The sequence below is a fragment of the Triticum aestivum genome, chromosome 7A (genome assembly GCF_018294505.1).
Source record: "Triticum aestivum cultivar Chinese Spring chromosome 7A, IWGSC CS RefSeq v2.1, whole genome shotgun sequence".
NCBI classification, from domain to species: Eukaryota; Viridiplantae; Streptophyta; class Magnoliopsida; order Poales; family Poaceae; genus Triticum; species Triticum aestivum.
Window position 1 is genome coordinate 151,644,121 of NC_057812.1, and position 63,788 is coordinate 151,707,908.

The 63,788-nt window shown below is 44.6% G+C and overlaps 2 protein-coding genes across 4 annotated transcripts; one reads left to right on the forward strand and one right to left on the reverse strand.

Moving 5' to 3' along the window:
- The first annotated feature begins 30,833 nt into the window (after window positions 1-30,833).
- On the forward strand, window positions 30,834-33,073 carry LOC123152186 (protein FATTY ACID EXPORT 5). The gene is made up of 3 exons (XM_044571798.1): window positions 30,834-31,192; window positions 32,483-32,570; window positions 32,734-33,073. The coding sequence occupies exons 1-3, from the start codon at window positions 30,994-30,996 to the stop codon at window positions 32,804-32,806; spliced, it is 360 nt and encodes a 119-aa protein (XP_044427733.1). The 5' UTR covers window positions 30,834-30,993; the 3' UTR covers window positions 32,807-33,073.
- Window positions 33,074-42,298: 9,225 nt separating this feature from the next.
- LOC123148712 (probable serine/threonine-protein kinase SIS8) lies at window positions 42,299-57,610 on the reverse strand. Of its 3 annotated transcripts, XM_044568202.1 has the most exons (16): window positions 56,882-57,605; window positions 55,696-56,133; window positions 55,247-55,350; window positions 53,779-55,124; window positions 53,424-53,464; window positions 52,138-52,206; window positions 51,525-51,625; window positions 50,530-50,608; window positions 50,332-50,430; window positions 50,183-50,251; window positions 49,087-49,136; window positions 48,822-49,002; window positions 46,273-46,302; window positions 43,857-43,868; window positions 43,668-43,673; window positions 42,299-42,638 (listed from the first exon to the last, which is right to left on the reverse strand). In XM_044568202.1, the coding sequence occupies exons 1-16, from the start codon at window positions 57,386-57,388 to the stop codon at window positions 42,519-42,521; spliced, it is 3,252 nt and encodes a 1,083-aa protein (XP_044424137.1). In that variant the 5' UTR covers window positions 57,389-57,605; the 3' UTR covers window positions 42,299-42,518. The 3 variants fall into 3 exon arrangements, with proteins under 3 accessions (XP_044424137.1, XP_044424135.1, XP_044424136.1); XM_044568200.1 differs by lacking the exons at window positions 42,299-42,638; window positions 43,668-43,673; window positions 43,857-43,868; window positions 46,273-46,302 and adding an exon at window positions 46,392-47,229 and having other exon boundaries at window positions 48,826-49,002; XM_044568201.1 differs by lacking the exons at window positions 42,299-42,638; window positions 43,668-43,673; window positions 43,857-43,868; window positions 46,273-46,302; window positions 50,183-50,251 and adding an exon at window positions 46,392-47,229 and having other exon boundaries at window positions 48,826-49,002; window positions 56,882-57,610.
- Between the last annotated feature and the right edge of the window lie 6,178 nt (window positions 57,611-63,788).

Sequence of the window (63,788 nt, forward strand, 5' to 3'; positions counted from 1 at the left end):
CGGCGACAACGGCAGAGCAGATTTCCGTTGACGGTGATGGAAACCAGCGGCAGGAGGTCGCTGGCGGCAAGGAGACGATTCGAAGACCCGAGGAGGCAGAGCAGGACACACACGCGGGCTGACGAGTTTGAAGAAATTTCCAAAATCTCACCCGTGGGTATATATATCCCGACCCTGTCGGTGTGACCGAGTGGACAACTCGGTGGCACCGAGATGCAGAATCGCAAGCGGTTACTGCAACTCGGTGTGACTGAAAAGTTCAAATCGGTTGCACCGAGATTGAAAACCTAGATCAACTTAGTGATCTCGGTGTGACCGAAATGGATGACTCGGTCATACCGAAATGCACAAAGAGGTTTTGGAAGTTTAAGTCTATGACGAATCCGGGATTCCGAGTGCTCCTCACACAGAGTGGTTCGAATCTGACTTGATCAAACTTTGTGATGTAGCATGAATAGAGTTTGAGACGAGAAAAGCATAGATAGCTAGGGGAAGTCCTTAGGCATTCTTGTCCATCCATTTGGCAAAAGAGAAAAAGCCAAACAATCAAGGCAACAAATGGATGTCCTTGAATGAGTAAAATATGCAACCAACATGCTCACACAATAAGATGGCAAATGAAATATGTGGCAAAGCATGCACAATCACTCTAGCGTCTATCAAGCAATTTGGTAATGACTAGGTCATCTATATATGAGTATATTGACTGAGGAGTCAAATGAGAACATTTGATCGTAGGTCATACTCATCGTTTAAGCACAAGTGGGGTTACCACTTTTACATAATGCATTGTTGTGTTCACATCTTTAGAGTTGCTTTAGCTCAATTGATTAGAGTAAAGCTCCCCCTAGATGTGATATCCCCCCTAGGAGGGATGAACTAACCTTGGGTTTTGTCGATGATGACTTCATGTAGGTGTTGAAGATGTCGGTGCTCAAAGTTGATGTAGATCAATCGGAGCAATCCTTTGCAGTGAGTTGCACTTTCAATACCTACACGGGTTAGTCCCACAAGGAACAGACAAGGATATCCATAGACATAGAGTGATATTCACATGACATGATGTCCATGAATGCATTAGGTTACCTTGTCCCTTGTCTTACCAACAAGAGGGTTTGTGACTCCTTGAACTGGTGCAAGATATGGAAGTTGTTTGCACTTGTCCTTGCCAAAATGATATGAGTGAAGTATGTTGGCGGAGTCACCCTCAAGAACTCTCTAGTTCTTCTTCTTCAGGATCCACACCATCTTGATGGGAATCCTTGGAGATGTAGTCGTACTTGATGAAGTATAACTTGATGTAGTCTTGGTAACCCACTTGACCAATGCCTTAGGGGCTTCTTCAAATGCATCAATCTCCTCTTGAAGCTTTTCCTTACCCTTTAGCTTGTGGTCTTGTGGTGGAAGATCATCTTGAGCTTGTGTTCCTTGGAAAGAAGTAGGATCATACTTCTCTTGTTGGGGAACAAACTTTGTCTTGGGGTATTGATCTTATTCCCACTCAACTCCATTGGCATTGAACTTCCGTTCAAAACCAACACCTTGATTATTCCGGTGTCTTCCTTGCTTGCGTACAATTTCCTCAAATTGCTTACTTCCGGCGAGACTCTTGTAAACACCTTTCTCTATAATTCCCTTCAATAAGCTATTTTCTTGCTCAAGTGTAACTTGGCTAAGAGAATCATTAGTGGAATCAAGAGAACTACTAGAAGCAACAACATTGGTTTTAGCATGATTATTGTTACTACTAGAAGAAGAATGTTTCTTGTTCTTGTTGCTAGATTTGACTTGTGGCATGTAAGTAGACAAGAGTAAACGCTTGGCAATGTAAGAAGAACTTTTCTTGCGAAGATCATCATTGATTGCCTTTAAGAACTCATGCTCTTGCTCAAGGTTGAGCTTTTCAAAGCGTAGCTTCTCATGAGTCTTTAAAAGTTATCGGTGATCTTCCAAGGTAGTTTCATGAGCTAACTTAAGAGCGTTTAGTTCTTTAGTTAGACGATCAATCTCCTTCTTATCATTGTCATTCGTTTTATCTTGATTAGCATGATTAATAGCAAGTTCATCATACTTTTCATAACTAGAGTTGTCAACAAGTAAATCATCACCTAGCAAATCATCTTCATCACTATTGAAATCAACATACTTGGGGTGTGATGCCTTTGGGCCTTTAGCCATGAAGCATCTTCCAATTCGTTCATTTGGTGAGTCAAATATGTCGTAGGAGTTGGTTGACACAAGTGCTGGACCTGCAACACCTTCATCTTGAGTGTATTCGGAGTCGGAGTGGTAACTTCTTTCGGAGTGATTGTCGCAGTTGGAGCCGGATACCCATTCACCAACATGAGCTTGATGTCTTCATTTTGTGTAGCTCTTTGATGACTTGTCCTTCCTTTCCAAATCCTTGCTTCTTCGAGAGGGTCTTCGCTCATAACGATCATCTCTACTCCTTCTCTCTCTAGGTGGCGATTCTTCTCTTCTACTTCTTCTTTTAGGAGAATCTTCTCTTCTTTTGTAGGGAGCTGTACACTCATTGGAGTAGTGTCCAGGTCTTCCACAATTGTAGCAATTACGTTCACGACTTGAAGATCTTTTGTCATTGTAGGACCTTGACTTGGAACTTCTTTCCTTGCTTCTACTCTTGTAGAAATTGTTGAAGTTCTTCACCAGTAGGCTCAATTCTTCATTGAAGGTTTATTTCTCACTTGATGATGTGGGAGCATCACATGAGGCTCTGTAAGCACCACTTGACTTGTTGTGGATCTCTTCCTTATCCTTAAGTGACATCTCATGAGCAACAATTCTTCCAATGACTTCCATTGGCTTGAGATCTTTGTAATTGGCATCATTTGGATCAATTTGCACACGGTATCATATTTTCCATCCAAGGCTCTTAGGATCTTCTTGATGATGAATCTGTCGGTCATCTCTTCACTTCCTAAGCCGGCAATCTCATTTGTGATGAGAGCAAGCCTAGAGTACATTTCAGCGACACCTTCACCATCCTTCATTTTGAACTTGTCAAGTTGACTTTGAAGCACATCCATTTTGGATTCCTTGACGGAGTCGGTACCTTCGTGCATATCAATCAAAGTATCCCAAATTTCCTTTGCATTCTCAAGACGGCTGATTTTGTTGAATTCTTCGGGGCACAACCCGTTAAAGAGAATATCACAAGCTTGAGCATTGTATTACAACATCTTCAACTCTTCCACGGTAGCTTCACGGTTCAGTTCTCTCCCATCAAAGAATTCTCCTTGCAAGCCAATACACACAATATCCCAAACGGGGGGGTTATGTCCAAGAATATGCATTTTCATCTTATGCTTCCAAAGTGCAAAATTAGTACCATCAAAGTAAGGACCTCTATGGTGGTAATTTCCCTCGCTAAACGTCATACTCTCCTAGGTTGTGAAACCAAGGCTATGATCACCAAAAGCTATGGAAATCAAGATAGGCCGGCGCATCCCGATGCGATCTGCATGGCACTCGGACGCTGCTGGTGCCCCTTGAAGGGAGTAGAGTGCAAGGAGCTTGGGGAGAATGTCTTCCTCTTCACGTTCAAGCAGGAGAGCGGGAAGCGCAAGGCGTTGGAGGATGGGCCTTGGATGTTCGACAACGATCTGGTGGTAATGGTGGATTTTGTGCCCAGTAAACGGATTGATCAGTATGTGTTTGAGGATATCCCGATGTGGATTAGGGTTTTTGGACTACCGTTGGGGAAGATGGAGGAAGATACGGCGGAAGATATTGGTAATCTGGTTGGAAGATTTGTGGAGATGGACACGGGGGTGGATGGATCGACGATGGGGCGGTTCTTGAGGATTAAGGCCCGTATGCCCATAAACAAACCTATTATGAGAGGCATCTTCCTGGATGAGGAGGTAGAGAGTGATGATGAGATTGTGGAGGAGAAGGATACTAGCAAGGAGAAGGAGCGTCCGTTCTGCCGATTTGAGTTTGAATATTTACCAGACTTCTGATATATCTGTGGCATGCTTGGTCATGTTGATAAGAGCTGCCAGATTAAACTGAAGAAAGGGGAAAAAGCTCAGTATGGGAGGTGGTTGAAGGCAGATATGAGCAGGAGGAGAGGTGGAGAGGATGTGTGGCTGGGAAGGAAGATGGCGAGCGGCAGTGGTAGTGGCTCGGGAGGGACTAGGACGTATGGCTTTGGCAAGACAGGTGGTAAATCTCGCAGCGACAACATCTCTTGGAGGAAAACGGAGTCCAGGTCGAGTGGAGGGAGATTGGAGGATGGAGCGGAGGTTGTGAGCCCTAGCAAGACACAAAAAGTAGGTGGCACTTTAGTGAATCAGAAGAGATTGACATTTGTCGAACGGATTGATAGCGCTGGGGGGCAGCGAATGATTTGAAGGTTGGAGAGGGGGTGACAAGGGGTTACCGACTGAAGAGATGAAAAAGGCAGCTATGGAGGTAGATATTGGGAAGAGTGGGGGTCGAGGAGTGTGCTAAGCCACTAGATGAGAAGAAGAAGAAAGGGAAGCTAGCAGATGAGATTGGCCCCATTGCTAGAAGAGAGAATAAGAAGAATGGGTACAAACCAAAGAAATACAAGAAGGTGAACCGGGAGGGAAGAGCGGAAGGGGAGGGTGGCGGTGTGGGAGGCCCTGTGCTTGGACAGAAGAGGGGTTTGCAGGAGGGAGAAGAGGAGGCCAGCATGAAGAGGGTCGTGTGAATAGCACAGGGGAGGTTCAGGAGGAGGTGCATGCTTCAAACCTTGTAATATCGGCCGGGCTGCAGGAGCAGCCCCGCCGGATGCAATGAGGATAGTGAGATGGAACTGCCGGGGACTCGGGAACGGCCCGGCAGTTCGTGGCCTCTTGGATCTCAAGAGGGCGGAGGATCCCGATGTTTTATTTTTGTGCGAAACAAAGCTGTTAGAGAAGGAGTTGGAGCAATTTAGGTGGAAGCTTGGTTTGGTGAACATGTGTGCGAAGGGCTCAGAGGGAAGGAGTCGGGGTGTGGCTATTTTCTGGAGAAGAGGAGTGAATCTCTCCTTGCATTCCCTGGGAAGGAGGCATATTGATGCTGACATAACGGAGCAAGACGGATCTGTTTGGAGAATAACGGGGGTGTATGGATAGTCACAATGGGGAAGGAAGAAGGAAACCTAGAGGACGTTGCATCTGCTGAACCAACAACATCAGGAGAATAGGCCATGGTTATGTCTGGGGAACATCAATGAGATTATATCAAATGAGGAGAAGAGGAGAGGTGCGGATCGATCAGAGAGCTGCATGAACTTGTTCAAGGAGGCGTTAGATGGGTGCAAATTGAGTGACATGGGATATGAAGGTGATGTAATCACATGGTGGAATAACTGTACGAATGCTAATGGATACATATGTGGCCGGCTCGATCGCGCTACTGCTAATATGGAGTGGTGCTCCAAATTCCCGGAGTTCCGTGTTCGAAATGAGCTGCCACGGCACTCTGATCACCGGCCAGTGGTGGTTGATACGGTGGATATGGGGGATAGGAGTGAAGGAAATATGCTCTAGAGGCAATAATAAAGTTATTATTTATTTCATTATATCATGATAAATGTTTATTATTCATGCTAGAATTGTATTAACCGGAAACATAATACATGTGTGAATACATAGACAAATAGAGTGTCACTAGTATGCCTCTACTTGTCTAGCTCGTTGATCAAAGATGGTTATGTTTCCTAACCATAGACATGAGTTGTCATTTGATTAACAGGATCACATCATTAGGAGAATCATGTGATTGACTTGACCCATTCCGTTAGCTTAGCACTTGATCATTTAGTTTGTTGCTATTGCTTTCTTCATGACTTATAGATGTTCCTATGACTATGAGATTATGCAACTCCCGTTTACCGGAGGAACACTTTGTGTGCCACCAAACGTCACAACGTAATTGGGTGATTATAAAGGTGCTCTACAGGTGTCTCCAAAGGTACTTGTTGGGTTGGCGTATTTCGAGATTAGGATTTGTCACTCCGATTGTCGGAGAGGTATCTCTGGGCCCACTCGGTAATGCACATCATTATAAGCCTTGCAAGCATTGCAACTAATGAGTTAGTTGCGGGATGATGTATTACGGAACGAGTAAAGAGACTTGCCGGTAACGAGATTGAACTAGGTATTGAGATACCGACGATCGAATCTCGGGCAAGTAACATACCGATGACAAAGGGAACAACGTATGTTGTTATGCGGTCTGACCAATAAAGATCTTCGTAGAATATGTAGGATCCAATATGGGCATCCAGGTCCCGCTATTGGTTATTGACAAGAGAGGTGTCTCGGTCATGTCTACATAGTTCTCGAACCCGTAGGGTCCGCACGCTTAACGTTCGTTGACGATATAGTACTATATGAGTTATGTATGTTGATGACCGAATGTTGTTCGGAGTCCGGGATGAGATCACGGACATGACGAGGAACTCCGGAATGGTCCGGAGATAAAGTTTGATATATGGGATAGTAGTGTTTGATCTCCGGAAGGGTTCCAGAATTCACCGGAAGGGGTTCCGGATGTTTCCCGAAATGTTTGGGCACGAGAACACTTTATCTGGGCCAAAGGGGAAAGCCCACGAGGCTTTTGGAAAGTGCAAAAGGAAGTTTTGCGGAGACCAGAGGCTAGACGCCAGGAACCCTGGCGTCTAGGGGGTAGACGCCGGGAACCCTGGCGTCTAGCCCTGGAGTCCGAGAAGGACTCTTGCCTTTCTGGTGAAACCAACTTTGAGGAGGCTTTTACTCCAAGTTTCGACCCTAGGGCTCAACATATAAATAGAGGGGTAGGGCTAGCACTAAAGACACATCAAGAAACACCAATCCATATGCCGGCAACCCCGTCCCCTCTAGTTTATCCTCCGTCATAGTTTTCGTAGTGCTTAGGCGAAGCCCTTCGGAGATTGTTCTTCACCAATAACGTCACCACGCCGTCGTGCTGCCGGAACTCATCTACTACTTCGCCCCTCTTGCTGGATCGAGAAGGCGAGGATGTCACCGAGCTGAACGTGTGCAGAACTCGGAGGTGCCGTGATTTCGGTACTTGGATCGGTCGGACATGAAGACGTACGACTACATCAACCGCGTTGATATAACGCTTCCATGAACGGTCTATTGAGGGTACGTAGACAACACTCTCCCCTCTCGTCGCTATGCATCACCATGATCTTGCGTGTGTGTAGGAATTTTTTTGAAATTACTATGTTCCCCAACAGTGGCATCCGAGCCTAAGTTTTATGCGTTGATGTTGTGCACGAGTAGAACACAAGTGAGTTGTGGGCGATATAAGTCATACTACTTACCAGCATGTCATACTTTGGTTCGGCGGTATTGTTGGATGAAGCGGCCCGGACCGACATCACGCGTACGCTTACGCAAGACTGGTTCTACCGACGTGCTTTGCACACAGGTGGCTGGCGGGTGTCAGTTTCTCCAACTTTAGTTGTGTTGGGGAATGTAGTAATTTCAAAAAAATTCCTACGCACACGCAAGATCATGGTGATGCATAGCCACGAGAGGGGAGAGTGTTGTCCACATACCCTTGTAGACCGAAAGCGGAAGCGTTATAACAACGCGGTTGATGTAGTCGTACGTCTTCACGGCCCGACCGATCAAGCACCGAAACTACGGCACCTCCGAGTTCTAGCACACGTTCAGCTCGATGACAATCTCTGGACTCCGATCCAGCAAAGTGTCGGGGAAGAGTTCCGTCAGCACAACAGCGTGGTGACGATCTTGATGTTCTATCGTCGCAGGGCTTCGCCTAAGCACCGCTATAATATTATCGAGGATTATGGTGGAGGGGGGCACCGCACACGGCTAAGAGATCTCAAGGATCAATTGTTGTGTCTAGAGGTGCCCCCCTGCCCCCTTATATAAAGGAGCAAGGGGGAGGGGTGGCCGGCCATGATGAGGCGCGCCAGGGAGGAGTCCTACTCCTACCGGGAGTAGGACTACCTCATTTTCCTTGTCCAAGTAGGAGAGGGGGAAGGAAGGGAGAGAGGAGAGGAAGGAAAGGGGGGCGCCGCCCCTTCCTCCTTGTCCAATTCAGACTAGGAGGAGAGGGGGCACGCGGCCTGCCCTGGCCACCCCTCCTCTTCTCCACTTTAGGCCCATGAGGCCCATTAACCCCCCGAGGGTTCTGGTAACCCCCCGGTACTCCGGTTTTATCCGAAACTTCCTCGGAACACTTCCGGTGTCCGAATATAGCCGTCCAATATATCAATCTTTATGTCTCGACCATTTCGAGACTCCTCGTTATGTCCGTGATCACATCCGGGACTTCGAACTAACTTCGGTACATCAAAACTAATAAACTCATAATATAACTGTCATCGAAACCTTAAGCGTGCGGAGCCTACGGGTTCGAGAACAATGTAGACATGACCGAGACACATCTCCGGTCAATAACCAATAGCGGAACTTGGATGCTCATATTGGCTCCCACATATTCTACGAAGATCTTTTATCGGTCAGACCGCATAACAACATACGTTGTTCCCTTTGTCATCGGTATGTTACTTGCCCGAGATTCGATCGTCGGTATCTCAATACCTAGTTCAATCTCGTTGCCGGCAAGTCTCTTTACTCGTTCTGTAATACATCATCTTGCAACTAACTCATTAGTTGCATTGCTTGCGAGGCTTAGGTGATGTGCATTACCGAGAGGGCCCAGAGATACCTCTCCGACAATCGGAGTGACAAATCCTAATCTCGAAATACGCCAACCCAACATGTACCTTTGGAGACACCTGTAGAGCACCTTTATAATCACCCAATTATGTTGTGACGTTTGGTAGCACTCAAAGTGTTTCTCCGGCAAACGGGAGTTGCATAATCTCATAGTCATAGGAACATGTATAAGTTATGAAGAAAGCAATAGCAACATACTAAATGATCGGGTGCTAAGCTAATGGAATGGGTCATGTCAATCACATCATTCTCCTAATAATGTGATCCCGTTAATCAAATCACAACACATGTCTATGGTTAGGAAACATAACCATCTTTGATTAATGAGCTAGTGAAGTAGAGGCATACTAGTGACGTTTAGTTTGTCTATGTATTCACACAAGTATTATGTTTCCGGATAATACAATTCTAGCATGAATAATAAACATTTATCATGATATAAGGAAATAAAATAATAATATTATTATTGCCTCTAGGGCATATTTCCTTCAGTCTCCCACTTGCACTAGAGTCAATAATCTAGATTACACGGTAATGATTCTAACACCCATGGAGCTTTGGTGTTGATCATGTTTTGCTCGTGAAAGAGGCTTAGTCAACGGGTCTGCAACATTCAGATCCGTATGTATCTTGCAAATCTCTATGTCTCCCACCTGGACTAGATCCCGGATGGAATTGAAGCGTCTCTTGATGTGCTTGGTTCTCTTATGAAATCTGGATTCCTTTGCCAAGGCAATTGCACCAGTATTGTCACAAAAGATTTTCATTGGACCCGATGCACTAGGTATGACACCTAGATCGGATATGAACTCCTTCACCCAGACTCCTTTGTTTGCTGCTTCCGAAGCAGCTATGTACTCCGCTTCACATGTAGATCCCGCCACAACGCTTTGTTTAGAACTGCACCAACTGACAGCTCCACCATTTAATGTAAACACGTATTCGGTTTGCGATTTAGAATCGTCCGGATCAGTGTCAAAGCTTGCATCAACGTAACCATTTACGATGAGCTCTTTGTCACCTCCATATACGAGAAACATATCCTTAGTCCTTTTCAGGTATTTCAGGATGTTCTTGACCGCTGTCCAGTGATCCACTCCTGGATTACTTTGGTACCTCCCTGCTAGACTTATAGCAAGACACACATCAGGTCTGGTACACAGCATTGCATACATGATAGAGCCTATGGCTGAAGCATAGGGAACATCTTTCATTTTCTCTCTATCTTCTGCATTGGTCGGGCATTGAGTCTTACTCAATTTCACACCTTGTAACACAGGCAAGAATCCTTTCTTTGCTTGATCCATTTTGAACTTCTTCAAAACTTTGTCAAGGTATGTGCTTTGTGAAAGTCCAATTAAGCGTCTTGATCTATCTCGATAGATCTTAATGCCCAATATGTAAGCAGCTTCACCGAGGTCTTTCATTGAAAAACTCTTATTCAAGTATCCCTTTATGCTATCCAGAAATTCTATATCATTTCCGATTAGTAATATGTCATCTACATATAATATCAGAAATGCTATAAAGCTCCCACTCACTTTCTTGCAAATACAGGCTTCTCCAAAAGTCTGTACAAAACCAAATGCTTTGATCACACTATCAAAGCGTTTATTCCAACTCTGAGAGGCTTGCACCAGTCCATAAATGGATCGCTGGAGCTTGCACACTTTGTTAGCTCCCTTTGGATCGACAAAACCTTCCGGCTGCATCATATACAACTCTTCTTCCAGAAATCCATTCAGGAATGCAGTTTTGACATCCATCTGCCAAATTTCATAATCATAGAATGCGGCAATTGCTCACATGATTCGGACAAACTTAAGCATCGCTACGGGTGAGAAGGTCTCATCGTAGTCAATCCCTTGAAGTTGTCGAAAACCTTTTGCGATAAGTCGAGCTTTGTAGACAGTAATATTACTGTCAGCGTCAGTCTTCTTCTTGAAGATCCATTTATTCTCAATTGCTTGCCGATCATTGGGCAAGTCAACCAAAGTCCACACTTTGTTCTCATACATGGATCCCATCTCAGATTTCATGGCTTCAAGCCATTTTGTGGAATCTGGGCTCACCATCGCTTCTTCATAGTTCGTAGGTTCATCATGATCTAGTAGCATGACTTCCAGAACAGGATTACCGTACCACTCTAGTGCGGATCTTACTCTGGTTGATCTACGAGGTTCGGTAGTAACTTGTTCTGAAGTTTCATGATCATTATCATTAGCTTCCTAACTAATTGGTGTAGGTGTCACAGAAACCGGTTTCTGCGATGTACTATTTTCCAATAAGGGAGCAGGTACAGTTACCTCATCAAGTTCTACTTTCCTCCCACTCACTTCTTTCGAGAGAAACTCCTTCTCTAGAAAGGATCCATTCTTAGCGACAAATGTCTTGCCTTCGGATCTGTGATAGAAGGTGTACCCAACAGTTTCCTTTGGGTATCCTATGAAGACACATTTCTCTGATTTGGGTTCGAGCTTATCAGGTTGAAGTTTTTTCACATAAGCATCACAGCCCCAAACTTTCAGAAATGACAACTTTGGTTTCTTGCCAAACCACAGTTCATAAGGCGTCGTCTCAACGGATTTTGATGGTGCCCTATTTAACGTGAATGCGGCCGTCTCTAAAGCATAACCCCAAAACAATAGCGGTAAATCTGTAAGAGACATCATAGATCGCACCATATCAAGTAAAGTACGATTACGACGTTTGGACACACCATTACGCTGTGGTGTTCCGGGTGGCGTGAGTTGCGAAACTATTCCGCATTGTTTCAAATGTAGACCAAACTCGTAACTCAAATATTCTCCTCCACGATCAGATCGTAGAAACTTTATTTTCTTGTTACGATGATTTTCAACTTCACTCTAAAATTCTTTGAACTTTTCAAATGTTTCAGACTTATGTTTCATTAAGTAGATATACCCATATCTGCTTAAATCATCTGTGAAGGTGAGAAAATAACGATATCCGCCACAAGCTTCAACATTCATTGGACCACATACATCTGTATGTATGATTTCCAACAAATCTGTTGCTCTCTCCATAGTACCGGAGAATGGTGTTTTAGTCATCTTGCCCATGAGGCATGGTTCGCAAGTACCAAGTGATTCATAATCAAGTGATTCCAAAAGTCCATCAGTATGGAGTTTCTTCATGCGTTTTATACCGATATGACCTAAACGGCAGTGCCACAAATAAGTTGCACTATCATTATCAACTCTACATCTTTTGGTTTCAACATTATGAATATGTGTATCACTACTATCGAGATTCATCAAAAATAGACCATTCTTCAAGGGTGCATGACCATAAAAGATATTACTCATATAAATAGAACAACCATTATTCTCTGATTTAAATGAATAACCGTCTCGCATTAAACAAGATCCAGATATAATGTTCATGCTCAACGCTAGCACCAAATAACAATTATTTAGGTCTAATACAAATCCTGATGGTAGATGTAGAGGTAGCGTGCCGACCGCGATCACATTGAATTTGGAACCATTTCCCACGTGCATCGTCACCTCGTCCTTCGCCAGTGTTCGCTTAATCCGTAGTCCCTTTGTTCACCTTGCCATCCTTCTTATCCGCCAAATACTTCGGGCAGTTCCGCTTCCAGTGACCAGTCTGCTTGCAGTAGAAGCACTCAGTTTCAGGCTTAGGTCCAGATTTGGGTTTCTTCTCTTGAGCAGCAACTTGCTTGTTGTTCTTCTTGAAGTTCCCCTTCTTTTCCCTTTGCCCTTTTTCTTGAAACCAGTGGTCTTGTTGACCATCAACACTTGATGCTCCTTCTTGATTTCTACCTCCACAGCTTTCAGCATTGCGAAGAGCTCGGGAATAGTCTTATTCATCCCTTGCATATTATAGTTCATCACGAAGCTCTTGTAGCTAGGTGGCAGTGATTGGAGAATTCTGTCAATGACGCAATCATCTGGAAGATTAACTCCCAATTGAATCAAGTGATTATTATACCCAGACATTTTGAGTATATGCTCACTGACAGAACTGTTCTCCTCCATCTTGCAGCTATAGAACTTATTGGAGACTTCATATCTCTCAATCCGGGCATTTGCTTGAAATATTAACTTCAACTCCTGGAACATCTCATATGCTCCATGACGTTCAAAACGTCGTTGAAGTCCCGATTCTAAGCCGTAAAGCATGGCACACTGAACTATCGAGTAGTCATCAGCTTTGCTCTGCCAGACGTTCATAACATCTGGTGTTGCTCCAGCAGCAGGCCTGGCACCCAGCGGTGCTTCCAGGACGTAATTCTTCTATGCAGCAATGAGGATAATCCTCAAGTTACGGACCCAGTCCGTGTAATTGCTACCATCATCTTTCAACTTTGCTTTCTCAAGGAACGCATTAAAATTCAACGGAACAACAGCACGGGCCATCTATCTACAATCAAACATAAACAAGCAAGATACTATCAGGTACTAAGTTCATGATAAATTTAAGTTCAATTAATCATATTACTTAAGAACTCCCACTTAGAAAGACATCCCTCTAATCTTCTAAGTGATTACGTGATCCAAATCAACTAAACCATAACCGATCATCACGTGAAATGGAGTAGTTTTCAATGGTGAACATTGCTATGTTGATCATATCTACTATATGATTCACGCTCGACCTTTCGGTCTCAGTGTTCCGAGGCCATATCTGCATATGCTAGGCTCGTCAAGTTTAACCTGAGTATTCTGCGTGTGCAAAAACTGGCTTGCACCCGTTGTAGATGGACGTAGAGCTTATCACACCCGATCATCATGTGGTGTTTGGGCACGACGAACTTTGGCAACAGTGCATACTCAGGGAGAACACTTCTTGATAATTAGTGAGAGATCATCTTATAATGCTACCATCAATCAAAGCAAGATAAGATGCATAAAAGATAAACATCACATGCAATCAATATAAGTGATATGATATGGCCATCATCTTCTTGTACTTTTGATCTCCATCTCCGAAGTACCATCATGATCACCATCGTCACCGGCGTGACACCTTGATCACCATCGTAACATCGTTGTCGTCTCGCCAATCTTATGCTTCCACGACTATCGCTACCGCTTAGTGATAAAGTAGAGCATTACAACGCGATTGCATTGCATACAATAAAGCGACAACCATATGGTTCCTTCCAGTTGCCGCTAACTCGGTTACAAAACATGATCATCTCATACAATAAAATTTAGCATCATGTCTTGACCATATCACATCACAACATGCCCTGCAAAAACAAGTTAGACGTCTTCTACTTTGTTTGTTGCAAGTTTTACGTGGCTGCTACGGGCTTAAGCAAGAACCAATCTTACCTACGTATCAAAACCACAACAATAGTTTGTCAAGTTGGTGCTATTTTAACCTTCGCAAGGACCGGGCGTAGCCACACTCGGTTCAACTAAAGTTGGAGAAACTGACACCCGCCAGCCACCTGTGTGCAAAACACATTGGTAGAAACAGTCTCACGTAAGCGTACGCGTAATGTCGGTCCGGGCCGCTTCATCCAACAATACCGCTGAACCAAAGTATGACATGCGGGTAAGCAGTATGACTTATATCTCCCACAACTCACTTGTATTCTACTTGTGCATATAACATCAACACATAAAACCTAGGCTCGGATGCCACTGTTGGGGAACGTAGTAATTTCAAAAAAAATTCCTATGCACACGCAAGATCATGGTGATGCATAGCAACGAGAGGGGAGAGTGTTGTCCACGTACCCTCATAGACCGAAAGCGGAAGCGTTATAACAACGCGGTTGATGTAGTCGTACGTCTTCACGGCCCGACCGATCAAGCACCGAAACTACGACACCTCCGAGTTCTAGCACACGTTCAGCTCGATGACGATCCCCAGACTCCGATCCAGCAAAGTGTCAGGGAAGAGTTCCGTCAGCACAACGGCGTGGTGATGATCTTGATGTTCTACCGTCGCAGGGCTTCGCCTAAGCACCGCTACAATATTATCGAGGATTATGGTGGAGGGGGGCACCGCACATGGCTAAGAGATCTCAAGGATCAATTGTTGTGTCTAGAGGTGCCCCCCTGCCCCCGTATATAAAGGAGCAAGGGGGAGGGGCGGCCGACCATGATGAGGCGCGCCAGGGAGGAGTCCTACTCCTACCGGGAGTAGGACTCCCTCCTTTTCCTTGTCCAAGTAGGAGAGGGGGAAGGAAGGGAGAGAGGAGAGGAAGGAAAGGGGGGGCGCCGCCCCTCCCTCCTTGTCCAATTTGGACTAGGGGGAGAGGGGCGCGCGGCCTGCCCTGGCCGCCCCTCCTCTTCTCCACTTTAGGCCCATGAGGCCCATTAACCCCCCGGGGGGTTCCGGTAACCCCCCGATACTCCGGTTTTATCCGAAACTTCCTCGAAACACTTCCGGTGTCCGAATATAGCCGTCCAATATATCAATCTTTATGTCTCGACCATTTTGAGACTCCTCGTTATGTCCGTGCTCACATCCGGGACTTCGAACTAACTTCGGTACATCAAAACTAATAAACTCATAATATAACTGTCATCAAAACAAAACCTTAAGCGTGCGGACCCTACGGGTTCGAGAACAATGTAGACATGACTGAGACATGTCTCCAGTCAATAACCAATAGCAGAACCTGGATGCTCATATTGGCTCCCACATATTCTACGAAGATCTTTTACCGGTCAGACCACATAACAACATACGTTGTTCCCTTTGTCATCGGTATGTTACTTGCCCGAGATTCGATCGTCGGTATCTCAATACCTACTTTAATCTCGTTGCCGGCAAGTCTCTTTACTCGTTCCATAATACATCATCTTGCAACTAACTCATTAGTTGCATTGCTTGCAAGGCTTAGGTGATGTGCATTACCGAGAGGGCCCAGAGATACCTCTCCGACAATCGGAGTGACAAATCCTAATCTCGAAATACGCCAACCCAACATGTACCTTTGGAGACACCTGTAGAGCACCTTTAATCACCCAGTTACGTTGTGACGTTTGGTAGCACTCAAAGTGTTCCTCCGGAAAACGGGAATTGCATAATCTCATAGTCATAGGAACATGTATAAGTTATGAAGAAAGCAATAGCAACATACTAAACGATCGGGTGCTAAGCTAATGGAATGGGTCATGTCAATCACATCATTCTCCTAATAATGTGATCCCGTTAATCAAATGACAACACATGTCTATGGTTAGGAAACATAACCATCTTTGATTAATGAGCTAGTCAAGTAGAGGCATACTAGTGACGTTTAGTTTGTCTATGTATTCACACAAGTATTATGTTTCCGGATAATACAATTCTAGCATGAATAATAAACATTTATCATGATATAAGGAAATAAAATAATAACATTATTATTGCCTCTAGGGCATATTTCCTTCAAGTTGAACCAAGTGTGGCTACGCCCGGTCCTTGCGAAGGTTAAAACAGCACCAACTTGACAAACTATCGTTGTGGTTTTGATGCGTAGGTAAGAACGGTTCTTGCTTAAGCCCGTAGCAGCCACGTAAAACTTGCAACAACAAAGTAGAGGACATCTAACTTGTTTTTGCAGGGCATGTTGTGATGTGATATGGTCAAGACATGATGCTAAATTTTATTGTATGAGATGATCATGTTTTGTAACCTAGTTATCGGCAACTGGCAGGAGCCATATGGTTGTCGCTTTATTGTATGCAATGCAATTGCGCTGTAATGCTTTACTTTATCACTAAGCGGTAGCGATAGCCGTGGAAGCATAAGATTGGCGAGACAACAACGATGCTACGATGGAGATCAATGTGTCACGCCGGTGACGATGGTGATCATGACGGTGCTTCGGAGATGGAGATCACAAGCACAAGATGATGATGGCCATATCATATCACTTATATTGATTGCATGTGATGTTTATCTTTTATGCATCTTATCTTGCTTTGATTGAGGGTAGCATTATAAGATGATCTCTCACTAAATTTCAAGATAAAAGTGTTCTCCCTGAGTATGCACCGTTGCCAAAGTTCGTCGTGCCCAGACACCACGTGATGATCGGGTGTGATAAGCTCTACGTCCATCTACAACGGGTGCAAGCCAGTTTTTGCACACGCAGAATACTCAGGTTAAACTTGACGAGCCTAGCATATGCAGATATGGCCTCGGAACATTGAGACCGAAAGGTCGAGCTTGAATCATATAGTAGATATGATCAACATATTGATGTTCACCATTGAAAGCTACTCCATTTCACGTGATGATCGGTTATGGTTTAGTTGATTTGGATCACGTGATCACTTAGAAGATTAGAGGGATGTCTTTCTAAGTGGGAGTTCTTAAGTAATATGATTAATTGAACTTTAATTTATCATGAACTTAGTCCTAGTAGTATTAGCATATCTATGTTGTAGATCAATAGCTCGTGTTTAGCTCCCCTGTTTTATTTTTGATATGTTCCTAGAGAAAACTAAGTTGAAAGATGTTAGTAGCAATGATGCAGATTGGATCCGTGATCTAAGGTTTATCCTCATTGCTGCACAGAATGAATATGTCTTTGATGCACCGCTAGGTGACAAACCTATTGCAGGAGCAGATGCAGATGTTATGAACATTTGGCTAGCTCAATTGATGACTACTTGATAGTTTAGTGCACCATGCTTAAACGGCTTAGAATCGGGACTTCAAAGATGTTTTGAACGTCATGGACCATATGAGATGTTCCAGGAGTTGAAGTTAATATTTCAAGCAAATACCCGAGTTGAGAGATATGAAGTCTCCAACAAGTTCTATAGCTAAAAGATGGAGGAGAATAGCTCAAGCAGTGAGCATGTGCTCAGATTGTCTGGGTACTACAATCGCTTGAATCAAGTGGGAGTTAATCTTCCAGATAAAATAGTGATTGACAGAATTCTCTAGTCTCCATCACCAAGTTAGTAGAACTTCGTGATGAACTATGATATGCAAGGGATAACGGAAACGATTCCCAAGCTCTTCGTAATGCTGAAATCGACGAAGGTAGAAATCAAGAAAATATCAAGTGTTGATGGTAGACAAGACCACTAGTTTCAAGAAAAGGGCAAAGGGAAGAAGGGGAACTTCAAGAAGAACGGCAAGCAAATTGCTGCTCAAGTGAAGAAGCCCAAGTCTGGTCCTAAGCCTGAGACTAAGTGCTTCTACTGCAAAGGGACTGGTCACTAGAAGCGGAACTGCCCCAAGTATTTGGCAGATAAGAAGGATGGCAAAGTGAACAAAGGTATATTTGATATACAGATTATTGATGTGTATTTTACTAGTGTTCGTAGCAACCCCTCAGTATTTGATACTGGTTCAGTTGCTAAGAGTAGTAACTCGAAACGGGAGTTGCAGAATGAACATAGACTAGTTAAGGGTGAAGTGACGATGTGTGTTGGAAGTGGTTCCAAGATTGATATGATCATCATCGCACACTCCCTATACTTTTGGGACTAGTGTTGAACCTAAATAAGTGTTATTTGGTGTTTGCATTGAGCATGAATATGATTTGATCATGTTTATTGCAATACGGTTATTCATTTAAGTAAGAGAATAAATTGTTGTTCTGTTTACATGAATAAAACCTTATATGGTTACACACCCAATGAAAATGGTTCATTGGATCTCGATCGTAGTGATACACATATTCATAATATTGAAACCAAAAGATGCAAAGTTAATAATGATGGTGCAATTTATTTGTGGCACTGCCGTTTAGGTCATATTGGTGTAAAGCGCATGAAGAAAATCCATGCTGATGGGCTTTTGGAATCACTTGATTATGAATCAGTTGATGCTTGCGAACCATGCCTCATGGGCAAGATGACTAAGACTCCGTTCTCCGGAACAATGGAGCGAGCAACTGACTTATTGGAAATAATACATACTGATGTATGCGGTCCGATGAGTGTTAAGGCTCACGGCAAGTATCGTTATTTTCTGACCTTCACAGATGATTTGAGCGGATATGGGTATATCTACTTAATGAAACACAAGTCTGAAACATTTGAAAAGTTCAAAGAATTTCAGAGTGAAGTGGAGAATCATCGTAACAAGAAAATAAAAGTTTCTACGATATGATCGCAGAGGTAAAATATTTGAGTTAAGAGTTTGGCCTTCAGTTAAAACAATGTGAAATAGTTTCACTACTCACGCCACCTGGAACACCACAGTGTAATGGTGTGTCCGAACGTCATAACCGTACTTTATTAGATATGGTGCGATCTATGATGTCTCTTACCGATCTACCACTATCGTTTTGGGGTTATGCATTAGAGACAGTTGCATTCACGTTAAATAGGGCAACCATCTAAATCCGTTGAGACGACACCGTATGAACTATGGTTTGGCAAGAAACCTAAGCTGTCGTTTCTTAAAGTTTGAGGTTGCAATGCTTATGTGAAAAAGTTTCAACCTGATAAGCTCAAACCCAAATCGGAGAAGTGCGTCTTCATAGGATACCCAAAAGAAAATGTTGGGTACACCTTCTATCACAGATCCGAAGGCAAGATATTCGTTGCTTGAATGGATCCTTTCTAGAGAAGGAGTTTCTCTCGAAAGAAGTGAGTGGGAGGAAAGTAGAACTTGATGAGGTAATTGTACCTGCTCTCTTATTGGAAAGTAGTTCATCACAGAAATCTGTTCCTTTGACTACTACACCAATTAGTGAGGAAGCTAATGATGATGATCATGTAACTTCAGATCAAGTTACTACCGAACCTCGTAGGTAAACCAGAGTGAGATCCGCACCAGAGTGGTACGATAATGCTGTTCTGGAGGTCATGTTACTTGACCATGACGAGCCTACGAACTATGAGGAAGCGATGATGAGCCCAGATTCCGCGAAATGGCTTGAGGCCATGAAATCTGAGATGAGATCCATGTATGAGAACAAAGTATGGACTTTGATTGACTTGCCCAATGATCGGCGAGCCATTGAGATTAAATGGATCTCAAGGAAGACGCTGATAGTAGTGTTACTATCTACAAAGCTAGAATTGTCGCAAAAAGGTTTTCGACAAGTTCAAGGTGTTGACTACGATGAGAGTTTCTCACTCGTATCTATGCTTAAGTCTGTCCGAATCATGTTAGCAATTGCCGCATTTTATGAAATCTGGCAAATGGATAAACAAAACTGCATTCCTTAATGGATTTATTAAAGAAGAGTTGTATATGATGCAACCAGAAGGTTTTGTCAATCCTAAAGGTACTAACAAAATATGCAAGCTCCAGCGATCCATCTATGGACTGGTGCAAGCATCTCGGAGTTGGAATATACGCTTTGATAAGTTGATCAAAGCATATAGTTTTATACAGACTTGCGGTGAAGCCTGTATTTACAAGAAAGTGAGTGGGAGCACTACAACATTTCTGATAAGTATATGTGAAAGACATATTGTTGATCGGAGATAATGTAGAATTATTCTGCAAAGCATAAAGGAATGTTTGAAAGGAGTTTTTCAAAGAAAGACCTCAGTGAAGCTGCTTACATATTGAGCATCAAGATCTATAGAGATAGATCAAGACGCTTGATAAGTTTTTCAATGAGTACATACCTTGACAAGATTTTGAAGTAGTTCAAAATGGAACAGTCAAAGAAGGAGTTCTTGCCTGTGTTACAAAGGTGTGAAGTTGAGTAAGACTCAAAACCCGACCACGGCAGAAGATAGAGAGAGAATGAAAGTCATTCCCTATGCCTCAGCCATAGGTTCTATAAAGTATGCCATGCTGTGTACCAGACCTATTGTATACCCTGCCCTGAGTTTGGCAAGGGAGTACAATAGTGATCTAGGAGTAGATCACTGGACATTGGTCAAAATTATCCTTAGTGGAATAAGGATATGTTTCTCGATTATGGAGGTGACAAAAGGTTCGTCGTAAAGGGTTACGTCGATGCAAGTTTTGACACTGATCCAGATGACTCTAAGTCTCAATCTGGATACATATTGAAAGTGGGAGCAATTAGCTAGAGTAGCTCCATGCAGAGCATTGTTGACATAGAAATTTGCAAAATACTTACGGATCTGAATGTGGCAGACCCGTTGACTAAACTTCTCTCACAAGCAAAACATGATCACACCTCAGTACTCTTTGGGTGTTAATCACATAGCGATGTGAACTAGATTATTGACTCTAGTAAACCCTTTGGGTGTTGGTCACATGTCGATGTGAACTATGGGTGTTAATCACATGGTGATGTGAACTATTGATGTTAAATCACATGGCGATGTGAACTAGATTATTGACTCTAGTGCAAGTGGGAGACTGAAGGAAATATGCCCTAGAGGCAATAATAAAGTTATTATTTATTTCCTTATATCATGATAAATGTTTATTATTCATGCTAGAATTGTATTAACCGGAAACATAATACATGTGTGAATACATAGACAAACAGAGTGTCACTAGTATGCCTCTACTTGACTAGCTCGTTGATCAAAGATGGTTATGTTTCCTAACCATAGACATGAGTTGTCATTTGATTAACGGGATCACATCATTAGGAGAATGATGTGATTGACTTGACCCATTCCGTTAGCTTAGCACTCGATCGTTTAGTTTGTTGCTATTGCTTTCTTCATGACTTATACATGTTCCTATGACTATGAGATTATGCAACTCCCGTTTACCGGAGGAACACTTTGTGTGCCACCAAACGTCACAACGTAACTGGGTGATTATAAAGGTGCTCTACAGGTGTCTCCAAAGGTACTTGTTGGGTTGGCGTATTTCGAGATTAGGATTTGTCACTCCGATTGTCGGAGAGGTATCTCTGGGCCCACTCGGTAATGCACATCACTATAAGCCTTGCAAGCATTGCAACTAATGAGTTAGTTGCGGGATGATGTATTATGGAACGAGTAAAGAGACTTGCCGGTAACGAGATTGAACTAGGTATTGAGATACCGACGATCGAATCTCGGGCAAGTAACATACCGATGACAAAGGGAACAACGTATGTTGTTATGCGGTCAGACCGATAAAGATCTTCATAGAATATGTAGGAGCCAATATGGGCATCCAGGTCCCGCTATTGGTTATTGACAAGAGAGGTGTCTTGGTCATGTCTACATAGTTCTCGAACCCGTAGGGTCCGCACGCTTAACGTTCGTTGACGATATAGTACTATATGAGTTATGTATGTTGATGACTGAATGTTGTTCGGAGTCCGGGATGAGATCACGGACATGACGAGGAACTCTGGAATGGTCCGGAGATAAAGTTTGATATATGGGATAGTAGTGTTTGATCTCCGGAAGGGTTCTGGAATTCACCGGAAGGGGTTCCGGATGTTTCCCAAAATGTTTGGGCACGAGAACACTTTATCTGGGCCAAAGGGGAAAGCCCACGAGGCTTTTGGAAAGTGCAAAAGGAAGTTTTGCGGAGACTAGAGGCTAGACGCCAGGAACCCTGGCGTCTAGGGGGTAGACGCCGGGAACCCTGGCGTCTAGCCCTGGAGTACGAGAAGAACTCTTGCCTTTCGGGTGAAACCGACTTTGAGGAGGCTTTTACTCCAAGTTTCGACCCCAGGGATCAACATATAAATAGAGGGGTAGGGCTAGCACCAAAGACACATCAAGAAACACCAAGCCGTGTGCCGGCAACCCCGTCCCCTCTAGTTTATCCTCCGTCATAGTTTTCGTAGTGCTTAGGCGAAGCCCTGCGGAGATTGTTCTTCACCTACACCGTCACCACGCCGTCGTGCTGCCGGAACTCATCTACTACTTCGCCCCTCTTGCTGGATCGAGAAGGCGAGGACGTCACCGAGCCGAACGTGTGCAGAACTCGGAGGTGCCGTGCTTTTGGTACTTGGATCGGTCAGACGTGAAGACGTATGACTACATCAACCGTGTTGATATAACGCTTCCGTGAACGGTCTACGAGGGTACGTAGACAACACTCTCCCCTCTTGTTGCTATGCATCACCATGATCTTGCGTGTGCGTAGGAATTTTTTTGAAATTACTACGTTCCCCAACAAGGAGAAGGGGGTGGTAGCGGATTTCGGTTTGAGGCCAAGTGGCTAAAGGAGGAAGGGTGCGATTTAGTGGTGGAGGAGGCGTGGAGGAGAGTAAGAGAAGGCGGAGCTGCGGATGTGGCTGCAGCGTTGAATGAAGTGGCTCGAGATCTTTCAAGATGGAGTAAGGATGTTGTGGGTGATTCGGAGAAAAAGTTAAAGGAAGCCAAGCGGGAGCTGGAGAACTGTAGGAAGAAGGCTATTACACCTGAAAGGGTTGCGGAGGAGGTGCGGTTGCATTGCTTGGTGGATCATTTGGAGGAAGTAGTGGACATTAAGTGGAGACAACGGGCTCATGTGTGGTTGCTAAAGGAGGGAGATAGGAACACTAAGTTTTTCTTCAGATATGCCTCAGCGTGGAGGAAGGCCAATAGAATTAGGAGACTTAGAAGGGAGGATGGGGTGGTGGTGGAGGAAGGAAGGGGTTTAACTAACTATGTCATGTCTTATTTTCAGGATCTCTTCACCTCAAATGGCATTGGCCAATATGATGAGCTGCTCCGGGCGGTGCCGGTGAAAGTTACAGGTGCCATGAATGGTACCCTCATGGCTGCTTACTTGGATATGGAAATCAAATCGGCACTTGATCAGATTGGTGACCTCAAAGCACCAGGACTGGATGGTATGCCCGCACTGGTCTTCAAAAAATACTGGTTGTTGATGGGCAAGAACATAATCGAGGAGGTGCGGCATGTACTCGAGGGGGGTGATATGCCGGAGGGGTGGAATGATACCCATGTTGTGCTAATACCCAAGGTGAAAAACCCCTCAGGATTAAGGATCTCCGTCCTATCAGCTTGTGTAATATTTTGTACAAAATTGTCTCAAAAGTGGTGGCCAACCGACTCAAGCTTATTCTGCCGGAGATCATCTCAGACAACCAAAGTGCGTTTGTACCTGGAAGGCTGATAACGGACAATATCCTCATGGACTATGAGATTTCTCACTTCTTGATGAACAAACGGACTGCGAAAGGAGAGTTTGCAGCGGTAAAGGTGGACATGAGCAAAGCCTATGACCGGGTTGAGTGGGCTTTCTTGGAAGCTATGATGTATAAGCTTGGATTCGCGCGTAACTGGGTGAAGCTGGTAATGAAGTGTGTAGTTTCAGTGCGGTACAGCATTAAGATTAATGGCGAGTTATCCCAACAGTTTGCACCATCGAGAGGGCTCTGGCAGGGCGATCCAAGTTCGCCCTATCTCTTTGTGATTTGTGCCGAGGGGTTGTCGGCGTTGCTGAATGAGGCCCAGCAGAGAGGCAACTTTTAGGGCATACGGATTTGCCCAGGGGTGCCTGCTATCTCGCACTTGTTCTTCGCCGATGATTCGGTGCTGCTCATGCGTGTGCGGACGGAGGAAGCTTTGGAACTCCAACACATCCTTTAGGTTTATGAGAGGTGCTCGGGGCAGTGTGTCAACCACGAGAAGTCTGCGGTGATGTTCAGCAAAAACTGCTCAGAGCAAACTAAGTTAAATGTAAAAGGGGCGCTGGGCATACAAAGTGAAGCATACAATGAGAAATATCTGGGGCTGCCGGTGTACATTGGATGATCCAAGCGCAAGGCTTTTGCTTATCTTAAGGACCGGATTTGGAATCATATGCAGGGCTGGAATGAGAGGACCTTGTCTAGGCAAGGAAAGGAAATTCTCGTTAAAGGAGTTGCACAAGCGATTCCAACCTTTGCAATGTTAGTTTTCTACCTCACAAAATCGTTCTACGAAGAGCTCAGTTCTATGATTGCCAGATACTGGTGGAGGCACCAAGATAAAGACAACAAGATCCATTGGATTAGTTGGCAGAGGCTTACACGGTCGAAGGGAAGGGGAGGCCTGGGGTTTCGGGACATACATGACTTCAACATTGCTATGCTGGCCCGGCAGGTTCGGCGTCTGATAGAGCAACCGGAGAGTCTATGTGCGCAGCTTATGAAGGCAAATTACTACCCAGACTGCTCTATACTGGATGCGGTACCGACCTCAAACATGTCATATGCCTGGCGTAGTATCACATACGGCATTGATCTTGTTAAGCGAGGAATGATCTAGCGGGTTGGGGACGGGCATAGCATCCACATCTGGGATGATCCATGGATCCCCCGTGCTTGGTCTAGGCGAGTCATCACTCCTCGCGGGGCAAACCTACTGACAAGAGTCGCTGAGCTCATTGACCCAACATCTGGCAACTGGGATGTGGACCTGGTTAATGAGACGTTCTGGGAAGAGGATGTCAAACTGATCCTCCAAATGCCACTAAGGGACGGAGCCGGTGACTTTCTAGCATGGCATTTCGATCCTAAAGGTGTGTTCTCAGTTAAGCAAGCGTATAAGCTGAAGCGGGCTCTGTCCGAACCTGGGCTTGCACTGGCCGATGGTAACCTGGAGGGAGGAGGGGAGGCAAAATGGAAAAGATTATGGGACATAGCGTGCCCGGGGAAGGTCAAACATTTTATGTGGCGTCTAGCGCACAACACACTGGCCACAAAGGACATTTTGTGTCGGAGGGGTATGGCGATCGAGAATCACAAATGCTTACTGTGCAATGCGAGGCATGAATCCGCTAAGCACCTGTTTGTGGAGTGCCACGAGATAAAGCAGGTATGGCGGGGCCTCGATCTTGAACCTGTGAGATTGAGACTCACGGAATGTGACAGCGCGGACATCACCTTGGATTGCCTCTGGCAAATACCTGAGAAGGATCGGATAGCTATCATCGTCATGTGGTGGCAATGGTGGTCTCAGCGCAACAAGGTTCGAGAGGGAGAGAAGCCGATGGACCACGCGCAGTTTGCCGTGAGGGCTGCATGCACGGCTGTAGAGTATGAAGGGTGTTTCTGCAAACCACCACCCCCACAAAAGAGCACGGTCCGATGGACCCCTCCACCACCGGATATTCTCAAATTCAACGTCGACGGGGCTTTTTAGGAGGATGAATTGCTGGGAGCCTGGGGCGTGGTTGTAAGGACTAATGCAGGCGAGGTGGTGGCAGCGCGGGCTGGCCGTATTGACAATGTTGTTGATGCCTTCGGTGCTGAGCTGAGAGCGGTGGAACAAGCTCTTGAACTTGTGGCGGAGTTGGGAGTGATTCGGCTGGCAGTGGAGATGGATGCCCAGATGCTTGCACAGGCTCTGAACAGACGTACTCCAGATTGCTCGCGGTAAACAGCGGCGATTGAGGATATCAAGGTGCAATCCCGGCTATGGTTCTCTTCATGTTTGTTTGCTCATTGCAAACAAGAGACCAACATGGCAGCTCACCATATGCCGCAATTAGGCATGACTCTCCCAATGGGAGAGGTTTTATTTGCGGATCATGTAATTCCAGCAAGTGTTGCTGACTCTGTTATGGGCGATCTTGCCCTGAATGTTTCGTAATAAAGCTATTTGCTTACCTTAAAAAAAGCTATGGAAATCAAAGCAAATAGAGACCAAAGCTCTGATACCACTTGTAGGATCGAAAGTATGTCTAGAGGGGGGGTGATTAGACTACTTGACAAAATAAAAATATAGCCTTTTCCCAATTTTAAGTCTTGGCAGATTTAAACAACTTAGCACAAGTCAAGTAATTAACCTACACATGCAATTCTAAGAGTATAGCAGCAGAATGTAAAACAATTGCATATGAAGGTAAAGGGAGGAGTTTGAGGGAGCAAACGCAATGTAGACACGGAGATTTTTGGCGTGGTTCCGATAGGTGGTGCTATCGTACATCCACGTTGATGGAGACTTCAACCCATGAAGGGTAACGGTTGCACGAGTCCATGAAGGGCTCCACCCATGAAGGTTCCACGAAGAAGCAACCTTGTCTATCCCACCATGGCCATCGCCCACGAAGGACTTGCCTCACTAGGGTAGATCTTCACGAAGTAGGCGATCTCCTTGCCCGTACAAACTCCTTGGTTCAACTCCACAATCTTGACGGACGCTCCCAAGTGACACCTAGCCAATCTAGGAGACACCACTCTCCGAAAGGTAATAGATGGTGTGTTGATGATGAACTCCTTGCTCCCCAACACTTAGCTCTCTCTCATAGGATTGGATTTGGTGGAAAGAGGGTTTGAGTGGAAAGCAACTTGGGGAAGGCTAGAGATCAAGATTTATGTGGTTGGAATGGAATATCTTGACCTCAACACAAGTGTAGGTGGTTCTCTCTCGGAAAATGTATGTTGGAAGTGTAGGCATGTTCTGATGGCTCTCTCCACAAATGAAGAGTGGGTGGAGGGGTATATATAGCTTCCACACAAAATCTAACCGTTACACACAAATCACCGAACTCGGTGGGACCAAATCATGAAACTCGGTCAAACCGATTTAGTTCAAAATGTGAATGTTAGGATTTTCGATGGGACCGACATGTCAACTCGGTGGAACCGATTCCATTAGGGTTAGGGCATAACGTAATCTCGGTGAGACCGATTACACAAACTCGGTGGGACTGATTTTGGTAATAGGCAAATAGAGAGTTGGTCAGGCAAACTCGGTGGGACCGATTCGCTCATCTCGGTTAGACCGAAACGTTACAAAGGGGAAATAGAGAGTTTGCATTGCAATCTCGGTGGGACCGATCGCTCATCTCGGTTGGACCGAAACGTTACGAAGGGAAACAGAGAGGTTGCAATCCCATCTTGGTGAGACCGAGATCCCTATCGGTGAGACCGAAATGACTAGGGTTTGTGGCAGTGGCTATGTCAAGTGAACTCGGTGGCGCCGGGTAGGAAATTTCGGTGGGGCCGAGTTTGACTTTTGGTTTGGGACATATGTGGATATGAGAAAGCAGTTGAGGGTTTTGGAGCATATCACTAAGCATTTTGAGCAAGTAACTCATTAAGCAACACCTCATCCATTTTTAATAGTATTGGCTTTTCCTATGGACTCAATGTGATCTTGGATCACTAAAAGTAAAATGTAGAGTCTTGAGCTTGAGCCAACATGTGTTCTTAGTATTTTGAGGGGTCCACTTTCTAATCCATGGCATGCCAAACATTGAGCTTTCCTGAAATATTTATCTTGAAATAGCATTAGCTCAATGGGTTATATGTTGTTAGGAATTACCAAAACCACCCAGGGATAGTTGCACTTTCAATAAGACCATTTTTGACACTATGGAAGTGTCAAAATGGTCTTATATTTGGGACGGAGGGAGTACGTATGATAAACTTTGAGGTTCCAATAGCCCATCATGCAATAGTTTCTAAACTTAGGGTTTGGTAATTTTAGTCACTCTAACCACCATCCATGAACAAGCTAATGACACAATGCTATCCTGTAGACCCACGAAGGTGAAGTGATATCCAGTTGAGTTTGCACATCACCACTAGAGAATTACATCACACCATAATATCAAAACATTGAACTAGGTTCAACTTCACATGTCCTTAAGAACATAACAAGCTACTCACAACACATCATATGGATCGATTAATTGATACGAATATATAAATAAAAATCTTAACAAATTAATCTTTCACCAAAAAAATAATAAGCATTAACTACACAGAGTAACCAACACCATAAACTATACCAGCAAAGGATCGGTGGTAAAAGTTCATAGATCAGAATGTTAGGGTTGAGGGAGCTGATGGAGATGACCGCATGATATGTATCCAATGTATCTATAATTTTTGAACTAACTCATGTTACATTTACATAATTTCTTAATGGTTTTGGTGCACTTTTATATGTTTTTTCTAGACTAACCTATTAATCTAGTGTCAGTTCCTGTTTTCTGCATGCCTTTTGTTAAAAAAAATCAATATCTAGGAAGGTCAGAACATCCCGACGATTTAATATGATTTTATGGAATATATGTGATTTTTGGGTGAAGGAACCAACGCAAAATAGTGCCTGGGGGCGCACATGGATCGGTCACGCGCCCCCCCCCTGGTCGTGCCATGGGCCCGTGTGGCTGCCCTGTAAGTCGGTTCGAGTTGTTCTTTCGCTGCAAGAAAGCTAATTTTCGAAGGACACCTCAAAATTTTAGTCTGATCAAAGTTATGAATCTCCAGCTATATAAGAAATGGTGAAAGGCCAAAAAACAACACCAGAAAACAGAGATATAGAGAGAGGAGGTCCAATCTCAGAGGGGCTCCTGCCCCTTCCGGAGCCATGATAGCCAAGGACCATAAGGGAGAACCTCTCCCCATCTAGGAGGAGGCCATGGGGGAGGAAGCCGGAGGGGGATCCTATCTCCCCCCTCTCTCCCGGTGGCATTGGAGTGCCGTCGGGGGAACCATCATCGCGGCTATCGTCTTCATCAACGTCGCCGTCTTCGCCGACATCTTCATCACCTTTCGCACCTCTTTCCAAGGGTTCACTCTCCGGCAACCTACTATAATCCCCTACTTGAACATGGTGTTTGATGTTATGAATTATATTTTGTGTTGTCTTTATTGTGTTTGAGTGTATTATTTTGTCCTACGGGTTAATTAGTGAATTGTTATGGTTTGTTTAAAGTGTTTGTGGTTATGTTATTGTCCTTTGGTGCCCATCATATGAGCGCGCATGTGGATCACATCTTAGGGCTAGTAGTATTTTGACAGGACTATGCATCTAGGGGTAGGAGTAATAGAAACCACCCCTAACCATAGAAATTGATACATACATGATTGAAGGGGGGACAATATATCTTAATGTGATGGTTGGGTTTTACCTTAATTAACTTGTTAGTAGTTGTGGATGCTTGTTAATAGTTCCAATCATAAGTGCATAGAATTTCAAGTAAGGGATGACATGCTAGCAGAGGCCTCTCCCACATGGAAACTTGCAATCGGTTTAGTAACTTAGCTAATTGCCTAGGGACAGTTCCGCACACCATACCACCATTATTCCACACTCGCTATTTGTATTGTATTGTAATATATTGTATCTTTGCTTAGGAAGCACTTATCGTTTATGATTACGTTCTTTGTTATCTTGCAAAACTACCTCTTTATACTTGCAAGATACTTTTATTTATTGTTTCTAGATAAAGAAACGCTCTGTGTACGTAGGGTTGTATCAGTGGCAGATGGAGTTTGAGAGAATATTGATCTTACCTTTAGCTTCCTGTGGGTTTGACACTCCATACTTACCACTTCCATCATTGTGTTTCCTTGCACTTGGGGATTATAACGGTGCTGATGAGGATGTTGATGGAGATGATAATTCTAGTGATGATAGGATCTGGAATGATAGTCAATGTGAGAGAATAGAGAGAGAGAGGTTTAGTTGCATGTAGAATCACTCCCTTGTCTCCCTAATCAGAACAAATCCTTATTACTATTATTGTTGTTATTATTATTATTAGCATATATTGATTATTGATATCTTCTAAGCTATAAGTTCATTTTTTAAACTGTTCTATATTTTTTGAAATCCTAACGAAAAGACCTTCTAAACAAGACCATCATTGGATATATTTTGAACGTGTTTGAATTTTTAGACCTGCAAAAAACTTGTTTGAATTTCACTATTGACAAATTGATTCAAATACATTTCACAAGTTTCACGAATTCACAAGTGATAACAACTATTTCAGAAAATGATTTAGTCATTTCAGAAATGATTTTAATTGTTTCAAAAATAAAAATGATTGAGATATACTCCCATCTGTTCCATAATGTAAAGCCTATATATTTTTCTATAAGTCAAACTTTACTAGGTTTGGCCAAGTTTAGAGATAGAACCATCTATATCTATAAAGCCACACATATATAATGTGAAAATACATGTGAGAGTGTACCCAATGGTGTGAATTTTGTGTTGTAGATGTAATTAATTTTCTCTAGAAACTTGATCAAAATTTGTAAAGCTTGTTTTTTAGAAGAAAAAAAAATCTATAAGCACTGCATTATGAAAATGGAGGAAGTATGTTGTAAATATATACCAACAAGTGAACTAAAATATATACCAACACTTTTATATTACAGGACAGAGGGAGGGTGAAATAGGCACTGAAATGTTTGAGATATATGCTTCGGAAATATTTCAAATAACTGAATTATGTAATATGCGAAATACTAAAAGAAAGTGAAACTGATACAAATACTGAAATAAGTGAAATGTGCAACATAACTTTTTTTTTGTGCGGAGAAGATGAATGAGATCCATTCCAACTCACAGTCACGGAAAGCGGCCTAGGCCACTTATTTTAGTGGGAAACCAACGCCGTTAGAAAACCACCATTGGCCCCTTCTGCGCAGACCACCACGCGCACAAGCACAAGTCGACGACCAAAAACAGAGGAAGAAGAAGAAAAGGCAAAGGCCTCCAAGATCTCGGCTCCGAGAGAGATCTGAGAGAGAGGTGCTTCGGAGATGCACGACTTCTGCTTCACGATCCCCTACGGGTTCGCGGTCCTGGCCGGCGGCCTGCTGGGCTACCTCCGCCGCGGCAGCACCGCCTCACTGGCGGGCGGCGCCGGCGTGGGCGGGCTTCTCCTCCTGGCAGGGTTCGTCAGCCTCAAGGCCTTCGAGAAGCGCCGCAACTCCTACCTCGCCCTCGCACTCGAGACCCGTACGCTCCGTCTCCCTTCCTCCAATTTCAACTGCGCATTTAATTGTATGCTTTCTAATTCATCACAAAAGAAAAGAAACGGATAGCTGCACGGTGTCGAGACTACTCCGCCATTTTCTTGTTTCTGTATCTTCGGATCATACTGCCATTCAGAAGAAGGAAAAATGTATTTGTCATTGATGGTGGATGATACGTCACTGGTTAAACTAGTGCGAAGTGGGCCGGGCGTCATGGGAGTTATGCGATCTCCATGTGAATGGAATTACTAATAGAGACGGTGGTTTCCAACATTTTGATTTGGTTAGGATCAGGACTTTGTGGTTATTGCGCATGTAGGAAATTGGACTAGAGATTTCTGTCCTGATGTCAGTGAAAATTGGTGCCACACGAAACGCAGAACCGGTCCTGACATGCATTCAGACGTGCTTGGGCACTACAAAAATTATAAATGGAGTAGTTGTATTTCTCAGCATAGTAGCCATTTTCATTTAGGACATGGCAAGAGCACTTCTTGTTGACATACGCATGGTTCCAGTGTGGTTATAATAGAATGCATTGCTGTAAAATGCTCCCTTCAAAGTTTCAGTTAATTGCATCGGTGTATCATAACATTAAAGGTGAATAGACTTTACTGATTGGGACTTTGAGCATAGTCAACGGAATGATCAGAGAGCAGGGCGCTGATTGCCTTCCTTGGCATTGTAGCTTGCTCACTTGCCTGGGTCCTGTAGTGTCTGAATACCTGGTTACCAGGTTAATTCGTTATATCCATCATTCTTTAATGGAATGTGTGTCAATGTGTACCTGTAACCTGCGGTACCTTGTCTCGTGTAGGCATGTAGATACTGGCTTATTGACATTGATCCTTCTAAATTTTATCTTGATGTTTGATATTTGGATCCACTTTAATGTGAATGGGTTACTTGTAACTACAAATTTTGAGACTCATTAGCAAAGCATCTCTTGGGATTGTAGGTTTCTAACTCAATGAGCTTTGCTTTCACATCTGTGCTGGAATGCTTTGAGCATATCGTCATATCTTCCTTTCACAGAACTTTAACTGGAACATTGTTTGCTCTAGTAGAAAAGTAACACAGGTTATTAGTGCTGAATTCTTAGTCCGACATGTTAACCATCAATTCTTGAATCCGGAAATAAAAGGGAGTCCTCCCCCTTAGGAATGGGGAAGGTTATGCAAGAAATGTACCTACTCTTGTGGGCTTGCCTGAAACATGAGTCCTTGATCTGTTGTTTCTGCTCTAACCGTGCATTTATTTTGGTGTGGAACAGTTTGCGCACTGGCCTTGACCTTTGTTATGGGGCAAAGATACCTTGAAACTTCAAAGATAATGCCGGCTGGTGTCGTTGCTGGCCTCAGGTAACTTCATTTCCTTTTTCTTTTCCAACCATGCACCCCCACTGGATTATACAACGTTGTGCATCTGGTAGCACCATGTGAAGAACTTTCATATATTTCATTTATGTCGCTGTTGTGAACACAATATGCATCTCTGACAGAGCTAATTTGTTCACCGTCACAGTGCTCTGATGTCGGCATTCTATCTGTTCAAAATTGCTACCGGCGGCAACCATTTCTCGCCAAAGAAAGAGTAGGCCAGACGTTGCTTGGCCAAACCCAAAGACCATATGGCATATTGTGTTCTGCATTCGAATTGTAACTTGACTGATGTTCTATGTTGTGCTTGCACCTTTGCTCAAATGTTTTGTATGTGGACCTGGAAAGTATTCACCATGTAAATGAACTAACATTTCAATTGTGCTTCGTTGAGGCGCAAACTTGTCTTAGTTGCCTGTTGTCATTGAGCAAAAGTAAGTACTCCTAATTTCTTGTTCTTCGGTTAATCATGCAGAATTGATGTCTGGATCATGGTGTGTGATGTGATAAGTTACACGGCTTAAAACTTCTACGTAGGCCCCCTGCAACAGCTTTGGAGGGTTTTTTTTTTTTGGAAAGGAACTTCATAAATCAACCATGATGATTACATTCAGAATCAACAATGCTAGCTATCACCATAGGGAGTTTCGGAGTCAACATGTTGTGCGTTGTTCCGATCGACCTATACAAGCAAGGGGTGACTCGCCACATTCGCGTGCCTACTGATCTCATAGCTTGACTAATGTTTCTTTCTTGAGCTTTGGAGGTTGAAGACAATGCGCCAGGTAACCAACCAAGGGCTAGTTCTTTTCGGCGATTCACCCAGAATCGCCCCCTCCCTAGCTTATCCCAGAATCGTCACTCCATATTTTTTTTACAATCCTATCTAGTTAAGGTCTAATTAGCTGGGATTGTAAAAAAAAACATATGGAGTGGTGATTCTGGGGAGTAAATAGCATAAAACTACTAGTTTACAGGTTAGGGTTCTAAAAAACTACCACTTTTTAATTTTTCTCAGAAAGCTACCAAACGCGCGGTCCGCTGTTTCAAAAAACCCAAACCCGCGGTGACTAGCGATTTAACCGTTTTTCTGACGGATTGGGCCCACATGCCAGGCCACCTGGCCACGCGCGCTCACGGCGCGGCCGTTGATGGCCGTTAGCTGACGCGGTCCGGTCGGAACCACTCTCTCGCTCCCCCTCCTCTCCACCTCCTCTCCCCCGCAGTGACCTAGGTGGGCGATGGCGGCGGCGCAGCCAAATGTCGTCGGCGGCGAGCTATTGAGCCAAGGTGGCACCGGCCAGGAGGGCGGTCGACAGTCAGAGGTGGACAAATGGCTAGGCAGCTCGAGCTTCCCGGCGCAGCAGTCGCAGCAGCCATCACTGCCCGCGGCTCCTGTGGTCCGCTGAGCTCAGATTCGGAAGTCCGCGCGGCCAGGGCAGTGGCAAAGCGCATCCACGCTGATCCAGCAGGCGGCCACCATTGGGCGTCGTCCTTTGGTGGAGTGAGGTAAACACTGTTTGTTCTTAGCATGCTACTGTATTTTTGGGTGCTTTAGTTCAAATTAGAATTAGAGATAGTAATTGTTTGTTCTTGGCATGCTACTGTATTTTATTGGTTAAGTCAGTGTAGAAGAAAGTGCATTTGGTTAGTTCATTTGGTCAGTGCATTCACTGTAATTAGAAGAAAGTTCAGTAATGTTCAGTGACTTAAAAAACGGTTGTTTGTCAATTTAATCCTACAGCTTAGATGAAGAGATTTGGGACTTGAGGCTACATTTCCAAGGAATAGATAATATGGAGAAAAAGTATTCAGTTTCCTCAGATATCAGTTATCTGACCATATTAGCATTGGTTGAGTTGGAGGGCTATGGCATGGATGCATTTCTGACATATGTAAAGGAAGAGGGAAAGGGGCTGGAGGGTGTGGAGGCCCTGAATAGTGAGGAGGCATTAGAGGAAATGCTTGACTTATTTGTTGATAATAAGGTACTGAACATCAGTGTCAGAAAAGCTACTGATCCAAGCCCAGCAGATGAGGAACAGATCCCCATTGATCATGATGGTGATCCTGTTGTTTACAGAGTTTCACAAGGTGTTCTGTACCCTGCCTCTAATGCTAGTTTGCCAGCTTTAACCCCCGATGAGCCCTACATGAACACACAGCAAAGCAGCAATTTTAACAAAGGGAAAACGGTTGTGGAAGAAGAAGATGTGGAAGAAGAAGATGTAGAAGAAGAAGCAGATGAAGAAGAAGAAGATGTACCAGAGGAAGAAGATGAAGTTGAAGATGACAAATCATCTTCAGATTTTGAGTTCTTTAGGGGTGATTACAGAGGGGAGAAAATTTCTTACAAAGCTTGGTGTAGGGGTGAAGATGAGGCTGGCACTGATACTGCAGAGCACTTTTGTGCAGCTAACTCAGAACCTTCTGAGTTTTGGGAGGAAGAACCAGTTGTTTCTGAAGATGAAGTAGTAGAGGATCCTGCTGTAACTACAAAAGCAGCCAAAAAGCTTAAGCCAGTTAGAAAACCTGGCCCAACTAGCAAGTCTCACAGTGAGCCTGAGCACATCAAGTTTGAAGATTATGTCCCTGAAGCTGATGAGTACTGTTTTCCAGGTGATTTTGGCATAAGTGATGAAGATGATGCACCAAGGCTGCCATCTGGAAGGAAGAGTAGGAAGAAGCAGAAGAAGGAGAGGATATGGTATGATCCATCAAGGCCTGATGCACATGAGCAGTTTGCAATGCATTTGTGCTTTGAAAATGTAGTTGAGTTCAGAGAAGCACTTAGAAATTTTCATGTGAGGACTCTTAGGAATTTTGAGTATCACAGAAATGAACCAACTAGGGTTATTGCTTGGTGCTCTGACAGAAAACATGGTTGTGAGTTTTACATAGTTGCCTCCAAGATAGCTCATGAGGCAACTTTCAGTATCAAGAAGATGAACCTGGATCACACTTGTGGAGCAAGTGGAGAGAACACAAAGGTGACAGTCAATTGGGTTGCTAAGGTTTGTGAGGATACAGTCAGATCCAACCCTGGAGCTGGTGTTGACACAATTATGTCATACACAAAGAAGAAGTTTGGTGTGCATGTGCCTAAAAGCTTGGCATATAGGGCAAGGAAGCAAGCAGTTGAGGTTGTGCAAGGAGATCACAAACTCCAGTATCACAGAATAAGGGACTACCTGCAGTGTGTGCTAGATACTAACCCTGGCAGTAGGTGCATAGTAACAACACATGAGGACCCACTTAACCCAGCTCCTACCCCAAGGTTTCACTATATGTTTTACTGCTTGTTTGCATGCAAGGAGGGTTTTCTGAATGGATGCAGGCCATTTATAGGTAAGTATTCAGAAATTTATATGCTTTTTAAACATTGATGTACTTAGGCACTCATGTTATCATGTTAGCAGGTCTGGATGGTTGCTTCATCAAGCTAAGCACTGGTCAGCAGATATTGGCAGCTACAGGGAGGGATGGCAACAATAACATCTTCCCAATAGCTTTTGGTGTTGTTGATAAGGAAGAGATAGACAGTTGGACATGGTTTCTCACACAGTTGAGAACAGTCATTGGAACTGGCAATAAGTTTGGCAAATACACAATTATGTCTGACAGGCAGAAGGTATTGTTCTGAACCTAGTCTTTACATTTGCCTTTACATTTGCCATGAGTAAAATGTTATTTAGTAGATGAGTAACACTTAAGATTACCTTACATTGAACAGGGATTGTTGAATGCAATAGATGATGTATTCCCTGACTCTCCACAAAGGTTTTGTCTTAGACATATTTATGCCAATTTCCAATCTGCTAGTTTCAGAGGAGAGGAACTTAAGAAACATGTAGATCAGGCTGCCTATTCCTTTACCAAACATGGACATGATTTAGGCATGGAGAATTTGAAAAAAGAAAGTTTAGAAGCTTGGCAGTGGTTTTCACAGATACCAGAGCATACCTGTGCTAGGTATAAAATGGACACTGTGTGCAAAACAGACCTGGTAGTAAACAACCTTAGTGAGGTTTTCAATAGAATGATATTGGATGTTAGGAACAAGCCAATCAGGACTATGTTAGAGGGCATAAGAACAAAGCTGATGATTAAGTTTCAGAAGATCAGAGAGAAGATAGAGACATGCAGATGGGAAATCACACATACTTATTCAGAGATTTTAGAAGAGGGGAAGAAGTGGGCTAAATATTGTGAAGCATACATGGCAGGGCCAGGGATATGGCAGGTCACAAGTAGCTCTGAAAACACATATTGTGTTAATTTGAACAATGAGACCTGTGACTGTAGGAGGTGGGACATGACAGCTATCCCCTGCAGTCATGCCATTGCTGCAATGTAGAAAGTGAAGATACACCCTGAAGACTATGTTTCTGTTTTTTTCAAGAAACCCATGTATTGTGAAACATATAAGCACATAATATTCCCTGTGCCAAGTCCTGACCATTGGCCTCATACACCTGGTGATGATATTTCTCCCCCTGTGTTTAGAGAAAAGAAAGGAAAAAACAAACTGCCAGGAGGAAAGGCCTTTTTGAGGTGCCAGCTAAAAAGGATACCTCTAGGATTGGTACAGTGACATGCAGCAACTGCAAGAAGCAAGGGCATAGGATCAACAATTGTGGTGTCCCTTTGAAACCTAAGTTCCATATGAGGCTGAACAAGCACCAGGTATGTCCATTCATTCCATTGTTACATTCATTGCATTGTTACATTCATTTCATTTGTAGGAAAATAGTTCTAACTAATATTGTTGTGTAGGAAAATAGAGCAAACTACTCTGAGGCTGGTTCTTCAATGGCTGCAACTGCACAAAGGCCACCAAGGGTACATGCTGCCTCTGCACCTGCACCAACTCCTCGTCCAACAACAACTGAGTCAACACAGATAACTTCTAGGTCAAGGAAGAGGGAAGCACCAGCTACAACAGCAGCACCACCACCTCTCAAGAAGAGCAGGACCAACACCTCTTCTGAAATAGTAGTACCACCTCCCAAGAAGAAGAACACAACTATTTATGGCAATGGATCAAGGTCTTCTCCAGCAAAGAACACCAGGTCATCAAGGTCTTCTCCAGCAAAGAACACCAGGTCATCAAGGTCTTCTCCAGCAAAGAACACCAGGTCATCAAGGTCTTCTCCAGCAAAGAACACCAGGTCAGCTGCTGCCAATAGAGATGGCACTGGATCAAAGAGGGTCAGGAAGCCATCTAATAGGCTGAAAGATTACTTTTATGCAAGTGGTAACTAGCTGAAGTTGTTGAACTCCAAGTGCTTGATACTGTTTGATTTGGTTTGTAATAACATTGCCTCACTAAGTACTTGATACTGCACTGTTTGATTTGGTTTGTAATATGGTACTGTATGTGGATTCTGCACTTGTTTGCAACTTCATTTCATCTGTAACTTTTATCTATATGTGGATTCAACACTTGATATACACCTTACAGATAGAAACATAGATAGAAAGATAGTCTCATAGATAGTCTCATAGATAGAAAGATAGATCTCTAGAAACATACATAGATAGATCTCTAGATAGATAGATAGTCTCATAGATTACATAGATAGATAGTCTCATAGATTACATCAAAATCTCACAAAAACTACCAAAACTCTCTCTCAAATTGACTTACAGATAGAAAGATAGATAGCTAGATCAGTCATAGCGCTCAAAGAAACGGACCCACTTGGCCCTAGTTGCTGGATGAGGAGCCATGACTGCCCTAATCCTTGCCCACCTAATTATCTCCATGAATGATCTTCCCCTGCCTCCAGTGAAAACCAGCTCTAGTTCTTCATCATTGCACTTATCCAGTACCTTGTTGGCGAGTCGGCGGTTGAACTCCTCTTGCCGCTCATCCTGGGCCGCCTCTAGGGCCCTCTGCCTGCGCCTCCTCCTCCTCCTCTGTGCAGCTGCTGCTGTCCTAACCTCCACAGCCTCCCCCTCTTCCTCTGTGACATCTCCCATGTCAGGATCCATCTGTAGGGTTTCTTTTGGGTGGCGGCTGGTGGAGTCACTGGGAAAGGGTGGGGGTGGGGAGGGGTTTATATTGAGAGATGGATGGGGGTTGGGTTTAGTAGGCCTAGGGTTGCATTTGGTCAGAGAGTAGTGGGCCACTAAGCCCAATTACCCACAGAAATAATATATGTACGCTAACAAATAACATATAAAAGATATAAGATCAAGTTGAACACTTAATAGCATAAAAGATCCACAACTTAGTAGCATAAGAGATCCATTTCCACTACTTAATAGCATAGGTGATCCAATACAACACTTAATACCATAGGTGATCCATTACAACTTAACAACATAGCAAATAAGGTTCTTACACTAGGTTAAACTTCACATTCCCCCAAAATGTACACCCATAATCACTTGAAGTCATGCCAGGCCACATCCTTATATAAAGGCCTTTGGATGTACTTACTTCACCAACATATCACAGCAAGTTCAAGACTCAAGGATGGCCTTGATTTGCTCTAACTTCTCCTTGCTGCCATACCCTTCTTTCAGCAGCTCAGCAACAACAAGCTCAAGCTTTGCCTTCTCCTTCTTAAGAACATCTCTGTCAACTTCAACATCCTTCATAGCCTTCCTGGTGTTCCTGATGATATCAGCTTGGCTCTGCAAAATGCACCTCTGCTCTTTTGCAAGTTTGAGCTTTTCCATCTGCACCTCCAACATGGCTTTCTCCTCTAGCTCCTTCTTCTTCTCAAGTTCTTCCTCCTCCACTTGTTTCTGGTGCATCTTCTTGTCCACCCTACCATCCTGCCAATCAAACATCTTGGATACATCATCAACAAGCTTGGTGTACTCAATGCAAAGCTTGTCATTTTCAGCCCTAAGCTTGGCCAACTCCCTTTCATGTTCACTCTTAAGCCTGGCCAACTCCTTCTCAAACTTCTCCTTGTCCTGTACCCTTCCAAAGTTCTGTTCATGGAATATCTCCCATAGCTTGCACAAACATCTCTGAAGAACAGTTGGCCAAGGCCCATCAACCCACTCTACAACACCACAATTCACACCATTTTCCTGCATTTATAAATGTGATAAGTTATTACAAATGGACTAGGAGCTTATTTCAGTTCCATGATTAACTTGTATATACTTGATAATTTCTAACAATGAATAACATAAATGAGATATGATAAGTTATTATAATGCCATGATTAAGTTTCCAAAGTAACAAAAATACATAGCAGAAAAATGTTTATTGGCATCATATCAAACAAAGTGCTGCATCATATCAATCATCAGTGACCATACATAGCAGAAAAGTTTATTGCCATCTAACCTGGACTGGCCAGCCATAGAAACGCCTTCCTGTTAAAGGCCCTTCAAAAGCAACACGCTTAATAGGCCTCATTTGATGCAGAATGCACTTGGGATGAGCAAGCTCAAGTTGGCCATAGAAAAGGGGCTCCACAGTGGTGTCTGGTTCCTCCTGCAACCAAAATAACCAGCAAACACTAGTTTCAATCTGCACTCAACACCAGAATATACTTGCACGCTTCATTAAACATGAACACTAAAAAAATCCCCAACTCAGCATGAACCCTAACACTGTACTGAGATGAACCCTAGCTTACATCAATCCTACAATCAAACCCCAGCCTCACTATTGAACAAGAATCCTACAACACCAACACTACACTTAGCAAGATCCATGGCGGTAGCCTAGGCCTACTCGGCCTACTAGCACCTAACCCTAACCCTAGGTGGCAAAGAACTTACCATAAGTCCCATGTCCATGCTGACGACCTCGCAGTCCTCCTCCGAGCTAGTTTCCTCGTCGTTCCAGGAAGGCATGGTGGCAAGGAGGTCAACGACGAGCCACCTCAAAGACGGCGAGCGGCGGCGAGCTCGTACTGGAGCAGGGGAGTGAGAGCAGGGGAGTGAGAGCAGGGGAGTGAGCGAGCAGGGAGAGAGTGAGTGAGCAGGAGCGACCGACCGAGGGGGTTTATTTACCCCGTTCCGACCGGGCCGCGTCGGCTAACGGCCGTCAACGGCCGCGCCGTGAGCGCTTGGCCAGGTGGCCTGGCATGTGGGCCCAATCCGTCAGAAAAACGGTTAAATCGCTAGTCACCGCGGGTTTGGGTTTTTTGAAACAGCGGACCGCGCGTTTGGTAGCTTTCTGAGAAAAATTAAAAAATGGTAGTTTTTTAGAACCCTAACCTGTAAACTAGTAGTTTTATGCTATTTACTCGATTCTGGGAGAAGCTGGGGAGGGGGGTGATTCTGGTAGAATCGCCAAAAAAAATTGGCCCCAACAGCCTAGCTAGGCACTATTGTTTTCGACTGCTTTGCCTATTGGTGGTCCATAACATTTTCCTGTGTGGCTGATCCGATATGTGCACAGTTGCCATCACAAAGACGATGAGGCTGTTTCAAGTGGTCCATTGTCAAGGTTGCTGTAAAAATGAAGAGACGATGAGCAGTAAGATTGTGTGCATTATTCGTTGATTACAGTTACATATTTAATATGCCCTGAAGGGGCGACAGTTACAAGAGAGGGGGTGCGATTGTGAACGCGACTGTTTACAAGAGAGCTTACGGGAACTGTTGTGCACACGACCATTGCACGATGGCTCATCTAGCGGTGTGCTGCTGTCTGTTGCCATGCATGGATGGCCTTATTGGATTTGTCATTCAAGAATCGTGTGCATAGTGTTGTGCGCGTATCAGTGCTCGTGCTTAGAATGAGGGAAGAATTCCCCTTAACAAGTACTCTTGATCTATAAACGATCTTACAGTAGTTTACAGAGGGAGTGTTCCGTGCTAACAAAGTTTTCAACATATCCCTTAATCTACGCATCTCCACGCATCATATCTTGAAAAAGCTCTTCAAAAATCCGTGGGAAAAATGTGCTCGATGTGTTGTTAAAACTTCTTCAAACTCAGTGAGAAACACACACAAAAACGATACATTATATAATGGTTATTGCCTCTTTGATAACTCGCGTGGAAAAACCTTTCAATAAATATGCCTTATATGCTTCCTTCAAAAACTCTGGTGGAAAAAGTATGTAGTATGACATAAAATCTTGCGTAGAACCTTGAGAGTAGTAAGTTAAAAAAAGATCCTTGAGAGTAAGTAATCTATATCTATTATTAAAAGGAGGTGATATTCTTGGTTTCGTTCCGCTTCAATTAATTTTACCTACGCTATTTGGTTTCATTACTTGCCACCTGTTTTGGCCCAACAGAGGAAGCCCACCTGACGGTGCACTGTGGCCCACATTTGGAGAGCTGGCAAAAAATAAAATAGCCGTTGACAGGGCTCGATCTCATAACCCGCCAACCGACCACATATAGTTTGCCCAATTGACCCGTCTAGAGATATGAGAGAATTTTTTTTCTTCCATTGCAACGCACAGGCCTTTTTGCTAGTAAGTTCATAAAGTTTAAACAAGCGTGGAGATTATGGACTTTTAAACAAGTGTATGCAAAATCTGCAAAGCTTCACAAAAATGAGCAAACTGGGACGTCCATGGGGTCGGCATGCACCATGACCTCGGGCACAGGTCCTGCCAGCTGTCGCTGTCGCCAAGAGGAGCGCCAGGGGCAGCGCCAAGCACAGCGATAGCAGCAGAGTCTACAACGGATAATCATCCCCAACAAGTTCCAATAGTTAAAAGAGGAGCAGCAGCAAAGATCAAATAACGAAGCAGAAGCAGAACCCAGTCTCAGACACAGCAAACCACGTACATAAACACATAACCTCAAGCACACAGATAGGAGATAGTTCAAACATATAAACCACCCACATAACACACTTTAGGTTGCAGTCATACAAGTTCATAAAAGAGGGGAATGATCCAGCACCAACAAGGGAAACAAGACCAATCTTTATTCGTGTAGTAGCGAGATGTGGGGCCGATGGCAGCAGGTCAAGACCATGCTGGATGCTTAGTCATCGTAGTTGTGGCGGCGATGGTGGTGGTGCTTCTCGTAACGTTCCTTCTTCTCATCATCAGAGTCATCGCGCTTCGCGTAACGGTTCTTCTTCTCATCATCAGAGTCGTCATCCTGTAAAGAAGCAGCACGAAATATTTAGGGTCGATGAGAAAGATCTGATTATAACATTACAGGAAGCATAATGTTTGTCTGCTTCAAGAAGTGCACCAAAAAAAGGGAAAATAATACAGCAAAAAGGTGGTACAAGCAAGATTGCAAACAATACTCCTATTGCTGAGGGCTATGGCACAATTTTTTTATCTTAAATATACAAAGATTGCATTTACTCAAGTACACAGATGATAAGTTATCAAATGTACGATAAGTATGGGTCATAAGATTATTGCATTCTTAAAGCTAGGTGTTCAATCTTAGACGACTAACCATTAGTGTGATTGTCACTAATTTGTTTAGCTACATTTCTGACAAATTCTTCTGGGAGACAACGATAGCATATATACCAGACTAATTTACAACCATATCAGTATTTAAGTAAATGATGAATTTACACAACAAAAAAGTACTCCCACATAGAGTCAATCACTACTGTCAATCAAATAATCAAAAGAAACACCACATGTAGAATCAATCAGTGTTGTCAATGCTCAAAAGTAACATTACACTAACTCAATTTTTAGTAGACAAGTGAGCACATGAGCATGCTTATTGAGTACTGGGAACAAGAAAAAATTCCCAGTGCACTAAGCATTTCAATGGACCGGCTGAACAGAACCGTTCATGTTAGCATAACAACTGTACTATTCAGCAAAACATTTTTCGCTTTCCAGCATTTAAATTTACTATATGTGCAACTCTTTTATTTCTTGACCACATATAAAGCATGAATTCTAAATTGTGCATTGGCATGCTAACTCTAACCCCTTTCAAAACCCATGAACTGTTGTCACTTGTCAGCTAACGACATGTAGTTGAATGGCAAGAAATGGTTGTATCCATCATCTCCCACCTGCTGCAAGACACAATTACAACCACGCCAACAAGTAATAATCATCTAACCTTTCCTTGACCACTCACTAAACAAGTTAATCACAACAAAATGCATAGGCACAAAACAGTAAACACACGAGAGCAGGAGCTTACATGATCCTTGACAATTCAATAAACAAGTTAATTGTAACAAAATCATATGCTCAAACAGTAACGGAAACGGGCAGGAGCTCACCTGCTTCTTGCGGCCATAGTTCCCCTGGCCATACCCACCACCATATGAACCCTGGGTCTCCTCTCCATACGGCTTGGGCTTCTGGTACCCACCAGACCCATAGGCACCTTCATCCTCGCCTTGCACCTTCCTGCCAGATCCATACCCAGAACCACCATAGCCCTCCTCCTCAGTCTTCCTCCCGCCATACCCAGCGCTACCGTACTCCTCTCCCCCTCCCTGGGGCCTGCTTCCGTACCCCGACCCATAGCTCTCCTCCACCTGCGGCTTCCTTCCGTACCCAGAGCCATACTCGGATCCGCCGTAGGTCTGCTCCACCTGCGGCTTGGACCCGTATCCGGAGCCGTAGCCCTCCTCCGGCTGCGTCGCGTTCCCGTACCCAGATCCGTAGCTCTCCTCGGCCTGCGGCTTCCTCCCGTAGCCGGAGCCGTACCCGGACCCGTAGGCGGGCTCCTCCTGCTGCTGCGGCTTCCGGCCGTAGCCGGATCCGTAGGTGTCCTCCTCGGAGCGCTGGGGCTTGGACCCGTAGCCGGAGCCGTAGGCCGGCTGCTCCTCCTGCTGGGGGCGGAAGCCGTAGGCCGGCTGCGGCTTGGATCCGTAGCCGGAGTCGTCCTCCTCGCCCCCGCCGCCGTAGGACGGGCGCTGCTCCTCCGCCTGGGGGCGGAAGCCGTATGCGGGCTGGGGCTTGGGCTTGGGCTTGGGCTTGGATCCGTAGCCGGAGTCGTCGTCCTCGCGGCCGTAGGAGGGCTGCTCGTTCTGGGGGCGGAAGCCGTAGGCGGGCTGGGGCTTCTGGTGGTGGGCGTAGGGGGAGGGCTCCTCGGCGGCGTAGTGGGGCGCGTCGTAGGAGGTGGAGGGGGCGGAGCAGGGGTAGCAGGTCTCGTCGGAGGGCGGGAGCGGGCGGCCGAAGGTGACGAAGAGGTCGTAGCCGCCGCCGTAGGGCGTGGAGTCGAACTCGTCGAAGTCGTCCGGCTCGTCGCGGGACCTCAGGTTGTACGCGGTCGCCATGGCTTGCTGCTGCGCTGGTGCGGGATCGGGGCGGAGATCGGGGGAGGGGGGGCAGGAGCGGTGTGTGACCTGGGAGTCCACAGGGCGCGCGTGCTTATGCTGCGGTGCGATGGGAGGGATGCGATCGATTATTAGCGCGTCGGCGACGTGTGGGGGTGAACGCGAGATCTGTGGGAGTCGCGGGGTGCACGTGGTGAGTGGCTGGGCGGTGGGACTGGCCGACTGGGGGTGACCGAGACACCGGGCGAAGACGGGCAGCCGACAGGGCACGCTGGACGCGCGGCACCGGGGGAATGGAGGATCCGGCTTGCCTGGTCTCTTCCCATCGTGATCTGCCCCCGCGACAAATTTGATAAATTTAACCTCAAAACGAAAGTATTTCACAAACTAAAATGCTTTTAAAAATATTTCACACTGCTGACCCTTTTGTGTAGCACCCGATAACGAGGCGCTGCACTCTACTGTGCAACTCCTTAGAGCTAGGCGCTGCATAATGTGACGCCTAAGTGTTAGGCGTTGCACAGTAGAGTGCTGCGCCTTGCTGTCAGGCGCTGCACATTAAAGGTCAGCCGGATGAAATACTTTCAAAAACAGTTTAGTTTGTGAAATAGTTTCGATCTAAGGTCAAATTTGTGCCTTTTGCCCCCGCTCGCGACGGGTGAAAACGGCACGTTCGGCTGCCGCGCCCTGGCCTGGGTGACCGCGTCACAAAAATCATGTGGCCGCGCACCGGGTAATAAGCTGACTGTCGTGTGTGTTTACCGTGATTTTTACTGGAGAAGACTCACCAAAATGTATGGGAGTGAGTATAGGAATTAGGACCCATGTACCAACGTGCACACTCTTGGAGTTGATCAGGGGCGACAGGCCAGTCCCGGCTGCGAGGCCAATAGAGACCATTCGCATGCTCCATGCGCGACGAGCCGCTGTCCGTCATTCATCGCGAATAGATTGTTGTGGACTGGTGGTGATGGTCTACTGCCACCCCGTCTCCTCTCCGCCAAACGTAATTTTCTCATCTATGCATGATTTTTACTTCCTCTGTTCACTTTTATAAGATCTTTAAGACAATGTACAAAACAGTCCATTTTGAGTTGTCTGAAATGACTTACAAAAGTGAACGGAGAGAGTATTTTTCTTTAGGACCGACTTAACCAAGCATGACAATCATGAACGACTTGCATAGCAATTTATGTTGGCTAAGGATGGCAGGTTTAGTTGACAAGCATGACAAATCTGCCATCCTCACAACAATATAAATTGTCATAAAAAAACTTCCATTCTACCATGCCCTCCCAGGGAACATCCGTTTATTTCATATGTCGTCCTATTACCTAGGTGACCTTAAATATTTCTAACTAACAGGACAATTATAGAAAACTAATATAAGTATAGTTTTATCTAAAAAGAGCAATTTGCTATATTCAATAAAACATTTTCTTTGGACTAATATAAGTATAGTTTTATCTAAAAATCATGATAATGGCAATACCACTACTCCAGGAGCAACTCAACTACCTGAGCACCAGTATTATAAATAAGGTAAATCTGGGCACATATAGAAAACAAGGAAATGTGGCAACATATTCTACTCTTCCTTGCCACCTAATTTCAGGGGTAAATGCATAGAGTTCATGTTGCAGCAAAGGATCAATTAGCAGCACCCTATTCTATGGAATATTTATTTTTGTACACTTGTTACAGCAAAAAAATAAAGAGAGAGAGAGAGAGAAGAATCAACACTGCTGCTGTAAAGAATAGTGATTTTAGCACAAACAGCAGAGATTTTCTTTGGAAATCTAACTGCCAATTCAGACAAATTTGCCATGGTGTGATATACACAAGGCCTGGCCACGGTGCCTCTTGATGCTCAAGGTGAACGTATCAATAGCATCTTTCTGTTGAATAAACATGAATCATCCAACTTTGGCTGGAAAACTAAAGACATATAACTAAACAAAGGAGGATCCCATTCTACCTGGCACGCTGACTCTGAAATCTCAACTTTGTTATGACATTGCCCAACATCACTATTTTGGACTAACTGTCCTGGAATTTTTCTTCCTTTTTCCTTCCTTTTGATTTGCTTGATGGATGTGTTTATTTTTTGGACTGTCTTCCACCCAATAGATGGACTGAAGCAGTAATGCTCGGCAGATTTCTGCCAGCCTCACTGGAAAATTTACAGCTGTCTTTGGAGGGTAAAACGACCAAAATCTCACCTTTTCCATCATCGGCAAGCATTTCTTGGAGCTATACAAAGAATGGTATAGTTACAGACGGACAGCTGGTGGACGGCAGGAAAAACCAATGCACCCTTTTTGTTTATGTTATCAGCTGATGTTGATCTCTGATTTTTCTTACTCATCTGTTTCCTGTACTCGCTGTCTTCGTGGTTGGTTGGCAGACAATTTTTTCAATGCTCGTTTTAAGGCAGCCATGATCTCTGAAAATGATGGACGCGTCTTTGGGTCTCTACAATCAGACAAAATACAAACAGAATTCAGACCCTAAGCATATATGTAAGTACAGTTGGAGATGTAAGACTGATAAGGCAGAGAAGAAAAGAATCATGTAACTATCGCTTTCTTTTCAACTTAGATGAAAGAATGGTTATGGTAACCTGTTGTTTTAGTATTGGTCGTCAGATAGTAACATGTGTATGTTTTTTACACTACTAGTGTCAAAAACGCTCTTATATTATGGGACGGAGGTAGTCCTAATTTACCATTTCAGGTATGGTGTATGTTAGTATTTGTGATAAAAAAATATATGTAGTTTCTTCAGTATAATGCGAAGTCATTACTTTATTCCCTCTCACAATGAGTCGATAGGTTCTTTCTTGAACACATTTATAGGCATATAAAATAAAATGAATGTGAAATTAAGAGTACCTCATTTGCTTATAGTACCATTTTATACAAGTGGAAATATTATAGGAACTTCTAACAATTTATCATGCAAGAAAGAGAACACACGAATTTGATATCTGAACAAGCTTACAAGATTCGACTTCTAAACCAGAAACTAGCAACTACAACAAACCCGAAAATAATATCCCAATAAAAGTGTCGTCTAGAACTTCACTTGTAAGGAAAAACAGAAACATGATGTTCTTTGGCAAGTAGGCATAGCACCACTAGCTTTCTCTAGCATGCAAAAGAAGGTGATATTTCTCTAGGGGTGCTAATGTCCTTTCAAACAATTAAAGGTTAAGCCAAATTGTTCATAATCCACTTTTCTTCCGACTTCTAATAGTTTGGTGTGTGAAACTTTCGATCTGAATCGTGAATGCATCTCCCATCGCATTACCTCTTAATTGTAGACTTAAGACACACTTCATTACCTCTTAATTGCAGGCATATGGCTCGCAATTTAACCTATGCTTAGTGCCAAGTCTTCTTCTTTGAGCGGTTGGGAAAGAAATAATTATATGGTGGAAAAATTATATAAATATGGATTTTCACAACTGTTTGTATAGTCCCTCCATCCGCAAATAGATAGCGTAGAAACTGAGTCAAAAAGTCAATGCTTTCTAAGTTTTACTGGCGTATAAACTGAGTCAAAAAGCAATGTTTTCTAAGTTTAACCAAGCATATATACAAAAATATGAAGATAAACAATATCAAATCAATATCAATATATCCACTATTAGATATATTTTCATAATGAATTTATCCACTACGGAGGGAGTAGTTGTTAATAGCTTATTAACTATGGAGGGAATATATTTTCATAATGATCTTATATTTCTTTATGGAGGGTGTACTAAAATTGAGACACTTATTTTGGGACGGAGGGAGTAGTTGTTAATAGCTTCTTCTATATATTTGGTCAAACTTAGAAGTAGTTAACTTTTTAACTGAATTTATAGGTGATCTATTTAGGGACGGAGGGAGTACTTCCCATGCAACATGCCCACAGTTGCTAGTGTAACTACAATGTGAGTAATAAAATGCACAACGCCTTCAAACAACCAGCATCTTGCAGCAAAGTACTCCAGGAAAATAATAGAAACAGTGATATTCTATCAGATAATGATGTATATGAAGCAAGTTCAAGCATACTAACGTCTGCCAGCATCTCTCTATTATCTCTGCTATGGCAGGATCCACTTCGGCTGGAATATCAAGGCGTCGTTCCTGAAAGCCAACAGCTCCAACCACTTGCATGGGATTCATACCTTCCCATGGCTGTAACAAGGTACAAAGTTCCCATAATATAACCCCATAGCTGAAAACATCACATCTGCAATGTAAACGGTAAATAAATCATTTGTCAAATAAAATAGGGGAAAAGCACACATATGAGGGAGCAACATGAAGAACTTACTTCTCATCCGACGGTTCATTTCGAAGCACTTCTGGTGCCATCCATTCCGCCTGCAATTGATGCACATGGTCAGTAACCTGTAAAAGTATTTGACCTAGACCCAGCTACCAGATCAGCAAACTTCCATGTTTAAGTCATTCAAAAAACTTCCATGTTTAAGAATATCCTAGATACAAGAATAGAGAACTTGTACGTTCAAAATATGTAGCGCTAACTTGCTCGTAGTACAGTAAACACACAGTCGAGGAACAAGATAAACCAGTTGTGTCTAAATACTTGCATGAAAATGGCCATATCAAGGCTGTGTTCTTATTGATGTACTGGTATTTCATCATTTGACCATCATTCCAATCCACTCAGTCTCATACCCACAGGAATGCATCACTCTGTGGTAGACAAACAAGTAACTATGAATAATAAATGATGAATCGGTATGCAAAGTCGACTACACAGGGGCCAATCTGTACTCTAGGTTTGTTATCCAGGGACCATGGCCCTTTGTGTAATACATAGAAAGCCCTTACATAATTTTATCTTTTGTGAGCACTTTCCAGGTGTTAAAGACCTTTTGCCACACAAATATATGCAAGTTTAAAGAAGATTCATGCCACAATAAATCAAAGCAACTGCCTACAGCTCAACAACCTTCTCCCAACCCCTGAAGCTACTTACACAAACCTTCTCCCAACCCCTGAACCTACTTACAGCAATCTCTAAAATTGAGTCGGCTAGCGTTTCAACTTTTCCTACACAATGGAGTTACAGATAGACCCATATACATGTTTATGGCTATGCTTGGCAATGATGTAGATTATGACAATCCCATTTTCTCAACTAGCTTGTGCATGTTTTATCATTTCGCTAACCAACTTTCTTCTGTTTCTGCAGCTAACCCACAGCAGGTTAGAATATAAGTCCAGCACAACAAAGCTCAGCAAGCACAAACTCCGCCTACATTACAGTGAAATAAAGAAGTTCATACAAAAGCAGAACCAACACATAAGCTGTCTATTCTCTATGTTTTTCCAACAAAAAAGTTTCCTGTTCTTAGTTTAGTAGAAAATGTAAAATTAAACACAATCACAAGCAAGCTTACTGTTCCAGCTGTGGATCTTGAGGAAAGGAAGGTATTGTGCTTTATACGTGATAAACCAAAATCACAAACCTAAATAATAACAAGACAATGAAAATGGTTATACATCAAGAAATGGCAGAAAGAATCCAAAAAATATCACTGTTTACTACCTTCACAACCCAATTCTTGTCAACAAGTAGATTCGGTGACTTCAAATCTCGATGAACTACAACTGGGGTACAATTGTGCAAATAATTCATTCCACGGGCCTGTGGCAAACAAGAACCAGGTAGGCAAGTTAGATACAGTCAAATTTAGTCCAACATTCTGCACATGAATGAGCTAGTACAACAAAAACGCAGGCATACCACATCAAGTGCCATCCTTATACGTTTTCTTTCATCCAACTGGTTGTTGGGGCGACGGATCAACCGAAACAAACTACCTCTGCATTGTGCCATTGTCAATATCACAGTTAGCAATTATTAGTCAATGAGTCCAGCAGTCTACTGAGAGAAATATTAAGAACATCACAATCTCAAAAGCTTATATATACTACTCCCTCCAGTTCGTGATAGAAGTCCTTTTGGATGACAATCGAATCAGCGCTCAAAATACTGATATAGTCGGATTCAAATACATATATAGTCGGACTCTTACTAGGCCGTGGACTCAAACATGTGGACTCCATTAGACCAAAGTACTAGCTCCCCAACAATTATCTGCATGATAGCTAGTGTTTGATTTCCATGTGTGTAAAAGAAAGTGAGAGTTATTGTATATATGCAGGTTCTCTACATATTGTTCTCAGCTGAGGGTGACTGTATCTCTCAACGTATGGTTCTCAGCCGGCAATCAGGTCAGAGTCTCAAATTTGTCGTTAGAAGATTATTTGAAAGTTTGCTACCTCGATTGTATATTCCCAGTAGTTATTTTATTCATTCAAAGATGATACATTCCAGAAGATCAGGTGACCATAAACTTTTCACGAGGTTGATTCGTATCAAGAAATTACACGTAGGTCCTATGGGGACAACAACTTCATCTGAAATTTCTTTGAACAGCGCACAACTGTTAACCTTTGAGCCAAATACAACCTCTTTCAGTTCCTTTTAAAATGAGGTGACAGTCTGTGAACTAATCACTAATCCATTTTAGCAAAACAAAAGAAAAGGTGTCAGTCTGTGAACTAATCCCTAATCCATTTTAGCAAAACAAAAAAAAGGTGACAGTCTGTGAACTAATAATCACTAATTCTGGGAAACTTTGGCGTGTAAATGGGCCCCGGTAGTGTTCAATTTTGAAGCAGTTGCACTAAAAAACAAAAGAAAATGCATCAAGCCATCAAGGGAGTAAAACGTACCTTGGAAGAAATTCAGTCAAGATAGAAAGATTGGGTATACGAGTGACAGCACCCATAAATAGAACAACATTTGGATGCCGCAGTCTCTTCATTATTCGCACCTATACAACAAATAGCAAGGGGAGTCAGAACTCAGAAGGTCATGAAATGAGAGTCCTAGAGGGAACGGCCATGTTATCCATGGTGTTATGTCTTGGGAATAAAAGGATATAGGTGTGATTATTTACTCATAATGTTGAAGACAGGAAATAAATGAGCGCAGATGAGTGTCGTACTTTCAAACAAGATCAATGGAGGGAGCTTTTGGGAGTTCAACAGACAATTCTTAAGTAATTAACAGTATTGTGAATTCGATTATTGCCCAAAATACTCTTGCCACACGCTATGCAGACATACAGATCAGATATTATCAACTCAGTCATATGTATTTCTCTACAATACAAAGGTAACATCAGCCAAACCGAAAGATATATTAATGCTTAAATCCCTGTTACTGTCTCCGGGGCACAATGATTGGTTCATTCCCATTAAAAAAAGTAAGCACATCAGTACTACAGCTACAAGAGAATGCATTTTTTATCTTCAGGCATTTGAGTTGCAGAAAGCCATATACCTCAGCTTTTAATTCTTCCAGTATATCACTTGAAATATCTTGTTGCAAGAATTTCTTGACTGCAACTTCCTACAGAAGGAAAAAATTAATATGATGCAAAAAAGAACACTACAAAATGGTAGTGGAAGACATTAGTATGACTCAAAGAAAACAGAGTGACTGAGAAGGAGTGATAGCTAGATCAAATTTTAATTGGTCCATGATTATTATCTGAGGCAAAAGGTAGGAGTCTCTATCTTATCATTATATTGAAAACAACTGTTACAGACAATAAGTTACAAAGCGGAGAGGATTAAAAGCAGAAGTGAAACAAAAGAGCAACAGACGGAAAACTGGCCACCACCCAAGCGAAGGAAACAAAGGAAAGCACGAAAAGTCATGAATTTGTCAGTACTAGTTGAGGTCAAGCAGGACAGTCCAAGCTATCATGGACAGGCTTCACTTGTCACTGAAGTCCAGAGCTGAAAGTCATCGTACATCAACCAAGCGATATTGGCCAGAGTAATGATTTGTTGCCGAAGATCAGCATATTCCACGCCTTCCGCAGGTGCAGGGCACAGGCAGCAAACAGAAAGAAATGATGATTTACATAGCACTGCTGCCAGCGCATGCATCATGCTCCCACAGTAACACCAACGGTGGCCAAGCGCGAAGCCAAGCGGTTCAAAGACAGTTGCTGTCCGACTCTTTGGGCACTATCATAGTGAAGCATAATGTGGTAGGTAGGTCCATCATCCAACTGCAGGACAACAATCACATCTAGCATGAGGACCCAAGTCTTTGTAACCATTACCACGGTGTTGAGGCAGCCATTGAAAGCAAGCCAGAGGAACACCCTGTGTCTCAGCGGAATGGCATGTACAGAAATACAATGCTAGTTTCCAGCACAGGCTGGAAGCAATGAATGAACTGTGGAAGATAAAGTGGTTGGCACTGTTTCATGCACGAGGCATCCATGATTACATTACAAGCAAACATCATTTGATGCCTGAGGATGCAATCAGGTATCTAGGTGCAATTTGTAACAGAGTTCATAGTGTTGAAGTGAAGATCATTCGTCGTTGCTAAGTTATACACGGTCTGAAGTTAGAATTCTTGCTAATCCTTAGCAATATGTTGTGACTATGATATAAACACCGCATTTTTCTTGATTGGAGTTAAACTCATTAGACCAAAAGTGTAAGCTCATTATTCCAACCTGGTGATAATTTCGAAATTCGTTACATTGTCCCAAGCAAGTTGAATTGATTTCCAAATACATTCAGCCATTTAAATGAAAAACTTACTGTTCCATGCCATTCCCCTCTGTACACTTCTCCAAAAGATCCTGAACCACAGAAGAGGAGAAAGATGTTAGTTCAAAGAACAGCATATTACAAAACCACATCTTCTACGGAGATCTTTATGTTGTCTCGTGGAAAAGCCATGTGAGACACAAAAGGAAAGAAAGTGGGAAAATAATGAAATAGAACAATTTTTTCAAGGGCAATACAACACTATTACAGGGTATGTTTCACGTTATGTCATAGGATAACAATGTCTGGTGAATGGTAGCTTGGTAATACTACAAAGACGCACATAGTTAAAATATCAGCAGAGCTATCAAATATAATAATTTACAGAAAATCAAGATAATTTTACCTAGCCCAACACGTTCTCCTAGAACAATTTCTTCCCATTGGATCTCAAACTCTGCAACATCGTCCATAGTTACATCAGATCTTACACTCTCTGTCCCGATTGACTTGTCAGAGATCCGTTCAGCTTCCCGAGGGACTTCAACCAAAGCATTTCCTTGCTCGAGAGCATTTTCTTGTCCATGATCAACTTCCAGCTGATCTTTATCCCAGCAGTCAGGTCGAACTCTATGGACTGGTCCATTTGCCTCTGAAGAACTAGGCAAGCTAATCAATTGACAACCCGGATCCATGTATTCATATTGCTTAACAGCAGCGGATGTAGCAACAACAGCAGCAGCAGTGGCAGCAGCAGCAACAGGGACATCTAGTTTAATATCACTGTTAGATTTAGCTGCAGCAACAACCATTGAAGATGCAACCACTGCAGCAGTTGCAACTGCAGCAGCTGTAACAGGCATTTGCTTTATGAGTTGAAATGGGTATTCCCGGGCAAGTGCAGATGATTCATACAGAGGTAAAGATGGATTACTGTTATCATGGAAATTTGAGGGGTGATAAATACCCATTCCTTGGACAGGTTTAGGCCGGTAAGGAACAACCTTTGTTTGGTGTTCATATCCAGGATGAGGTGGCAACGAAGGACCATGATCACTTTCATCATGTGATGTGGATTCAAGCTCATTCATCCGCTTTATCATTTCACCTTTCGTTTGAAACAGAGATGTGTCATACACAATTAGGTCTTTTGGTTGTTCCCTAGATTCTTCTGAAAACAAATCAGGTGGTGGCACAACTCCATTTTCTAGTAATACAGCATGGATCTTCTCAGCTAACTGGGGGTTATCTTTTGCAGCACTAATCATATACTCTGAGACATCTTTCACCTTCGTCCTCCTTACAGCTGGAGCGCTACCAACCTCAGAAGACGAAGGTGAACTTGACGATGACTTATTTGCTGCAATCGGCTTTTCTTTGTTCTTCACAGCCAAGGTATGGTCTGCATTTCTAGATTCCTTGATAATAGGCAAACTTTCACTTGCATGTGAGCCAGCTGATAGTTCCCCCAATGAACTTGATTGCAAAGATCCTTGGTTACGAGTCTGGCTAGTTGTTACACAATACGGATCCACAACATTGGTAGGTGTGGATCCTTTTGACTCGTTTTCAAAAGAACCACACACAGAACTTGAAGGTTCACTAATACAAGATCGCAACTGAGTGTCGCCGTCATCTTTGTCACCTTGGTGGTTATCTGCAAAGGAACTTTCTTCAAATTCTCTACCCAAGTCTGCACCGTCTGAAGCAATAAGAGTACCAGGATCTGACATGAGATCGACAATGTATTCCCTGCAAAAATGTGAAAGTAGTACATGTAATACCATGACAATGTATTAATGTAATGCAACTCTCCATTTTTCTCACTGCAAAAGTGGCGTAACATAAAAATCTGTCAAGGAATCAATAAGTACCTTCCATCATTCAATTTCACAATGTTCAAGGCTCCATCATCTGATCCAGTGTACTGCCTTCCTTTGACTAGTCGACAAGGAACATCAAGGTTGTCGGCCAACACCTAGGTTCATGTTTGCACAGAAGTGGGTATTAACATACTGTCATCGACAACTAATTGGCTAGAGGACAAGTCTTGTGTGTATGCATTGCACCTATCAGAAATTCAGCTCAAGGACTAGGAAGTGCAACAAGAATATAGTCAGGTTATGTGCTACTGCTGGGATAAGGAGAGGAAGAATATGCTCACGTGAATTTATCTACTGAACTTAAATTTGAGAAAAGAGAATAGATCAGGTATTGCATTTGAGAAATAGATGGACCTTGACACTTTCATGTATTCTATATCCCGGCAGATAAACTTTGTAATCAGAAAAAGGAGTTGGCCACAATGAAATAAGTTACTGACCTTAAAAAGCAGCGCACGGTGACGAGCCAGGCCAATTGTGATGCGGCCAAGAGGCATGACGGAGCTTCTAATACTAGCTCTCAGAGAACTACTCATATTCTGGTACTTCAAGAGCACGTTTTCTGGATCAACAACTGGCCCACCCATGTGGTTTGCCACTAAAATAGCTAGCCTCTGAATTAAAACACGGCCAACAGAATGTGAAGTTTGAGAGCGGAAGTCAACGGCCATGTTGAGTGCCTTCTGCCCAAGGTCTACAAGTTCAGAGTCTTGTGCTCTGTTGACCAACACAGCTTCTGTTTTAGCTCCAAGAGAAAAAGGTTGCTGATGCAGCTCCATCAGAGAGGGTATGGTTCGCAGTGCGGGCTTGCCCCCAGTGGCCCAAATGTCATAGAAACCATCCAATATTTTGTCGTCATAGCTAAGGGCACTGAAACTCTGTGAAGCACGAACAAATCTACCATATAAGGCAAGCAAGAAAATTGTAAGAATCGCAAAAATGTAGGGCAATATTCACTTAACAGTCTCTACTCTGTACTCTCTAATTATGCAAAGGATCCGTGGTGGATATTCCAGGACTATTGGTTGAGTGTTCACTGAACAAATTACTGTTAGCCCATATCTTCGAAGGTAGCAGGTTGGCTCGTTATTTCATTTGGATTTGATAATGCAATCGACTTAGAACTTATATTAGTGGACTGAGCGTAGCCATCAGAATAGCATCAACATGTTTTCCCCCCTTTTTTTTACAGTTGGATGAGAACTCTATGGCTCACGGTTTAGGCTGGGAATTAAGAAATCCTCAGTCGATTGGGCCCTGGTCGCCCTCGAACCCAGGTGCTATTGCTCACAAGTCACAAGCATCATTGTGGAGCAACCAGTGAAGCGAAGGAGCATATATCATATATATCTAGCTAAGTTGCCTAACTACAGTAGCAACAAAAAATTTGGTGCATCCCTTCGGTGACGATTGAATTGAACAGTCATCGGAAAAACAACACCATGATCGGCACGTATTTTCAGCAAACAAATGAAATGTGTGATACAATCTGGTCTCAACTAACCTACTGGGTGTATTTGAGCAATCCAGCGGACAAGTTGCATCATTAGAGCATGAGTAAGATCCCACCGCAGTTACAATGCGAATGTGTAGGATCGGCGGACGGAGGAGGAAGGGATTAGTTACCCAGTAGCGGAAGGCGACGACCTCCGCGGCGGAGCTCTGGAGCGGGCAGGAACCGAGGCTGATCTGCTTGGCCACCTCGATCTGCATCGCCTCGGGGTCCTCCCGCGCGCTCATCTCCAGCGCCAGCTGCATGTGGTACTCCTCCAGCTCGTCCTCCCGTTTCTCCTGCTTCTCAATCTCCCTCTTCCTGTCCTCCTTCCGCTCGTCCCTCCTCGCCGTCTCCTCCTCCTCCGCCTGCCTCTCCCCAATCGACGACGCCAGCGCCAGCTCCTCCGGCTCCGTCTCCACCGCCGCCGCAGCCGCAGCCGCCAGCAAGGGCGGCTGCGGCGGGTGCGGGCGCCCGGCCACGGAGCTGAGCCAGCTCGAGATTCCAGAGGACGCGTGGTGGCCCCCGGCCCCGCCGCCGCCGCCGCCGCCCTTTTTGGAGGACGGGAGGGGAGGCGCGGGCGACGAGGCGCCGTCGCCGGCGGAGTCGCCGATGTGGAGCTTCCGGAGGAAGTTCTTCATCGCGCACGCCCGCCGCCGACGCCGCCGCCGCCGGCGCTATCTGCTGCGGTGGTGGTGGTGCTGCGGCGGTGGCGGATCCGACATCGCTCCGGATGCAGGCAGGCAGGCAGGCTGAGGAGACGAAGCGGCTATAGGCTATAGCCTCCCTGTAGCCAAGAGGAGGCGGTATTGACCTGCTGCTGCTGCTGCTGCTTACGAGCGGCCCAAAGCCGCATTAACTTAACCCCCGCTTACTATTTGCTCCGCTGCCACCGGCCGGCGGCTGCCCGCTCGCTTGCGGCCGCGCCACACTCTCTCTGTGTACCCGACGGGGTGCTCTTAGCTTGATTCCATTTTAAATAGTACTAGTATGAAAAATCACTGGTAAATCGGCGCTTGAGCGCGATTGGTGCGCACTGTGCGCAATCAATAAAGAAAGTTTTGTTTGGGGTAACAGGGAAAGTTCTCGCTCGCTGCGGGCGAGCGGGGCACGGCTGGTTGGGACGGGGCTATGTACATCTCGTGCCGATGACGGGTGGGTCCGGGCGAGGTGAGCGCCCGCGCGGCAGGGAGAGGGACGCGCGGTCCGCGGACGTGACGTCGCCGTGACTGCTCGCGATGCGGCCGAGGAAAGCGACGGGAAAAACTTGCGGGAGGGGCCATGCAGGAAGGGGAGCCGGGAAAGCGAAGGCAGCCAGCCCCAGCGCGCGTGGACCCGGTCCACCGTGGGCGAGGCGGGGCTCCCTCTGCCTCATGGGGCCCGGCGCACTGGTGACGGCAGGCGGGACAGTGGGCCGTACCATATCCTGGCGTCCCACTTGCCGCCGGACGTGCCGCGGCGCTGCGAGCAGGGAGGGAGGCAACTTGGCCGGCTGCGCCTCGAAAGCCCCGCGCCAGGCCGTGCGGGGCCTTGGATCCCGAGTGCGCCCGCCCGGGCCCGCCTGGCATTGGGCGGACCGAGGACCCGCGCGAGCCACGCGGTTAGACAGTGGGTGGGGTCGGGTGGCTGAATGGCTCAACTTGGACGCGCGTGGGGGTGCCTGCTGGCCTGCAACTGGGTAGGGGGGTGATGGGCGTGGTGGATCGGCTGGCCCCGCGGAGCAGCCACTAGGCGGTGGGCCCCTACTGCTTCCTTGTGGAATTCGGGGCTGTGGCCTCTGGTTGGGTGGCGTGTGTTTCCTAGTGGCGGAATCTTCTAGGTTCGCGTTGCGATTTGGGTTTCCCGGGGACGGGAACGGGTCTGCGCACGTGGCCCTTGTTGCCAAGTTGGCATTGAAGATTCTGGCTAGGTTCGAGAGTGATTTCGGGCGAGTGCTGGACTCTGAGTCCGACGGCCGATCCTCGGTTAACTGTGAGAGCATCTACACCTACAACGCGAGCTCCCAAACCTGCCTCATACATCCGGGCGAGCTATCCGGTCACTGATCGATCACGATTTTTTTAATTTAGACGAACGTCTCAAACGGGCCTCAAACGTTTGGGCTGACCAACAACTCCATATCCAGTCCAAATAGACGGCGGATATGGGACACCCGGGCACCGCCACGTTGGACCCGATTCATGCTGGCCCACCCACCTCGCTTATATTCATTCTCATCCTTTCGTCGGAGCAAACTCTACCCTTTCACTCCACTCCCCTCCGCCACATGAGCTCACCTCTGACGGTTTGCAGCCTTCTCTGCCATGGCAGGCAGTGGATTGGACTCCGACCAGTCCGGATCCGTCGACTGAGGTCTCGTCTCGTGTGGGTTGGAGGAGGCAATGGCAGTCCGCATTGCACTCCGCCGCTCCCTAGTGGACAGCGCCCGGCCGACGGACGGATCCGTCCGCTGCGACGCTATAGCGTCGGCTCATCGGGCGCTCGGGTCCTCTGGTGCTGGATCATCGCGGTCCCGGCCGGAACACCTCTCCTTCTCAATCACTGGTCGGGCAGATGAGTCCCGCCGGGATCGGGCGGCCCGCCGTGGGAAGGAGAGGATAAGGGCCGCCGAGGCCCGTATCGTGGCGGAAATGGCGGCGACGGAGGCGGCTGATGCGGCGGCGCGGGCGACCGCAGTGGAGGAAGCCATCCGCGCTCGCATTGTGAAGAAACTGTATTTTGATAGTCGGATGGCATGTTTAGTGTAGTGTAATGGAGTAGCCGGACGATATGTGTGCGTCGACGTAGTGGCATGAGTTTGTATGAATTTGAGATATGATAATTGAGGTGTCCGAATGTGGATTGTATTTTGTAAGGAGTGCCCTTGGATGCGCGTTTGAGGGGCCTTTGTCAAATTCTGCTGAAGATGCCCTGAGAGGCAGCATTCTTTTCTTTTCTTTCTTTCTCCGGGAAGAGGCAGCATTCTTCTACGAAAAAGCTAGTATATGGCAAACATCAGATTTTTTGGCTCCTCTCAGCAGCATTGGCTGCTGTTGGATGCGCCCACAGATTTTGATGCGTGGTTGCTTGCACATCAGTTTTTGAAAGTCCTTCGCTACAACGCAAAAACTGCGCGAACGCATTCTAAACACAATCCACCCACCACACTGGGTCGTGCCTTAAGCTCCACTCGTGAGATCTGGGATGGTTTCACCTTTTCTTTACTTTTTTTTAGGGGCACCTTTTCTTGACTAGATGGCAAAATATAATTTATTTAGTTTTCAGGTACATGGCAACTTTTTTGGCAGTTTTTTTTTAACTTGACATATGGCAGATTTAAACATTTTTGCCATCTACATTTTAATTCATAACATTTTTGTCTTTCAAACATGGCAGGTCTATTTATAATGCTCCAATGGCAAAGCTTTGGGAATTTTTACCATTTTTTATGGCAACTCTATTATTAAGAGCATGAAATTTTTATTTTTAATAACATGGCAATTCTATTTTTAAGAGCATGAAAATTTTATTTATCATGGCAAATTCATGTGTATAATTTTTATGTTTTTTTAAATGAAAATATAAATCATGGCAAACTATGTGTTTTTGCACTAAATTGCCATGAAGTTTATTTTTTAATATCATGGCAAACATGAACTTGTTGAAGTACAACTTTTGTACAACTTGATTTTATAGAGGAGGATGGGAATTTAAATGGCCATTTCTTAATTTATGTTTTCTTTGCCGTTTTTGTACAAGGAAATGTTTGTTTTCCTGTTGATGGCAAATTTTCAAAGAAAAAAATCAGCTCAGTGGCCAGCTAGGGGGGAGCTGGACCCCTACTGGAACGAACGCTCGAGGGGAGCGTTTCATTTAGGGTGACACTGGATGAAACTGTTCGGTGGCTCCGAGAGTTGTTCTGACCTGAGCACTTTACACACTTTGGTGTCCCCGACTTAAACTATTCAGAAATTCTAAATGATTTTCAGTAGGCAACACAAGGTTGGCAAGTGCCATTCGATGAGACCAAAGGATCAACTTGGTGAGACAGAAAATTTAGGGTTTAGGACAACGATGTATCAATGTGACTCGGTGACTCTGATGGGATTGATTTAGCGAGTCTGAGTTGAATGTTTGGTTTGTGATATAGTGGGACTTTGGGAAATTGTTTGAGGCTTTTGGATTTCAATCTTCATATCGGCCTCATCCTTTTTTGATAGTATTGGCATACCTATGGAATCAATGTAATATTTGATCACTTAAACATAAAATGAAGTCTTGAGGCTTGATCCAGCATTTGTCCTTAGCATATTGAGGGGTCCATTTTCACTTCCCTTGTTGTACGTACTTTGAACTTTCCTGAGATATACTCAAGAACAATAATAGTCCAAGGATATGTACGTTGACATGAATTGCCAAAACCACCAAGGGATTGTGTGTGTTTTCATGAATGAACCATTGGCTAGGGGAACCTCCCCAACTGGCGATCGCCAGATATTAGGGTCCTTCTTTTATTGGGCGTACAGAGAGGTTGAAGCTTGATGTTTTACTAATTCATTATAGGAAGATTAACTCCGATCATTAAACTTCTCTTCCCAAAATAATGGGTGTACATATGTACACCGATGTCCTTCTCTAACCCCGCCCTGCCTAGGGTGCAGCTCCTTCGATGTTGATATGTTCAAATAAAATATTTTTCCTATGTAGAACATGCATGAAATTTGGAAGACTAACATGCAACAATGCAAACAAACATGTGCAATAGGCACATAACATATGTGTTGGGGATATAACTATTGAGTATAAACCGCCCAGGAGGGGCTGGGTATGCTCGTGAGGATTACCAATGTTGAAGCCCATGAAGACATAGAAGGATGGCGACTTACGAGGGAGACTTAGTAAGAAGGCCTAAAGCCCAAAGGGCGGATTAGGGCCCATAAATGTAAACCGCCATACGAGTATAACTTGTGTTGCAAGATAGGAAAGAGTAGATACCGAGCCGGACTTGTCTATGAGCCGGCCAGGAATCTATGAACCGTCGGGTGTCAACCTGTGTATATAAAGGGACGACCCGACGGCGGTTCGAGGACAAGAAACAACAAATCGAGAGCCGGGTCAAGCGTATTCACCCCCTGCTCATCGAAACCCTAGCAATACACCTACAACTAGATTAGGCTTTTACCTTTGCTGTAAGGGGCCGAACCAGTATAAACTCCTCGTGTCCTTTGTCCTGATTAACCCCTTTAAGCTAACCTAGTCGCGATGGCTCCACGACTAAGTCCTCACACTAGGACATCTGCCATGACAATTCCACGACAGTTGGCGCCCACTATGGGGCTATCGCACGATGGTTTCAAGTTCTTAGAGGGCAACTTCAAAGGGATCAAGGGATACGTCGTGGGCCGGATGACCAAGAGTCGTCGCGGCAAACTCTACATCGACGACGCAGGCTGGGGCTCCGAGGCCGGCTCAATTGAGTACGGGTACAGGGTCCCCTTCGGCAGAATTCACATCTTCATCGGCAAGCGAACCGGGCCCTAAGCCAGACATCTGCACCGACATCATCGAGATGGCTCAGCATGCGAGACCCGCCCGGGTTCGGCCCGCCATGAAACGTGCCTTCGTGGGATTTATCCGTGGAGCGGAATCTGAGGATAAACCGGCATCTGGTGGGGAGACCATCATTTACTCTGATGGAGAGTCATCCACCGGTGAGACCGAGTCATTGTATCAGCTACAAGACGGCCGACTTGGGGGCTGTTCCGATGGCGATAGTATTCCGGACCCCTGTGAGCCGCCGAACCGGGTTGCAATCTTCATGCCCGGAACACAGCCCGTGCAGCACTCATCAACGGCGGCAGGGCTGGTTTCCGGGTCAACAGCGGTAGCGGCTGCCGGGGCAGGAGGCCCTGAGCGCTCGCCGGCTCAGGTCTTAACCGACTTACTGGATAAGCTGACAGCGCTGTTAACAGCGGTGGTTAACCCGGCAGATCATGATCAGCATAATGCGGCGATCACGGAGGTGTGTGATGAGATAGCACAGGCCAAGGAGGGGCTAAACGCAGAAAACACCAGGATGGCCGAGGAGCGGGATGCTTTGGATGCTCAGGCACAACGGATTCAATCACAGTCTTACCGGCTCATGCTAGATCAGAACGCTTCAAACGAAGTCATGAGGAGGAGGCATCAGACTCGTCTGTCGTCGGTTTATGAGGCAAGAAATCTCTTTCACACTCCAGGAACAGGAACCAGTGACCCGGCAGTAGTAAACCGGGTCGAAGCGCCTGGGACGGGTATGCCGGTTCAGCCACGCACAACAAACCCGCCTCGTTAGAACAATAACCCGCCGCAGCACGTGCCGACGCCACTGGTGTAATACCCCGGATGTAACTTTCCCTATGAGCACTCCAACTCTTGCCGTTTCCGGCGTTAAGTTATATTTATTTCTCGGGTTTGGGTCTTTGTCTCCGTGTGTTGTTTTCTTTTTCATGCATCTCATATCATGTCATCATGTGCATTGCATTTGCATACGTGTTCATCTCATGCATCCGAGCTTTTTCCCCGTTGTCCGTTTTGCATTTCGGCGCTTCGTTCTCCTCCGGTGGTCATTTCTAGCTTTCTTTCGTGTGTGGGGATTAAACGTTTCCGGATTGGACCGAGACTTGCCAAGCGGCCTTGGTTTACTACCGGTAGACCGCCTGTCAAGTTTCGTGTCATTTGGACTTCGTTTGATACTCCAACGGTTAACCGAGGGACCGAAAAGGCCTCGTGTGTGTTGCAGCCCAACACCCCTCCAATTTGGCCCAAAACCCACCAAACTCTGCTCCATGTCCTAGAGCGTTCGATCACGATCGCGTGGCCGAAAACCGCACCTCATTTGGACTCTCCTAGCTCCACTTATGCCTATATATAGCCCCCCCGTTTTTCGGATCTCTCTCCCTCTCCGAAACCCAAGCCAAAAAAAAAACAGGTCTCCGCGCCGCGCCGGACACGTCCGTGCCGGCCGGACAAACCGCCGCCGCCGCCCGCGACGAACCGGGGCGCGCCACGTGGCACCCGGCC

Bases quoted from the DNA above. Each gene is read 5' to 3' on its own strand.
- LOC123152186 (XM_044571798.1), top strand. From the start codon at position 30,994: ATGCACGACTTCTGCTTCACGATCCCCTACGGGTTCGCGGTCCTGGCC. The intron at 31,193-32,482 runs GTACGCTCCGTC...GGTGTGGAACAG, and splicing joins CGCCCTCGCACTCGAGACCC to TTTGCGCACTGGCCTTGACC. The intron at 32,571-32,733 runs GTAACTTCATTT...TCACCGTCACAG, and splicing joins GGTGTCGTTGCTGGCCTCAG to TGCTCTGATGTCGGCATTCT.
- LOC123148712 (XM_044568202.1), bottom strand. From the start codon at position 57,388: ATGAAGAACTTCCTCCGGAAGCTCCACATCGGCGACTCCGCCGGCGAC. The intron at 50,609-51,524 runs GTACGTTTTACT...GGCACAATGCAG, and splicing joins TTGACTGAATTTCTTCCAAG to AGGTAGTTTGTTTCGGTTGA. The intron at 49,003-49,086 runs GTAAGTTCTTCA...TTTACATTGCAG, and splicing joins AATGAACCGTCGGATGAGAA to ATGTGATGTTTTCAGCTATG.